Here is a 65,900-nt window from a genome sequence, read left to right as displayed (position 1 = left end):
ATTTAGAAATACAACTTTAAAATTGTGATGGATTCAGTCGAGGATTATGCCAGGCAATGGGCTGAACGCGAGAAGGAAGACGTAGACACTCTTTCTGAATTAAGGCGGTGAGATCGTTGATATTAACATATTTTTTTATCTGCAAAAGAAGAGACGGGCTTTAAAGTTATTGTGAAACTGCCTATTCTAGAGGTGGCGTGAATCAGATGTGGATACTTAAAAATTCGAAAAATCTTTTAGAGTACATTTTGTACATACAATCTACCTCTAATTCATCTTGCAATACTATTAAAACATTTAAATGCAGACAACAGAAACAATATATCTTTAAGCTTTTGAGAGTTCAACTTGTGTTTTATTTCAATGTAAAAATACCTTGAAATCTTCGGACATATTGGAAATTATAACATTGATACAAAAAATATATTGTTTTATCCTTATTTTTTGTGTTGTTGGCTTGCTGTCTAATTTTACAGTTATACATACATCAATACTCTTCTTCTTTACTAAAAGTAAAAATGGGATATTTTTTATTTTTATAATCTGAAAACATTATATTTCTATCGAATAACTTATTACCAAGTTCACAAACACCAATGTGTTTGATACTAATTTTAAGACATGTATTTATGTTCCAGACCATATAAGTATTTGGACCGTACGTTTACGGTCCGGAACATATAAGTATACTCTTACAGTCCAACCATATGCATACAGTCAGACCATTTGAGTATAATTGTACTGTCTAGTACCTGAGCTCAACCAAACATGTGTTTTTATTTCAACTGCAATTAAACTTTTTGTATTAATCTATTAAAAATTTCAGTTATGTTGATCTGTAATGTACATTTGTTTCTAATAATCTTGACCACCTTCTTAAAATTGGGCAGACTGTATGCGTACAGTCTAAATACTCATATGTTCTGGAATATAAACATGATTAACAAGCATTCGACAGGATGTCATGCTAAAATCCCATTAATATAAGTACTAAATTTTTAGTATATACATGTAAATCCACAAGCTACTAACTGAAATTCATGGCGAACACTCACCAAAAAATTAAAGAGGATACAATTTAGAGGACGGACTGGCCAGATGAATGCACAAACACTTTTAAAACAGAGCATAAAACTTACCAAAAACAAGATGTTTCACATTTATCCTTTAGAAGCAGGAAAATTGAAAAGTTTTTTTTTCATTCTCTGCTGTCCATGATATAAACTTTAAATTCATTCATGCAAAATATGAAAATCTGCAAAAGATGACCTTGAACCTCAGCTTATCCACATTTTGACTTTTGAGCTGCATATTTGTTCTTTTCATCTTGCTGACAATCTAAACATAAAAAAATGATAAAAACATAATTCTAGATTAACTTTGTGTTTTTATTTTTGTTGATAAAAACAATTTTTCCCAACTTAAAACGAAAACATCATCACAAAAAAGGAGGTCACACTAACCTCCGAAATATTTAAACAAACCAAAATTATTACTTGATTAAGATCTTGTCATAAGTTAATAGCATTGATACTCTTATTTTTGAAGACCATATATGTCTTTTGCATACTTAAATTCCTTTGTACAACAGTATGTATATTAAGATTGATTCCGAGGACTTAAATGTTAAATTAGCATGATTAATTTAGTTTCTCAGCTCCATGTGTACAATATGAGAGTATCTTGCAATACTGTATATTCTGATAATCAGAACTTATTTTGAGGTTTTTATTAATGCAAATGAGAGCTGTATATCATTCTCATTTTTAATTTATATTTATGAGCTGAAGACCAGTGCCAAAATTTCCTCACTGCATTGAAGACCCATAGGTGACATCGGCTGTTGTCTGCTCTTTGGTTGTGTTTTTGTCTCTTTGACAAATTTTCAGTTTCTACTTCCCATTTTATAACATATATGTATGCAGATTTTTCTAAAATTACAATAATAAATCACGCAATTTTTTCCATTATTGAAAATAAGCCAAACAAAATGCACACAAAATTTAACATTGTTATGAAAGGCTTTTTTAAAAATTCAAAACAGTTGCCTACACCGTTAATTTCCTTGTTTGATTTATTTCATATATACATGTAGCTAGCTAGATAGTATGCCGGGATGGATCCAGCCATTTTATAAAGGGGGGTTCCCATCCTAAGATTAAGGAGGGTGGTTCCAACTATATGCTCCCATTCAAATGCATCGATTGTCCAAAAAAAAGGGGGGGGGGGGGTTCCAAGTTGAACTTCCAACCCCTGGAATCCTCCCCCTGGATCCGCCACTTGTATGGCTTTTGCTCATAGTTACATTCATATCGTTACCTATACCTTACTTGTGCATCATTTGGTCTCTGATGGGAATAGGCCTACTGAAGAAGGTTTAACTTGCAATTTGCCGGATTATGAGTCTATTTATTCAAAAATCTAGAAGAAAGACATGCATAATAAAAAACAAAATTATGTTCAAACAATTAGTAATTGTAACAGGATGCTGTTACGAAATCTCCCAAACAAAGCTCCCATAACTCACTATTCCTATGGTCCCATATTCATCTGATTTTGTTTAATGGTCTCATACAACAAGAGTATATATGGTTTAGGGGGGGGGGGGGGTCAAGGATCACGAATTTAACCACTGGGGATCTCAACCATTTAAAAGTTTTTAAAACATGTGAGGGTGGGGATGAACCCCCATGGACTCTTCCTATATTTCATTTGATGTGTTTTATTTTTCCATACAATAATATATATGGTTAAGGGGTGGGGATCTTGACCGGTTGCAAGTTTTTAAACAAGAGGGGTTGGGGTGACCCCCTAGGGACTTCCCTTTTATTTCATATCATTTATTTTATTGTCCCCTACAAGAATATATATGGTTTAGGGGTGGGGATCTGGATCGTTCACAGATAATATCATATTCTCAAATTGAACGGGGTGGGTGACCCCCAGGGACTTCCCTTTAATTTTAATTGATTTGTTGTATCGTCCCATTCAAGAATATATATATGGTTTAGGGGTGGGGATCTGGACCGTTTACAATATAATAGCATATTCTTAAATTGAAGGGGGTTGGGATTACCCCCGAGGGACTCACCCTCCCTTCTTTCTTCCCCCAAGAATACCCCGTAATAGACCACATTGCACAGATAATTTACATTATTTCCCTTGATTTACACTTTAGAATACAGGTATACATTGTTTTACGATAATACAACTGAAGACCACAGTGGTGGATCCAGAAATTGTCATACGTGGGGGCCCACTGACTTCCTAAGAGGGGCCTGCTCCTGTCATGTTTCAGCGATTCCCTATATAATCATACCAAACTTAATGATAGATATCTTAATCATTGGAAAGAAAATATATTTGATGATAATAAATCAGTACAGGGTAATAAGCTGAGAACATATAGACAGCTTAAAGAAAATTATGAACTCAAACCTATTTATTGTTAAATGTAGACAGATAAGTAATAGGGCATTTTTTTAAAATTCGCATAAGTAATAGTGTTTTTAGAATTGAACAAGGGCAACTTAGGGCGTCACACAAAAACTCATGTAGAAGAAAGAATTTGTCCTTTGTGTTTCTTAGAAGTAGAAGACGAATTTCTTTCCACTTTAAAATGTACAAAACTAAATATAATTAGAGACCAACTGTTTTCCAAAATTAGTGAAATAGTTCCCTCTTTTTTAAATATGACTAATGAAGCAAAATTTAATTTTTTGTATACATGTGGCGAGACTGATATAATTAGAATTATTGTTAAATTTTTAAGCGACATGTACATTTCTAGAAATGCTTTATTAAGTACTAAATAACTTTGTGGTACCACCTCCTCATATATAAATACAATGTTTATGAATTTGGTATGATATTATATGTTGGTATGTTTGTTTTTAACCAATGTGTATTGTCTTGGTATCAATCCTATCATGTCTGTAATTTTGGATTTCAAACCAATAAAATTACTTACTTACTTTAACATTTTTTTTCCAGAAAAAGGGGGCCCTGAACTCCTGATCAGCCCCCTCCCCCTCCTCATTTCAATCACCCTCATATAAATTTAGTTTTATCAAGGATTTGTATAGTATACAAATACAAATACTATTACTATACAAATCCTTGGTTTTATCACTTGCAATAGGAATGGTGTAAATTCCCCAATAATTCTAGTCGGTCAAATATATGAATAAATTGATTTAACCTTTATACCATTAATATCAACATATTTCATTTTTGATAAAAGAAGGGCAAAAGTTTTCTATGGGTAGAAATTGATAGTTACTAATTTGGGAAGCTTTCAAATTCATAGCATGCTCGTGGCTGTGCTCAAAGTGCTGGATTTGTATCACCCTCGTTGTTTTCGGACTAACGATGTAGGCCTGTGGTGGATAATAGTGTGCGTGCATTAATTTTCTATACCTTCTTAATGAATATTTTCAAATACTGACGGCAAGTGTTGTAATGTATCAATGTCTTATTTGAGACCAACTTCTTTTTTTAGCTATATTTTTAATAACTTACACTTTTTTCCATTATTCTCCTTCTTTCACTATTCTTCATTCGTTTTTAGTCCACCTGGCCCGAAGGGCCAAGTGAGCCTTTCTCATCACTTTGCATCCGTCGTCCGTCGTCCGTCGTCGTCCGTCGTCCGTCGTCCGTCGTCGTCCGTCGTCCGTCGTCGTCCGTCGTCGTTAACTTTTACAAAAATCTTCTCCTCTGAAACTACTGGGCCAAAATAAACCAAACTTGTCCACAATCATTATTGGGGTATCTAGTTTAAAAAATGTGTCCGGTGACCCGGCTAACCAACCAAGATGGCCGCCATGGCTAAAAATAGAACATAGGGGTAAAATGCAGTTTTTGGCTTATAACTCAAAAACCAAAGCATTTAGAGCAAATCTGACATGGGGTAAAACTGTTATTAGGTCAAGATCTATCTGTCCTGAAATTTTCAGATGAATTTGGCAACCCGTTGTTGGGTTGCTGCCCCTAAATTAGTAATTTTAAGGAAATTTTGCTGTTTTTTGTTATTATCTTGAATATCATTATAGATAGAGATAAACTGTAACAGCAATAATGTTCAGCAAAGTAAGATCTACAAATAAGCCAACTTGACCGAATGGTCAGTTGACCTCTTTAGGCGTTATTGCCATTCATAGTGAATTTTTAACCATTTTTCGTAAATCTTAGTAATCTTTTACAAAAATCTTCTCCTCTGAAATTTTGGGCCAAATTAATCCAAACTTGGCCACAATCATCTTTGGGGAATCTAGTTTAAAAAATGTGTCCGGTGACCCAACCAGCGAATTTAGATGGCCGCCAAGGTTAAAAATAAAAAACATAAGGTAAAGTGCAGTTTTTGGCTTATAAACAGTCTCCGGGACAAGTTTGCAATTCCGCTGAGTGCAAAAGTAGTCACCTTAATTTTTGGAGTTAAGTCAAAACAAAGTTGATAACTTGGTTGGTATTGGTTCCCTGATATTTGTCCTAAAATTTTTTGGATCTAGCACCACTGTTGAAAAAGTTATGCCCCTTTTTTCAACAATTTCCTCAGAGGAAAAGTACTTTTCCTCAAGGGAAATCAAATTTCCCTGAAGGAAAAAGATTTTTCCTCAAGGGAAATTGTTTTTTCCTCAAGGGAAAAAGATTTCCCTTAGGGAATTTGCTGCATAATTATTTCCTTTGAGGAAATTCTATTTCCTTAGAGGAAATTCTTTTTCCTTAGAGGAAATTCTTTTTCCTTTGAGGAAATTTGCAGCTTCAAATTTTCCTTGGAGGAAATACTTTTTCCTGTGAGGAAATTTGTAGCTTCAAATTTTCCTTGGAGGAAATACTTTTTCCTGTGAGGAAATTTATGACAAACACTTTTCCTTGGAGGAAAATTCAAGACAACAAATTTCCTCTAGGGAAATCATTGTTCTTCAAATTTCCTCTAAGGAAATTTCTGAAGACCAAATTTCCCTTAAGGAAATGTTTTCCCTTATTTTTACTTGTTGAACATTTCTTCACTACACCATGTATACAAACAGTATGAATATAATTATTACAAGACTGTATAATTGATGCAAATGATATTTAAAACTTTAATAAATGTTTGACTCAACATTTTAATGACATTGAAAATAATACAGTCTGACTGTTTAGATCTAGGTATTGTTTATACTTTTTTTATAAATTTAACTTTGATTTATAATTTTTTTTGGAGCAAATGCTTCTATTGTCTTTGTAATTGTTTCAATGCGATACATTAATAAGCAACCAATTTGAATGTCATACCATTTGTGGTGTTCTAAAGAATTTGTTTATATATTTGCAGATTAAATAATAAAATAAACACTTTTCGTGTTATTTTAAATTAGAATTTCTTCTGTTTCAGCTTGTGTACAGTTATTCAATCCACTACGTAAGAATTCAGTGAATACATTATTCCATTCACTAAACAATTCCCAACAATTCTAAGAGAAATTATTTTTGCAGTTGTTCTTCAATGATCTTCTTCTGTATATTTGATATCAGGGAGCGATGTAAATGAGTGGATAAAACTGGTGTTCCTTTTTTCAACAACAAAATAGTATTTGTTCAGCATTCTCCTTTCTTTTGATTAAGATATGTTGTTGCTTTTATGCAATAGTGTTTTTGTGTATCTATGATAGAACTCCATTTTGTTTATGGATATTATCATGTGATAATGTTGAAATTTCCTATTTCTTTTTTGCAGGAAAGCACACATTCCATTTCAAATTAATCCAATTATGCACTATGTAAATAAATTTCAACTATAAGTTACCACTTCAGTAATGACCTATTGATCATGAAAACCAAGATGTCTGATCACCTATAAATACACAAAATAAACAAATAAAATGTTATAAATGGAGAGAGAAACAGCAATAAATGTTTTTCATGTGTATCTTTCCTTATTAAAATACATTAAGTAAACTTGAACTCGAGAAAAATAAATAACTGCGATGTAGACTAGAAAGTATAAAATGCCAAATAAAGTATTCACGAAAAATTAGTTGATTTACAGAAGTCAAGTCCGTGTTTGCAGGAAATTTACATCATTGGTTGTCTGGTGGAGAGTTGTCTTATTGGCAATCATACCACATCTTATTTTATATAACTTTGCCATATTCCTATTGTGCCTGTCCAAAGTTCAGAGCCTGAAGCTTTTGTCAGTTTAGTCTGACACTAAAATTTAGTGGTTGTTGTTGTTGTTGTTTCATACCGGTCATATTTATTTTTTGTAATTTATTTTGTTATAAACTAGGCAATTACCATGATTAGTTTTACAGTTTGGATTGTTTCAATGTTTCATCTTTAGGTCTTTTATAGCTGCCTACTTTGACTATAGTATAGGGTATGGATTTTCTCATTATTGAAGGTCGTAACAGGCCTACAATTGCTTTCTCAAAGCCATGATAGTTTTCATATTTAATATACCACATCTTTTAATTTTTATAGTAATCATGATACTAGTAATCATCTTTCAAGTTCAATAACTTTTTTAAAATTAAAAGGTGCCTTACCATTTAGGTTTAGTTGGCTTCTGCAAATTTTACATTGCCTATCATTTCTGCTGTATATAATTTCTCTGTATCTTCTATAGTTCTTGTCCTATACATAAAAGAGTAAAAGTTGAATGACATCTTGCATCAATATTTTTTTCTGTTTAATGTACCTTATGTATATTAATGTGTGTTTAATAAAAATCTAAACCATGAGTGCTTGATAAGCTTCTTGCCCTTATAGCTGGTCTTTAAGCTTTAAATGAATTTTAATGATCGACTAAAAAACTATGAGCACTGTGCAAATAAGACCCCTGCCCTCCAAAAAAAACAAAACATGCACAAACAGTGGTATTTATTGACATAAAACATGTATATAATTTGGCTCCATTTATAGATTTATATCTCAAGTGACTATAAGTTTAAGGCTGTGATTTTTTTAACAAATCCATAAATTTCTAAAACCTTTCAAAGTTTTTGAAAATGGACAATTTTAAAATAACTTTGCAACAACTAAAGTTCCTTAACTCTGCATCTTATAAAAAAATATACATGATAAATAGGGAATGATACTCCAGCTTGCATATTATTCAAAGTTTTAAAGGAACATAACTGAAGAACGGTAAAAGTTTTACTACCAAAATTTGAAATTGATCTGATTAAAATTGTGATAAAAAGTATTTTTTTAAAGTTTAATAAAATTTGGTTGAGGGAAACTTAAGTTAGAAGGCCGAAACATTTTTTTCCATTTTTAAAGAACATAACTATAGAATTTAGTAAAAGAGACACTACCAAAATTCAAACTTAATCTGTATTTTGTGATGATAAGCATTGTGTATTGATTTCATAACATTTGGTTGAGACAAACTAAATTTTAGAGAACAGGAAACCAAAAATTCAGCATATTTTCCCCATTTCTAAAGGGGCATAACTCTGATACTCTAGTACAGTAACACTGACATCACCAAAATTCAAACTTGATATGAGAATTGTGATAACAAGCTTTTGTAAAAGTTTAATTGAATTTGGTTGAGGCAAACTAAAGTACTGTAAGAGAACAAAAAACAACTTTGGGACAGACGGACAAACGATCTGACAAGTGTTAAACATTATGCCCCCTCCACTTTGGGTCATAATAATAAAAAGGGAGTTTGTCAAGATATAAAAACAATTCACCAAAGTTTTTGTGAAAGCATTCTTGAGACTATCCTAATCCCAAGTCATGATAGTACAATGACATAAATCAGATTTTTTTTTAAATTAAAAGGAAAATTATCATGTTTATGTTATACAAAAATAATTCACCAAGTTTCATGAAAATTGCTCAAAGCATTATTAATAGTATACGTAATGGAAAAATCCCCCCTTTTATGAATAAAATCCCTAACTTTAAATTAAAAATTTAAAATCCCTAAAAATTAAAAGGAGCTTAATTATCATGATTATATCAATAGATAATTCATCAAAGTATTATGAAAGTTTTATGATTAATGTATTCTAATTCCAAGACTATCTAAGACATGGTTTGTTTGAATTAAAAAAGTTGGAATAAAGTACCTGCTAGAATTCAGGAGAATTAGACCAAATCAGGCTATCTTCTAGATTATCAGACAATTGACTGTACATAGAAAAGGAATTTTCTTTTTTCTTTTTTCTTATTTAGCTATTTGTTATCTCTGTCCTTAATATATACTGAACTAAGCCATTTTTTCACATATTTTTTTTGTTTTTTCTCTCTTGTGACTTGTAAAGCCTATATATTGAAATTTTCTGAAAATATTGCATGCATTTATTAATATGACCAATTTCAAGAAATGCACAAAGATGTGAGATGATTTATATAATTGTAATTTCAGGAATTTACAGTAAAGGCTTTTACCCTCACTGCATTTTGCACTTTTCCTAATTCAGGAGCCAGAAGTTATGGCCTTTGTGACCTTTGTATGATTTTTATTTTAGTTTCTTTTTTTTATATTGAAGAGTTTAGTATGACGTCCATTATCACTCAACTAGTATACATTTTTGTTTAATGGCAAGCTAAAGCATGCCTCACAGGCATGGATCCGGGGGGGGGGGGCATGTTGGAACCCCCTTTCTTTATTGGACGATCAATGCATTTGAATGGGGACATGTAGTTGGACACCCCCCCCCAAAAAAAAAAATTGTCATGGGTTAGGAACCCCTCCTTTATATGACTAGCTCCACCCCAGTCTCAGGTTGCGGGATTTTCTCGTTGCAATGAAGACCCATCGGTGACCTATGGCTGTTATCTGCTCTTTGGTCATGTTGTTATCTCTTTGATACATTCCCCATTTCCATTTCCATTTTCTTTTCGGTTCTATTTTAAATATTAGAAACGAGTTTGGCGCCTTTACAAAAATATAATTGTCTGTGCTGATAGGGGAGTATGTGTGCATACCAATATTTAAATTTTCTAGGCCTTCTTTTTGAATATTTTGTGCATTTCTTGGTAAAATACTGTCAGACCTCGAGTGCTGTTGTTTTACAAAAACGGTCAAGTAATGTAGGGGAAAGAAACTAACTAAAAAGACCAAAATAAGCCACAACTAATGGGGGTCTCATTGGGGGTTCTGTTCACGGATCCCGCTTAGTTACTACTTATTTTTTTAGATTCTCGCATGATGCCATCCCGCGTACACTATGTAAGTGAACAATTCTGCTATTTTTGTAATTTCCCATGTCCCGCTAAACTTCATTTCGCGTTTTCACGGCACAATAATTTGAGGGAGGATAGGACCTTTATCGGGACTGCGGGATCGGGTGTTTTTAAGCTCTGGATTTCGGGATTGACCCTTTCGGGATACGATAATTCTTTTTTCGAATTTCGGGACCTCTGGATTTCGTGTTTTTTAAGCCCGGGATTTCGGGATTTCGTGTTTTTAAGCTCGGGATTTCGGGATCAGTACTCCTCCTACCCTCCCTTATAATTTGACTTTCATGTGTCACGTTTACAAAAAATACGCCTCGACAATCCCGAGTCCCGCTCAGACCCCCCTTATAGGTACATAATGAATAGTTTACTATGTAGTCAGTAGTCGGGTCAAATACACATGTATACACTTTTAGACGACCTCAGATTCATTTCACAGCGAAAATACTCATTAATATTGAACATTTTAGATCACTTTACATTTAGATTTTATAACTTTTAAAATAAAGACCATATAGATTTAAGATCATTTAGATTATAATTTGTCAATGCGCAACTGTAACCAGGTACTGCATTTTTTTTGCATGCGTTATGTTAAAAGTGCCGGGAATAGAAAAGCAAGTTAAACTTCTCATCTGGACTTTTTAATAAGTCTGTATACCGGACCTCTTCTCTATTTTGGGATTGAAAAAAAATCTAACGTTAAAAATGCGGTTTTGAGCCTATTTCTTCTTTTTAATTTGGTAACACGTTGAGCCATTAGTGACACTAATATGGTATATTACCAATAATAAGGCCATATATTTCGGTGTGTAGAAATACCGCAAAAGACTTCTTAGTGCACTAAGAAGAAAGTTTTTGCATTAAGGACACTAAAACGATGTTTTAAGATCACAGCGAACATGAATATAAGAGGATATGATTAAATACCTCAAATCTATAAAGTTAGGTATCAATAGATTTTGTAATTTTGAAGTTAAATGACTTTTTAATCAACGCCTGCCACTCGCCACGTGACCAACGGTTTATTGCAGATTCCCGAATCATCATGTTCAATCAACCTAATCCAATAAACAATTGTCTTTTGATCGTTACTTATTGATTAATCAATGGTTGTTAACCTAACGGTTTAGCGTGGTATAAATTCAAGTTTATGAAAGAAAAATAAAAAATAAATTTTGTGTTTTAAAACTTTGCCTTTGTTATATATATTTAGTTTTTAAGGAAATTGCTATGCAAGCTTTTTTTTTATTTAAAGAACCCTATTTTGAGATAAAAATTGAGAAACAAATGTTTTTGATATTTCATTTCCTTACTAACAACACAAGAGTTTACATACTATCATTATTCCTTGAAAGACATTTGAGAGTATGTGGTGTCCATGGGGTTCTTCAAAATCCGATTACAGAAGTAACATATAGAAAAACTCCAAGAGGTAAAATTATATTACGTTTTAAAAAGAGAATTATAGAATAAATCATAACTGTCTTCTATGAATGATAACTTTAAACTGGTGTCAATGCTTTTTTTTAACAATTCATCTTTATTTCAACAATTGAAGATGAATACCATTTTATTTTATAATGTAATAACAACTATGGGCAGGCGCGGATCCAGAGCTTGAAGTGGGGGTTTGGGGGAGGGGTTATGTGAGAAATGTTTAAAACACTAGAGAAGTTTTCATGTTATACCAAACCATATGTTTTTCAATAAATGGCACACTTTTTGTTCATCCGGCATATGGTTACTCTAAATAAAATTTTAAGCATTAATTTTATAAGGTTAATTATTTGATTACTATAGGTTAGACAATACTTGGTCATGTTTTATGAAGATTTAAGCCCAAGGCGAAGCCGAGGGCTTAAATCTTCATAAAACATGACCAAGTATTGTCTGACCAATTTAGAACATATTCACACTTTCGAGTGACCTTACAAAATGATCCTTTCCCATTGTAATATTCAAACCTAAATAAGAGTTCACTTTTTATAATGAACTAAATGTAAAACATAGGTAATCATCATTTCAATGGATGGAATTAATAGTTATCCCATAAGGACGCGGTGTGTCAGTGTAAGATCACCCCGATGGCCGGAGGCCAGAGGGTGATCTAACACTGACACACCAAGTCCGACTGGGATAACTATTTTACATCCCAGCTGTTTTAGATTAGCCGAAAAACCATTTACAATTCATAAAATCTAGTTTAGAACGCCACACAACCATAACAATATACTTTATATATTACTATATGATGTATACCCTTTTTGACCCCCAAACACGATAAGTAGATATCAAACAATGTCAACTCGCCCCACTTGCCAATCGGCCCACGCTATATCGCCACTTTATAAAAATATCGTCCCAATCTTGTTTACCGACTTGCCCCACTTTCAAAAAAGTGTAAAATCAAATTGAACAAACAGTCTGAAAACTCACAAATTAACGTAAAAGGTTAAACCCCACTGAATAAAGGTTTGACAACTCGCCCCACTAATAAAAATATCTTGCTTCCTTTAAGTATGTCAAATTACTATTATTTCGTATCAAGTCGTCCTGGTGTAGTGGTATGTGTCGTGGCTTGATATGCTAAAGGTCTTGAGTTCGAATCCCAGCATATTTCCTGGATTTTTTCTACGTGAATTTTGATAGATAGTCTTTTCCGTAAAATTAATTATAAGTTTTATAGTGGATTTGACATTCCCGCCAAAATGTTACAGAACAAAGGAAAGCATGCATAACAAAGAAACTCAAACTAGGGTGATCTGGCAGGGGTGATCCGGCTCAGATCACCCCTGTTAGAACAAAGGAGCTGGGATGTAATGAAAAAAGCTCGACAGACATTGTTTGTGAGGACCGAATGGATAAATTGTCTTTCTTCTGCTTAAGGTAAAATTTAATACTTATGTATCTTGAGATTTTTTTTATTTTAGAAAGCAACACAATGTTATATAAATCCCCTTTTTGAAATTTGACTTTTTTTTATAAATATAAAACTCTCTGAATAAATATTTAAATTCAGACCATTCAACATTAAATGCTTACTTTATATTGATAAATTTACAAGTATTTGTGTTTCTCCGAAAAAAAATTCTTTGCTTTATATCTCAGCAGTCTGGCATTGTTTTCTTGAAAGAGAAATAAAATCCCTCAAATGTCAGGTATATAAATTAAATACCTTACCCAAATTGTTTTTGTTTATTTTTTATATATGTTTATCGTTAGAAAATGCATGAAAATTTGCAAAATTCAAAATGTTTTGTTTAAATCTTTGCTCTTTCATCTTTAATCAGTAGGCTCTTTTCCCATGGAAAATGCCTCAGGGGATTGGACACTTCGTTAGTGCAGTTATTAAGAGTTCACTTTCATAATTAACTGACAATGAAAAGTCATTCATGTATAGCATTTCATAGTGCATGGAAAACCATGTACTATGAAAATTAGAGGGGAAAAAAAGGACTTTTCATTGGACGAGAAGGGGTGAGTATGTTCTAAAGATCGTATCTACCCGTTTTGCAATTGTTGTATCACTCTAAGGGAGGCTAATAAAGATATATATATATATGTGTAATAAAATATAGAGATAGCAGCCTTGGATTGTCTTAATTAAATCCTTTGGTCCTCTAATTATCAAGTTACCCTCTGGCCAATGTTATTATGACTTGTGTATATTTAAAGAAGTGTAGCGACAACGTGTCACCATATTCAGTGCTAGATATTCAAATTATAGTAAAGATAACATTAAAACAAGAAATGGTTAATACAAAAAATATTTTAAGATTTTCAACCGGGGGTGGAGGGGGGGGGGGGGCTCGCTTTAACCCCCTAAATCCGCTAATGATGTGGGAAAACTAAATTATTTAGTTAACTTAATCATATGACTCTTAAGCCCGTTCTGCCATTATTAGAAACGCTAAAGAACGAAAATGTATGATTTTAAGATTTGGAAATCAATGAAATTGGTGTCACAAATGGTATGTCTGCTTGTATTTAAAATATTTTATAAATAGATATAATGCTCATATACATAATTATTAACGGTTGTTTTACTTCACTTATTTATAGCATTTAACAAATAACTTCGTATTCTTATTTTCGGCATCAAATAAAAATAATGGAATAAATATATTTTAAAAGACAAGGAAAGTGAATTAAAAAATATATACAACAAAAATGAGCGAAAGGAGATGTGGTACGGCTGTCAATGAAACACCTATCCACAAAAGTTAAAAATGAAGAAGATGTCAGAAATAAATTGGTCATAATTTATTTACAGTCTAAAACATCGAAGGGACTAAACATCAACCTATACATATTTATACTTGTAATGCATTTGTATATAAACATCGAATCAGAAATATGTTCCTTTCCTAAACATGTTTAAAAACATTGCTGTGATAGTTATCAAAAGTACCAGGATTATAATTTAGTACGCCAGACGCGCGTTTCGTCTACACAAGACTCATCAGTAACGCTCAAATCGAAATTTTGATAAATGGCATAGTTCTTAACATTAGAAAAATGAATGAAGTATTGGCAACTGGACGTTAAGCAACCAAATATCAATCCTCACCTTTCCGTGAAGTGTTCACAATTATTTGTCTTTTTAAAATTAAAAGGATGAAAAATCCCAAACTGAAAAGAGTTGAAAATACGCTATTAATTTAGAAGTAAAAAATATAGCAGACAGAATAAATACGGCAAAAACAAACAAATGAAAAAAAAATAGAGAACAATTTGAAATACCATATACATGTTTAATCAGTATACTAGTAGATTATTCACGGGCCAAGGTTGAGCGAACATGAATTGCTATCGATTATACTAAAGGTGACAATCAACTTTTTGAGGCACGTGTCGAGAAAACATTAGAAAAAATATAATTAAAATTATGAAAGGAGTAGGTCCTTAGTGCACATTTTTGTTCTTAGTGCACTAAGGAGGTCCTTTGCGGTGTTTCTACGGACCCCATATATTTGAAGCTGTTCAAAATTCTGTACATTATAGGTACGTGTATCAGATCGGACAATAATTTTCATATATATAAAAAGAATTACTGTATAAGTTATCTAGTATGAAATATGTCCACTGGACCGACCGTGTAAGTGCTATATATATTATATCATGTATATAGCCAGTCAAAAAGATGTGGTATGATTGCCAATGAGACAACTCATGATCCACAAAAGACCAAAATGACACAAACATTAACAACTATAGGTCACACAAGGTCGTTAAAAACTTCCATTTGTTGTTGTCCACTGAAAATAAGCTCATAAAAACACGAATCCCCGTTTACTCAATTCCACCTTTATTTGTTAATATTTCTTTATCTTTTTCTTTTGATTTTATCATATCTTTTTTGTGAAATATTTCGTGTGGTCGAACATGAAATTGCCTCCGATGCTACAAAGAAAATTTGTCATCTGTTGCAATATATGCTAAGTACTACACGTGGACAGGATGTTCCCCAGAAAATAAGTTATACACACCCCGATATAACCCCGAGGGTACACGCTACTGTCATATGGAAAATTACTGGGTCACCTGTAAGATGGTAATCAGCCATGCAACTAATTAGGTTACTGACCATGTCACTTCAATTTAAAAAGTTTATCGTTAGATATCAAAATGATAAATTCATTTTAATTAAAAATTTAAGAACTAAAGGATTTATCATTAAAATGAAGTGAAATAATTCAACCAAATCGTATATAGATTATATACATATTTTTTTTATCTATGCCGGAAAGAATTGAAAAACTGTATTTATAATTTTTGATTTGTTTTATAGAAATCTGTGTAGGTCTCATGAAATGGAACTCACGCAACGCATGCCTAATTTAGATTTATAAATTTATTGAAAAATATAACAAAAATTTAGTTTTGATATTAAATTAAAGTTACCTTTCCGCGCTGTAATTTATTTGATATGACATGAATCAAGCAATTTTTGTTGAGGGATTTATGGGTTTGTCCATACAACGTATAAAAAAAGAAGTGTATGTTATTAGTATTTCACATGCCTTGTTTTCGCCTTGAAGCTCATTATTCAGAGTGTTTCAGACAAGATGATGAAAATAACGTGCAAGATACTTTTTTCGATCATCGTGAAGAGACAATTTTAATTCCCATTCCTCGTTGCACTCTACCCCTGTGGAATTGTATATTTATAATTCCTCGTGCTTTTAATTAGCCCCCCCCCCTTTCGTGGTTACCGTTATGCCAACAAATACCCGGGGCTTGATTTACATGTAAAATCATGGGCGGATCCAGCCATGATAAAGGGGGTTCCAACTACATGTCTCCATTAAATAAAGGGTGTCGTTGCCGCTGGTTTTCTGTTACCCCACCCTTTTCATATAATTTAGATTTCAAAAGTGTATACCTTATTCATATATTGTGTAGGTTAAAATGTTATCTTTTCCCATATTGTTTGCGTTTTGATTGGTGTGTAATGCAACAGTGCAATACCTAAGTGTCAAAAGAGAGTTTTTCCCGACCTATTCACATATTTTTAAGGTTCCTATATACAAGGTGATAGGACGTTCGGTTCCGTTGGAATAGGTTACCTTTTCACGCTATGCCTTAAAACTTTTCCTGATGCACAGGTAACCTATTCCAACAGAACGTCCTATCACCTTGTATAAAGGAACTTGAGAGGATTCCCGAGATTATCATTTATGCAATGATTGCTCACAAAATGCTAGGGGAGGCCAACCCCGGATTCCATCCCCTTCGACCCGCCACAGAATACAGATATAATTGATAATTGTTATTTAAAAGTCATATACTATAGCCACTATAGTACTAGAACCGAACACCTGTTTTCGGATATATAGAGAATAATACATGGCAAAATCCGTATCATATGTCGTATCATCCCGAGACATCAATATCAGCCCAAGGGCCTTTAGGCCCGAGGGATGATATTGGTCGAGGGTGATACGGCATGTGATACGGATTTTGCCATGTATTATACACTTTATCATATATTTCAACAGAAGAGTATTATATTATATGAACTGTTTTCTGATCCATAGCACTGGGCCCAGTTCTACTTTTGTCTTGTTTCAAAGGCCTTAAAAGAACTGCTCAATTACTTATCCGAAGCACCTGGGTTACCTTACAATTTGCGTGCTGTTGTTTTAAAAATATTTTGTTTATTATTGTATTAATTTGTGTGTTTTGTATTTTTCATAGTTGCATTTAGTGTGCCAAAAAATATGAAAACTTGACGTTCGTGACGTCACATACAATATGAAAACTCGACGTTCGTGACGTCACATAGCAAACAATGACGTCATTCAAAAAAATTACCTATTTTGAGGGAAATTTTTCTTAGGCAAAAAAAACCCAAAACTGACTTTTAATATGTAAAAAAAAAAAGAAAAAAAAAAAAGTAGGGGTGTGATAAAGGGTAGAGGTGTGATAAAGGGTATGCGATAAAGGGTAGGGGTGTGATAAAGGGTATGCGATAAAGGGTGCGCATCAAAGTTGCGCGATATTGATTAAACAGAAGGCTATTTATCACATATGCAAAACTACTGTATTTACTACTAAATATATGATAAATATATATACATACACCACATCTTCCTATGTCTATATAGCTGATTTACCGTAAATAACTGCGAGAAAATGAATAATACACAAGTTGATAATTGTCTCTTCTCTGCTAATTTTAGTGTGCATGCAATATTCACTCTGATTTACTTGTGAGACCACCGACACTAATAATAATTACCTACAAAATAATAGGTGCTCCTTTACTGGGAAGAACATTTCGGATCCGATCAATTTATTGGTTCCATTCCCCCATTCTACACTTCTCCTTAGAAAAAATGCCTTGCAATATGCGTCATAATTATCTGGACTACTAACTTACTTCCATATAACTTCGAAAACAGACTATAATCTATTTCACTGGATGAGATTGGGCTCACGGATTTTTTAATGGATTGGTAATTTTTATTTATAGCACAAGTTTACAAACCAAGATTAATCACATTTTTCACCCGGCCTACAAATCAAATGGTTGCCTCCTTACTGACTTACACCTACACAAGCTAAAAAAACATATTCATGGGGGGGGGGGGGGGGGGGGGTTCAGATGGGGGATGCTTTCCTCAGTCATGTTTCTGTGATTCCCTATATAATCAACAAAATTTTTCACACAAAAAGGGGGGCAGGGATTTCTCCTTAATAAGAAATCTCTATTTTCAGCATAAGCTCTAGTCCAAATAATTATGACGTCTTGAAAGGCTATTATAATTTTTTTCTTTGACGCCTTACAGTCGAAGTAAGGCGTCAAAGAAAAAAATTATAATAGCCTTTCAAGACGTCATAATTATTTGGACTACATAAGCTCATATAAATTTGCCTTTTGAAGAACTGAAATAAATATGAGACGGCTAATGATTTTTCAGATGCTTTACATTAAAATACATCCATGTGACATTCACAATTATATATAGATCCAAATTTAAAAAGCTATTTTTTTCAATATTTAAATAATGTAGGATCAAATCTTGATACATGTATGTAGTTGAAATTGTTAGCTTTAAACATGTTAAACATTAAAAAATGAACACCCAAAGTTTAAACTACGTTTAAACATAAGAATGACCATGTAGTCTTTATTAATGTATGCTATTGCTATGAAACTAGGTCATTGTAGGTAAACTGTCATCTATTCCCTTAAATCTTTGTTCCCAGTCACCCCAAGTTTGATTTAAATTAGTCAAGTATATCTACTCTATTAGGTCTCTAGTTTGGATAGTTAATAACTTGCAAATTACAAATGAATTAAAATCATACTCCTCCCAAATTTAATTTCTTTAAATATTATGGATGAAATACATGTAGCAAGTAAAGGATGAAATTAAATTGGATGAAATGTGGCATTTTTTTTTTGATAAAGTAGTATGTCGTCTGATGTTGTCAAACTTAATTATAGACCCTTAAGGGGCGGATCCAGTCATTTTAAAAAGGGGTGGGGGTGGAATTCTAACCCAGGACAAAAGGGGAAAAGGGGGGGGGTCCAATTACATGTCCCTATTCAAATGCATTGATTATCCAAAAAAAGGGGGGTTCCAATCCCCTGAACCCCCCTCTGGATCTGTGCCTGCCCTTTAAAAATAAAATTAATTATTATCCTTATTTTGAGTTAAAGCTTATAGATTTTTCTATAATGCTTCTCAGGGGCGGATCCAGCCATTTTAAAAGGGGGGTCCCAACCATGAGCAAAGAGGGGTTCCAACTATATCTCCCATTCAAATGCATTGCTCGGTCAAAGAAAAGGATTCCAACCCTCAAATCTATGGTCAGGTTGTTGTCTCTTTAACACATTCCCTTTTTCCATTCTCAATTTTATCATGTAGTCGTCGTTGTCCCAGGATATTTAGTTTTCGCTTAATAACTTTAGTACAAGTAATAGTCTAGAAATCTATAAAATTCAAACACAAGGTTTGTGACCAGAGTTTTTGTTCAGAGTTTAGGAATTACATGAATTAGGGGCCAATAGGGGCCAATATTAAACTTTGTTTGATTTTATAGAAAATTGAATTATTGGAGTTCTTTGATATGCCAAATCTAACTGTGTATTTAGATTCCTAGTTTTTTGGTCCTGTTTAAATTGGTCTACCTTAAGGTCCAAAGGGTCCAAAATTAAACTTATTTTGATTTTAACAATATTTAAATTCTTGGTGTTCAGATTAATATGCTGAATCTGAATATTTACTTAGATTTTTTTATTATGGGCCCAAATTCAAGTTGATCCAAATCGGGGTCCAAAATTTTACTTTGTTTGATTTCAACAAAAATTGATTATATGGGGCTCTTTGATATGCTGAATCTAACCATTCATTAAGATTTTTGATATTTTGACCCATTATCAAATTGGTCCACATTGAGTTCTAAAAGGTCCAAAATTTAACTTTATTTGATTTCACCAAAAAATGAATTATTGGGGTTCTTTGATCATGTTGATATGCTGCATCTAACCATGTATTGAGATTTTGAATATTGGACCATTTTAGAGGTTAATTGTCAATTTAAAATTTTTAAGTACTTGGACCGCATTCATTCTGTGTCAGAAACCTATGCTGCATCAACTATTGAATCACAATCCAAATTTAAAATTCAGAGTTGTATCGAGCTTGAATGTTGTGTCCATACTTGCCCCAACTGTTCTGGGTTCAACCTGTACGTTTGTATCAAGCTGAGCCATGCATAGCATTTTTATCTGATTTATATATGTATGAAATTTTGACAAGTGAGACACATACAGATTATACTGTTAACAATATTTCAGAGTTTAACGTAGTCAAGCGAAACAAATTTTAGAAGAATAGTTGAATCATGTCTTTGTTGTCAAATGAAAAATTAGTACGAACACAAAGAAAACGTATGGGAATGTTTGTTTTTTAAACTATTGACCAGGGTGAAAGTCTGAAAGTCATGACTGGCAAAAAGTTTGTGAAATGAAATAGCACAAATATTCCATTCTTTTTAAATATAACTGAATATAAAGAAAAACACAAACTGATGTTTTATAATAGTTTTTACCCTTTTTATGTTTTATAGGACAAGAAATATAGAAAAATGATGAAAAATATAAACAGTTACAATAGAAATGAGCGCAAAACAAGATAAACAGAATACATCAAGGCCTAAATGGTAAGACCACTTCTATATACTGTAAATTCAGATTTTTCAGGGAAGGGACAACTTATTGTGATTACAAAAAAAATCTGCATAAAGATCTATATAGTTACATGATATATATATATATATATATGTTTCTGTTATCAAAATATGATTTCTTATTTTTGCGATACTCACCCAGTCACATTATTCGCATTACTAAAAAGTTTCGATAATTTCTGAATTACTGTAATAAAAGAAATTGCCTTTGAATGATGACTCATATAAAAATAAGAAAATGTGGTATGGTAAATGAGTGACCTATCCACCAGAGTTCAATGAAGCGGATGCAAGAAATTAAAGGCCAATCATGGGCCTGCCTTTAATAATGAGAAAACACTTCCTTTATAGGTCATCCATTAAAGATCTCAACATATAAAGATTTAAACAATCCAACTTAGTTCAACATGTTCAAAGTCAATAACAATTAATAAAAAAAAATCATGCCTAATATAAAATATTGTTTGTTTCTCCAATCCTGACCGACCCTGCAAAAATGGCCCTACTCATAAAATTTTATTGTCAAAACTAAGCCAAATATTATTTTATTCATTTCTGATTTTCGGGCTTGCCGGATCATCCGATAATATTCAGGCTTTTGGGAAAAATAAAATTATTGACCTACCTACCTACCCACACCTGGCTTGTCAGAATAGGGATTAGGGAAACAAACAATATATTAATTTAGGCCTCATGTCTGTGAGCACTCAACCTGACCATAATATAGGACAGTGGTTCAAATATTAACACAACATATGAACATTCTATAACAACTATTGCAAGTGGCTCAACTTTAAATATCACTGCAAGGCACTAAACAACGAATATTAAATCTTGGACACAAAGCAGTGAAATAAGAGAACTCATAAGCATGACAAGTAAGAATATCAAATGAAAGTTTCTCAAAATGTTCATTAAAACATGATAAAATAAGCTTATTTATATTGCTGTTTTTTTCTCCATTTATAACATTTTTTTTTTTTATTTTGTGTATTTATAGGTCAGATATCTTGGTTTTTATGATCATCAACAGGTCCTGCAGGTCTATACTGAAGAGGAAACTTAATTGTTAATACTTTTCTACATAATGTGCTAATTGGATTATTAATGTGAAATGAACTCAACTGTGTGTTTTTCTGGAAAAAGAAATAGAAAACATCCTACAAAATTGCTATAAACAAAATGGAGTACTATCAAAGAACACAATTGTGTAAAATGTAACAACCTACATTCATATCAACTGATGGATTATGGAGAAATTAAGAAAAAAATAGTATCTTTGTCATGTTTGTTGTCGAAATAAACACCTGCTTTATCAATTCATGTACATGGCTCCATCATATCAAATATACAAAGAAGATGTTTGAAGAACATACGTTGCCAAAATTTATTCAACCAATTGAAGGAAGATGTCTTGTGGATTGAATTATTTATGCACTGAACTGTTATGTAGGGGGTCGAATACACAGCAGCTGAAACAGAAGACAAGTTAATTTGACATGAAAAGTGTTTATTTTATTTAATATGCAAATATGAGCACAATATTAATAACATCACAAATGGTATGATATTCATAGCATTTTGCTTATTATTGTATTGTCTTAAACATGCTAAACAGTCAGCCTTTTGTTTTTGTATGTTTAATACTCACCATGAAAATTTGTATTACAGTATTAAAGTTTTAATTATCTTTTGTATCAATAATTCAGTCTAGGAGAAAATATATTAATACTGTTTGTACTGTTATGAAATTTCCATAGAGGAAAAACATTTCCTTAAGGGAAATTTGATGTTCAGAAATTTCCCTAGAGGAAATTTGAAGATCAATGATTTCCTTAGAGGAAATTTGTTGTCTTGAATTTTCCTCCAAGGAAAAGTGTTTGTCAAAAATTTCCGCACAGGAAAAAGTATTTCCTCCAAGGAAAATTTGAAGCTACAAATTTCCTCACAGGAAAAAGTATTTCCTCCAAGGAAATTTTGAAGCTGCAAATTTCCTCAAAGGAAAAAGAATTTCCTCTAAGGAAATAGAATTTCCTCAAAGGAAATAGAATTTCCTCAAAGGAAATAATTATGCAGCAAATTCCCTAAGGGAAATCTTTTTCCCTTGAGGAAAAAACAATTTCCCTTAAGGAAAAATCTTTTTCCTTCAGGGAAATTTGATTTCCCTTGAGGAAAAGTACTTTTCCTCTGAGGAAATTGTTGAAAAAAGGGGCATAACTTTTTCAACAGTGGTGCTAGATCCAAAAAATTTTAGGACAAATATCAGGGAACCAATACCAACCAAGTTATCAACTTTGTTTTGACTTAACTCCAAAAATTAAGGTGACAACTTTTGCACTCAGCGGAATTGCAAACTTGTCCCGGAGACTGTTTATAACTCAAAAACCAAAGCATTAAGAGGAAATCTGACATGGTGTAAAATTCTTTGTCAGGTCAAGATATATTTGCACTAAAATTTTCAGATAAATCGAACAACCCGTTGGTGGGTTGCTGCCCCTGAATTGGTAATTTTATGCAAAATTTGCTGTTTTTGGTTATTATCTTGAATATTATTATAGATAGAGATAAACTGTAAACAGCAACAATGTTCAGCAAAGTAAGATTTACAAATAAGTCAACATGACGGAAATGGTCAATTGACCCCCTAAGGAGTTATTGTCTTTTCTAGTCTATTTTTATAAAATTTGTAAATTTTAACTAACATTTTCCACTGAAACTACTGGGCCAAGTTCATTATAGATAGAGATAATTGTAAGCAGTAAGAATGTTCAGTAAAGTTAGATGTACAAACACATCACCATCACCAAAACACTATTTTGTCATGAATCCATCTGCTTCCTTTGTTTAATATTCACATAGAGCCTCTAGTTTTCTTTGTCCGTTATTCTCTATTCTGTTAATTCACATCTATACCCTCTTATGTGGACTTTCGGTGGTTTATTTTTTAGTTCTGCGATAAGTCAATCTTTCATGCAGGTCCATGAAATAATGGTTTTATGCATATCAGCCAAGGTTAAAATTGTGCGTGGAATTTTACTAAAAAATTCAACACTTCACGTTATGTGAATATGATGAAAAATCAATGAACATGAATTTGACAGTTAGTGCCCCTTTAACAGGTAAAATTCAATTAACAAATTCTGACCTACTGGCATTCAACACCAAATTACTTACTTGCTGTATATTGATAAATGTGATTGTATATTGTCGTGAATACGCCATGTAAGGTGTTGGTTATGTGTGATACGGGGTCACCGGTGGCGGCTTCAAAAAAAAAAAAAAAAAATTCAAGTAAAAAAGTGTAGAATTTTGTTGTTGAAAATTCAAGTTGTAAGTTCCCGAAAAATGTACTTAATTCCGTTCAACTGCTAACATGTTAGTTCGAAACGAAAATAGGATAAAAAGCATCCGGAAAATTTGTGATCAGTAATTATCATTCGAATGTATGAAGAGCAATGGGTATAAAAAGAACTGAAGAAGAAAAGTAAAAAGTAAAAGAAAGTCGTTGAGTTAATTATTTTACAATTGTTTAAATATATGAGAGAATGTATTAGGCAAATTGTCTTTATTTACAGATAAATGTATTTTAGTTCAGGAAATGATTTATTCTTCGGGCGGCTTCAAATATTTTTTTATCAATAACTTATACACGAGACATTTTTGACTTTTGACAGCATGAACCCCAGTTAATTAGCAAACACAAATTAAGAAACAAAATCGTTTACAATTAAATTTTATAGAAGGGAATAAAGGGGGGATACGCTCACATACTTCTAAAAAGATTTGCATATGTAAGCTGTCTAAAGATAATGTTAAATTATTTCATGAGTTTTGAAAAAAGAACAAATATATACAGTTTAATTACCGACGTCTACTGCTACAAAAAAAAAGTGATTCTAAAGATTTGGTACTTCAGTTTCGACTCAAAATTTCTTTTTGAATTGTTAGACATCTTAGATGGCAAACTATTTAGGAGAAGATTGTATCTGTTCTGTATGTAATTATGGTGATATTGGCGACGAAATTCATTATATCATAGAAAGGGCTTGTACAAATCCTTGATTATAGAATGTTCGGCAATATAAATAGAAAGAGGAAATTTCAACATAATGACTATAAATAAAAAGGAGTCATATCATCACGATCATAGATGCTCAAGAACTTGATCATGTAAATGCAACAATGTAATTATCAATTGAAAGAAGGAATGAATGAAAAAAATATTAGTATGCTGTTGTCCAAATAAACTTGCTTTGTCTTCTCATTTGAATCGCTCCATCCAATAAAGATGTACAGAGGAAGATCTTTGAACAACAGATTGAAAAAATGTGTTGTCTAAGAATTGCTGGAATATTCTAGTGGATGAATTGATTTATTGACTTGACTCTTATATAGTGGACTAAAGAAAACTAAAACTTTAACAGAAAAAGTGTTTATATTATAAATTTGCAAATATAAGCATAATATTATGTACACCACAAAGGTATATAATTCAAATTGTTTGCATATTCATGTATTGCAATGAAACTATAGACGGGTTTATCTACAACTGACCTAGAAAACATGGGCGCATCCATTAACCTCTCACGTGACCGGTCAGCCATTACAACCGTGAAAAATAAATCACGTGCATTGATCAAAACATTATCGATTTTCTGTTTACATTTGTGTTTCTTTCATTTATTTTACTATGGATAGCGCCGAAAGTTATAAAAAAGGTGGAGGCAATTCTTGTGCAGTTATAATAGTTGTACAAATAATCGTAGAAAACTCCAGATGTGGAAAAAATCAATGTGTGAATTACACAACGAGTTGCACAATGACTGTCCTTGTTTGATCCCATACAAATTTCATATGATGCCTTCTGACAAATTAACAAAACTCGAGTGGATAAAAGCAATTAACAGAAAAACTTTGCCAAAACATGTTTATGTATGTTCCGAACATTTTCTTGATGGTGCGCCGTCAAAAAGAAATCCGTTTCCAAAATTAAAACTTGGTTATGACAGTAAAGTTACACCCGGCAGACGCAAGTTAGCACGTCGTGAAACGGCTGTGAAAAAGCTAAAATTAAGTTATGAGAATGATTCTGATGACGATAATGTGTCGGACTCTACTGGTTTTGAAGCCCTAGACATTTCTATAAATAATGACAATGAAACGTATCCCGAGGCTACATGTAGTTTTAATGTAGCTTATCCTGAAACTGTAACTAAATCTACCCAGTATGATGAGACGGACTTTCTTATTCATGCCGACCATCCCTATGCTGAAAAATGGTCAGACATGCAGACAACATCAACTCAGACAAAACTTTTATTGACAGAGAAGAAAGGTGTTCAGAGTAAAATAGAAGGGGGGACCATGTCAGCAAATACGAACATTGTGACTGACAGTGACGCCTTATTATATACTGGTGTAACCAAGGAAGTTTTTTTTTACTTTAGTGGAATTACTACGTGCAGACAATCAATTCAATTTTCAACTAGATATTGCAGATCAGCTTTTGCTTGTACTGATGAGGTTAAAACTTCATTTGATATTTGATGATTTAGGACGTCGCTTTGGTATTTCAAAAAGTTTGGCATGTAAATTATTTAATTCTTGGATGCCAGTTCTGGCTGAACAACTTAAAGGCTTGCATTGGCTTCCAAGAGAAACAATTCGAGCTTGTATTCCCGAATCTTTTCGGGAAAATTATCCTCGCACAACTGTGATAATTGATTGTGCTGAGACATTTATACAGAGACCAACAAATCTTAAGAGTAGGTCAGAGACTTATAGTAACTACAAGTCACATAATACTGCAAAATATCTAGTTGGCATTGCACCTCATGGACATATAATGTTTATATCTCGGGCTTTTGGAGGTAGGGCAAGTGATAAATTCATAGTAGAAAAAAAGTGGCTTTTGTCAGTATCTTTTGCCAGGAGACGAGGTGATGGCAGATAGGGGTTTCACAATTGATGATTTACTTTTCCCACTCAGAGTCAAACTGAATATTCCAGCCTTTACAAAATGTAAACCACAACTTAGTAATGAGGATTTAACAACAACCAGGCGTATAGCAAGAGTAAGAATTCATGTGGAGCGTGCGATTCGTAGACTTAAAGTTTTCAAAATTCTAAGTAGTACTGTTCCAGTGTCCTCCTTGAAAAACTTTGATGACATTCTTCTTGTATGTTCAGCCCTTGTGAACTTAAGATCAGACTTAATAAAAGAACCTGATGAATTTGCTGAAATTTAAGTTCTTTATTCAGATAGTTTATTTTGACTTGGTCTCATGTGTACAATTCTGTTATTAACCTAACACCTTATACATTGTAGTTCAATTGATATTTGCCACTGGACATTAAAAACAATCAATCATCATTATGTGTCAATACCAGTCGGATACATGTATACATTTATATATACAAATGTAGGCATAATATTTACTAAACTAAATAGTGCATGAATGAGTTTCTCTTTCAATAGATATACCTACATGTATGTTAGTTGTATAATGCAGGACAATTCATCAGTTTATACAACATGTAGCTTTAAGTAAAATTATTTTTCAAATATGCTTTTCTGGGGGGGGGGGGGGCTCATTATTGAAGACTGTTTATCTAGGTTGTTGTTATTATTTACAATTTTTTCACGGTTGTAATGGCGGCGCTGTTTACGACGACACCTAGGAGTCGCGTCTCTAACTAAGGGGGATAATCGAAAAAACCTGTCTATAACAAAAAAAAAACCTTACCTCATGAAAAGAGTAAAATATTTAGTCAGAATATGAAATATTTTTTTCAGTTCTATCATGTCTATTTTTCATTATAAAATAAACCGGACAAAGATTTCAACACAATATTTTCTCATTTATTTAGACATGTCGTCATTTTGTTTCAGTGAAAGAACTTTACTCTTTGACCTTAAATTTTATTATACATTCCAAAATCAGAATTATTATCTTTATTGTCATATTAACAAATAAAAAACATGTTTTTGACAAAATGAAAAAACAAATATACATATGTATCATGTATATATAAAATATAAAAAACTCGTATACATTTAAAACTCTTTACTACCTAACAGCATTCATTGTAACATGCACATTACTGTATATTTATATCTATATATTTATAATTTGAATCCCATAGGATTTTATTTTGTCCCATGGGATAATTATAATCCCATGAGATTTTTTTTGTCCCATTGGACAAGAAATATCCCATGGGACTACAATTATCCCATGGGACTTAACCAAAATCCCATGGGATAATGGTCAATCCATGGGATTGTGCCCTGTCCCATGTGATATTGAATATCCCATGTTTTTTTATAAATCAAATAGCAAAATAAATATAATAGTAACAGTAGAAAACTAATGAAATTATTGAATCCCATGTAATTTTGCACATTTTGGTTATATACATGACTCTGTAGCTCTTGTTTGAGGCAGCGGCGGATTTGCAAATGAGTGTTTTGCAAATTAAAAGTGTCTAGTGTTTAATGATGAGGCTAAAAAAAAAACGTAGAAATGCGAGGCTTGCCGATCTTTTCCCCCGTTTTGGGCCGACTCCTTATATTCGAATTGAAATGCTTTCCAGAATGGATGAGTGGGAAAGTTTCGCTGTATATATACACTATTTCAGTTTACTTGCTTTAGTTATGTCATATTAAAAATAAAGCTTTTAAATTTATACTTTTTAGATAAATATAAAAAATAAAATGACTTAACTAGAATGAAATTCAAAACAGTGTGGCTGTGGCCATTGATTGACACATTAAATTCATCCATTGACTGGGACAATTTACGTGAACGTTTGTCTGTAACGACCACTGTTCACGACGTACCTACGATAGACATTTAAACTGTGGGGTCACCAAAGGTTTCTTAACGCCTTTAATTATAAAATAATTCGAAAAATTAATCAGGAATAACCTTTATGTTTTGATTTATATAATTGATATAAATCAAAACATCGTGTTATTTCTGATTAATTTTTCGAATTACTTTATTAAGGTGTTGAGAACCTTTGGTGACCCCATAGTTTAAGTGTCTTGAAAAAGTACATAGTGTGCAGTGTAGTTACATACAAACGTTCACCTAAATTGTCCCAGTCAATGGATGAATTTAATGTGTCAATCAATGGCCACAGCCACACTGCTTTGAATTTCATTCTAAGTTGGATTTATCTATCATAAGTTAGAAAATGAACTTAATTTAAACAATTCAAAACAGTATAATAGATGAAAAGTGTGTTATTTAATGCAACTTTGAAAGTTCTAAAAATACACATAAAATTTACATCCATAAAATTAATAAGAAATGATATTGGCCTAAATAAATGATTTAAATCTCTTATAAGTTAGTTAATTATCTAAATTAAAATAATTTAATGCAATATAGTGCATGATATTGTATTTATTAAGTCTTCTTTATCATTGCTAACTAACTAATATGAGGCTCCTATACGCTTCCGTATAATTCAGTAGTCAATGATAATTTTTATATATACATTTATTCATCAGAATACAGCGGATACATAATTCCATTATAAGAAGCATACTATATTTGTAGATGTGGTGTCGCTATTTTCGCCAAATGGTCGAATTCAGTGGCTATTCCGAGTGTTATCGGACACTGAGTTCGACCGCTGCCACAGATGCTGTAGCGGAACAACACATCCGCCGTGATCGTACTTTTAAATGACAATATTCATTGAATTAGCTATATATAGCCTGTAAATGAAATAAGAAAAAAACAATTGCCCAAATCAGATAAATGAAAGCCGTCAGATGTGAACATTTCGGAATTGTTTATGACATTTTCGGGAATTTTATGTAACACCCTCCGAATTGTATACACAGGCAAGCGGCAAAGTTATTTATTCTTGTGGCTGCTATATTCATTGCTTGTTGGTTTTTACCATATCTCCAAGTAAAACGCAGGAGAATCTGGGACCACACAATTTTTGTTTGTGGGATCATTTCTTGTAATTTCAAAATATCAGACTTCAAGGTTTCTCTAAAATCAAAATGTGATATAGCCCCTATACTGTTACCATCACAATGTATAACTAAAATTTGAGGAGGGGATTCAATTTGAAGAAGAAATTTTATTCTGGGTACAAGTCCTTTGCTACAGCCATCAAATGATCTTTTAGTTTCTACAAACGAATGTTTTACAATCGAAGACCCAACAACCCAAACTGAATTGTGCTTTGTTGACTTGAAGATTCATCTAATAGAAAAGTATGAATTGTAAATTTGATAATTGGATATTTAACAAGCTGGTGTACATAAATTTTGTATTATTTCAATTTGAAAGTTTTTGAGAGAAAATCAATATCAGCTGTTATCATACTTTGCAACTAATTAACGAATGTTCCCCTTAAATGCATTTGACTTCCAGCGACCTAGTCTCCTTATCTCTTCTTCAGAGGTTCCCATTCCAAAGTAGCTTTAAGCAGCACCGATGTGGAAAGAATGTGTTCGAAAATAAAACAAATCGGTTATCCCTAAATGTATTAAAACCTTGAAAATTGGTACCTTGTCACTGGACATCCTCAAAAGTGACAGAATAAGGGTCCTTTAACCTTTGGTCTTTGCATGTAAATTTTTTTCAACCAATAAATTGAACAATCTTTTAGTTAAGTTTCTGTTATTTCTATACATGTACCATGACCATATTAATCCGTTTTTGAGAAGTGGATAACAAGTTAAGCAATTTCAATTAGATCTTTCTTTGACAGTATAACGTTCTCAACTGATATTGCTTGGTGCGTCTGCCACTATTTATTGCGTACTATTTCACCTCTCATAAAAAACCAATGATAAGCCAACGAAAACGCAGATGAAAACAAGTTTGCTTCAAATTTTGAAGAACAAACATTTGGTTATTTATGAATGATACGTATTAATAGTTCCTTTAAATTTGTAATTGGCAATCTTGTATCTGTAGATTTGTTTATACGTTTCAAGCATTTTTTGAACAAGGAAAATTTTTGAAAACCCAGAATATTCCATTGACTTACAACGAAAATCTATTGCAGACAGATAACAGTTAACTGTCCTATAAGCCCTTTTGTTGAGTGACATGTAAGCAACAAATGTAGTTACATGCGATAAAAGTGGTGGCCAAATGATATCATAGTTATACAATTTACGGAACGCTTCGAAAGCCACTAAACCTGTACGATATGTCTCTTTCGTGTTCACTGATACTGAAGAATCAACTAGTTTGTTAATTTCAACATCGATATCAGCCTCATAGAAAATTTCGTGGTATTGGTGTTGTTAATGGATCTGCCGATGGATCTATGCTTCTGAATCTTTTCCACTGTTTACAAGAAATTGCATCTGCTATGCAGTTGAGTCGTCCTTCTATAAAGTATGCTTTAAATTGCTTATTATACACCATTGTTTGCATCCGAGCGGTTGAACCAACTGCATAACTCGTTTCGATTTTGATGACTTTTTATTCAAAATAGCAACCAAAGAATAGTTACTTGTGTGAAACATAATTTGTTTGTCCCTCAATTCGAACGTAAATAGATATATGGCCAATAGTATATTGGTAAAAGTTCTAAAAAAATCATATCTTTCTTTATTTCTGTTTCGTGCCATTTAACGGGCCAATCAAAGTATGCCCATTGTCAAGAAAAAGATACTCCACATCCAATATAAAAAAGAAGATGTGGTATCCAAGTTTGGAATTTGCTGTACTATAATTGTACAAATTTAACTGTTCATTTGTCAGCCAGATATTTTTACCAAATTTCAACTCCCATTAAATAAATCTAGAAATGTTAACCACATGTATATCCAATTTCATGCTAACAGAAACTCGAATAAAATGTTCTGGTTTAACTACTCAACACATTGCGTCACAAAAGTGCCTATTGAAAGCTCTCACTGCAGGTATTGCTTTTGCGCAGAAATTCAATAAACCAACTAATGATTGTAACGCTCTTAGTGTAACCTTTTTACTTTTTAAAATCAAGCGAATTTCTTATAACCTTTTTATAGTGTCAATTTCTGAACCCAGAAAAGTTATTTTACTTGATGAGCCAGTAGTTTTATCTTCCGCTAGAGGTATGCCCATTTCGGTACAAACATCATGAAAAGTATTCAAAGTATTAAACAATTGTTTGAATCTACTTTCCCGACAAAGAAAAAATCATCCAGATAATGCTCCACGGATTCCTGTCCCGATCTCAACCTTACCAATTGCAACCATTCAAAAAAGTGGCAAATTTTTCAAACAAATTACAAGCAGCCGCTAACCCCATTGGCAACGCTTTTTGGAAAAAGTAATTATCATCAAATTTAAAACCTAATAAATCAAAAACATCGGGATGTAATCGTACATTTATCAATCTAAATGCCGAGGACACGTCCATTCGTCCTCTCAGCGATTTTGGTCCTATTTAACTTATAATATGAAGAACTTTGTCAAAGAGTGTATTGTACCGATCAATTGTGAGGGTCAGTAAAATAATTTACACTTTTACCAAATGGATATGACAAGTAAGGAATGAGACGCCATTCAGACGGTTTTTCAGGAACAAGACATATTGGAGATAAACGTAGATTTGTGAATGGCCTACATGAAAATGGACCCGCAATTCGGTCCGACTCTAACTTTTTTTAATTTCAAGTTCTTTTCAGTTTTGATTTGCTGGAATTAAATTATGAACATTTGTTGGCAACCTTGGTCCTTCATAACCCACTTTAAAACCATATAAAAAGCCATCAGTTAAATCTGTTAACCTGATTAGGATAATTTGTAACCAGTTTCAATAAAACTTTAACGTAACTGGAGTTTTTGACAGCTTATGTATTTCGGATAAAGGGTATCTGTTTTACCTGCATCTGTTCATCTGTTCTACGTCCGGTTTGTCTGAAATTGGTTCTATTGAAGGGACGACAATTACCCCTTCGTGAACCAGTTCCATTTTGAGGAGCCCCACAATTGATTGCAGGATGGGAACCCTTGCATCTCAAACATTTGTGAATGTATCGACATTGTGGTAACATACATGCACCTTTGTTATTGAACTCGTAACACTTCCTGTTAGTGTTAACCATATGAAACCCAGAACTAGGTGCAGTTGACTGCCCTGTGTGAATATACAACAGCCTTCGTCAACTGTAGCCCATGACATAGCTGGATTTCTAGCTTTCTTAAGACGAAACTGTTGATCATGGTCATTCCAACCTAGCCCAGTTGAACGACTTGCACCCAACTTAACCGAAAACATATATTTTAGAATATTTTGTGTATCTTCTATTATGATGAGTCTTATGTAGACGAAACGCGCGTCTGGTACCTTTGATAACTATCTTCTAAATGCACACCAACATAAATACTTGTGTAAATTAGAAAAGCATCTATCCGTGTTAATATCAGTAATCTTTTTACTTGGTTAAGCTTGGATAACCAGCTGTCCTTTTGTACCTAAAGTTAAAGAATTGTATTGCTCTATGCTTGAAATTGTAAGCAAAATACCTAAATCTACATATTCACCATGAATTGTTTTGTCCTGAGTTTGTTGTGAAAGATTCAAACCTAGATTATCAGTTACCCTATAAACTGGCAAAGTTTTAGGTGTTATACCTGTATTCGATCGTTGACTTTCATGGATTGAATCAAGAAATGTTTTTTTTTAGAACTGGTGATACATATAGAACGCCACAACTGCCTTATGATAAGAATAACCATATCATGAAGCAAATGTTCTATACTATAACGACATTTAACTATAATACTCTGTCAACTTGTTATATAACTAAAATCAATTTATATACTATAAAGACACTTTGATACAATATGGAGCTACTTTTCATACTATTCTGTCATATCACTTTTCATACCGATTTGTCATTTTCTAAACAATTATTTAATATTGCTAAATGTATGTCATAACGATACATTTTAGTAATATAGCAAATTGACAGAGAATTATAGTTAAATGTCGTTATAGTATAGAACATTTACTTCATGATAAATCTCTACCTTTAATGATATGGTTATTTTTATCATAAGGCAGCTGTTGCGTTCCATAGGTACACATCCAAGCAAAACCTTATATTTCATAATGATTATGTCATTTAAATATTATAGTCCAGACCTACAGCTCCTAAAGAAAGTTTGATTTATACATATCAACATGTCGATACTAATACAAGGTAAGACGTAATAACACGTTTACTACATTTTACCTTAATTTCTTCACGAAGCTGGCAGATCTTACATTTCGTTTGCCTTCATATGTATTTTATGGGAAAGCATTATTTTTGTTGTTTTTATCAAGTTAAACGTTTCATTTTAACATGTCTAAGTATTCACTTTGGTTAAGGTAGAATGATTGAAAATTCCAGAATTCGATATCAAGATCAGCTGACGTTTCATTTAAATTTAGAAAAGAAACAATTGATACCAAAGAGTTCATATTTTCATATTCATATTTTATTATAAGTCGAAACAATACTATACTAATCAAACGTGCGTTTCACCTTTGATAACTATGTACACCACTGGGTCGATGCCACTGCTGGTGGACGTTTCGTACCCGAGGTTACCACCAGCCCACTTCGGTGTTGACATGAATATCAAATTATGTGGTCATTTTTTAAAATTTCCTGTTTAGGGATTTTCTTTTCCCAGGCAAAGATTATCTAAGCCGTATTTGGCACAATTTTTTTTTTGAATTTTGAAGCCTAAATGCTCTTCAACTTTGGACTTGTTTGGCTTTATAAATATTTTGATATGAGCGTTACTGATGAGTCTTATGAAGGAAAAACGCGCGTCTGGCGTACTAAATTATAATCCTGGTACCTTTGATAACTATTTCAGCTAGCTATAAAACCAGGCTTTATCTGAAGGACGCCTCCGGGTGCGGGAATTTCTCGCTACAGTTAAGACATGTTGATGACCTTCTGCTGTTGTTTTTTTTTCTATGGTCGGGTTGTTGTCTCTTTGACACATTCCCCATTTCCATTCTCAATTTTATTTTTTACAGAGTTTGTCTTTAGGGCCGTGTGGAGGCAGTAGAGTGCCTGCCCGTGCTTCAGGTTTATGCTCTTATAATATAGCTAGATTATGGAGTGTGTGTCCGAGCGAGAACTGCTCTAGTTCATTACTTTAGGAATATTTATCAGAAAGTAGTATTTCAATATTCAGCCCCATTCTACTATTTAGTCAGCCATCAGTCCTACCCTGATAAATTGATAGCGGTTGACATTTTTAGCCGAACAGATTTATCAATTTTACATAACTTGAATTATCGTATGCTGGTTCATATTCTGGACGCCAGTCTTTGCTCCTTAATTATATTATTCACTAACAAAAAACAATTATGAAGCTTAGAAATGGAAAAATATAAAATACTAAACTTGTTCAAAGGGTATAGATCTACACGTCTCATTCTTCAAAAGCGGTTATCTAAAAATACTACCATCGCTTACATTTTTAACAATAAAAATCGTGGTTACCCTTCTATCGATAAGTATCATGCCAAAAAATGACTTACATGTCCCCGTCTTTCCACCAACAATACGGTAAGGTCCACGTTTAATGGTTGCACATTTTCTTTGAATTTTGAAACTGATATAACTTGAAAAACAAACAGTATTATTTATTTGAACAATGATTTGTTTTATTCACATGAAACAAACCGGGATTGGGTATTCAGTACGTATGAGAAACTGGACGATATTTATCTAAACGCACTCAAGAACATCTGTATCGTTTTAAAAGACCAAATAAATTCAAAAGTATCATTTACCAACACCTTAAGAAGCACAACCATCCTTTTAAATATTTAGCAGTTCAACCTTTAGAAGTAGTAAATAAGCAGCCTGGTGAATCTCATTCAAAGTTTGTACGATCACGGAAAATAATTGAATTAAATTGGATTAAAAAATTACAGACAGTCTACCCTCTCGGTTTTAATGATAATATCATGGGAATTGGTAATATATCTAGAACCGATTCCGTTAACATTTTGGATATAGTTTCTAAAACTGTTCGTAAAAACAAATCGCAATCAAAGAAAATTTCGGACCAATCATACCAATATTTCGGATCTAATTTCTATTTAAAAAAAACAACGGCAGACATTATCTGTTAACAAAACTCTGTTTATTATTGGTTAATAAGTTAAATAAAATTTTGGAGGATTGCAACAGAATTTCATATAGCAGTCCTAAGTATGAAATTGTTTAAATTATTATTGCATATTGTTATTCTAAACTAATTCCCAAAATTGATCGCCCTGAAGATCATAAAAAACATTTTATTAAAATAAATTATGTCAATAAAGGTTTTGATTTTGTAAATATGGCCTGTATATTTAACGACCATTCTGTTAAAGAACAAATTCCTGGATATTGTGACAATACTGAGCTACCTCTTATTTGTTTTATTTACAAGAAATCTACCCGGAAATTTGTGTTTAATTATAGTCAATTGTGTAAAGATGTTAATATCAGTGAACATACACCTACTTCATGTAATTTTAGTACCTCCGAATATATTTATGGACCCATTTCCCATGTTATAACAGGAGATCTTAACATCGTTCAAGACCGAGAGTTAAAATCATTCCTCAGTAAAGGACCTAAATATCGTCCCCCGTCAATTATTAATTGGAATGAGTGTCGTAATATCATCCACGACTCACTCCATACTTACTGTACGAAATGGATAAAACGGGAAAAAGCTGACAAAAAATCCTTGGACTCTTTTTTTAATTCAGTAATGAAGATAGTTGATATACATATTCAACATTTTAAAGAACATTTTACTATTAACAATAACCACAATAAACCTATTTCTCGTATCAAACATAATCTAAAAGAACTAGCCAAGAAATTTGACTTTGTCCCGGTCGATAAAGCTGCTAATAATATTATTATTGTTTGACGTAAATTTTACATTGAGGTTCTGAAAAAAGAAAGCACCAATTCACCAACATTCCAACTGACTCCGTTTTCAGAAAACGACATCTGTAACAAACATAAACTTTTAGCTACCGCTTTACAAGCAGAGCCAAATACAACGAAAGTCCCAACTATGTATTGGCTTCCGAAGCTACACAAAACACCTTACAAATATAGATTTATTTCGTCTTCAAGCCATTGTTCCACTACTAAATTTTCTATTCTTCTTACCAGCACACTTGGTACAATTAAAAACCTGATAGTCCGGCCGATTGGTGTAGATATAGAGCAGAATTGCTCACTTGATGAGGAAAACATGAAACTTTGCATAGTAGTTCTTGGTTATATACCCTTTGATTTCAGCTATGGACCCACTCTGAAAAATCCAATATGGCTGCCATTTTCAAGATGGCGGAAAAACGGTATCAATATCAAGATTGTCCCTAAGGTATTCTATATACTTTCGGAAATTAAAGTAATGATTCTTTAAAAATAGACTTCATGTTCTTGAATTTGTTATCAATTAATTTTAAAATATAAATAAAATAATTTGGTTATTTCTATAACAAATACATTTGCAAATATGGCTGCATATATATACAAAAACAAATAGTGAAATTCAAAGTGTTGATCAATATGTTACATGTTATTGTAATTGATCTTTAAAAGCTTTCAGTTTTAATGATTGGAATGAAATAGGTTGAAACAAGTCGATTGCACGTTAATATAGGTCGGTTAAATGTGGTGGAATAGTAGGTAACTCATCTGAACTTTAAGGCAGTGCAGAGGTCACCTCGTCTCGGGTCTATTCAATGTCACGTCTTACGTCACTTATCGCGTTTTCATCTGCCATACCCACTACATCGTCCAATTATTCTATGTAATCAATAGGTGTACCTTTCTTCGGGCGGATTAGACGACTGCCATCATTTAAAATGGTTAAGGGGCAACTATTTCCTTTTCCAACTACGTGCGAAACCAATTCGCAACTATTCAACGAGCATGGTCCTAAAATTCACTCCTGGTCAGCATTTTTATTAGTTTTAATGGTAACAGTTATTTCTGAGTTTGGCGGAACTGTGATGGTTTGTTTTATGCAAACTTGCTGAGTTGACATCTCGTGTCCACTGTTAACAAATGCCGCATTTATCACTTTATTATTGATGGTAATTGTGGGAGTACTCAGGTTTATCATTGCGCTAAGTGTGTCCAAAATATCTAGCCTAAGTATAAAATCGTCTGTTAATGGCTCTTTGCACACATCTCATTGTATGTTTACTTTAAAAATGTCGAGAGTCGTTCTTTATAATCTTCCCAATAACAAGCTGTTAACCCAAACCACGTAGCGTTACGGTCTCCAAATCTCCATTTCTGCCGGAATTAATTTCTCAGTTATCATTGCAGCAGTGTCCACAATCATGCTCACATTCTGGTCATGTATAGTACCTCGTACTGCTAAGCTCTTTCAAATGGTTCGTCTAATGAAAATATCGGACGAGGCCGTGTGCCTCTGTTCGATTTTGTGATGAGGTGATGTTTCATGGCCAATAGACTTTGGAATCGTGCGTTGGCCTGCTGGCCCGACCCTTTGCTGTGTAAAGATTCCATTGTTGGGTTGCACTTTGATTTGCTCCGTATCCTGGTGAAGGTGACCGTTGTCTGAAATAACCGGGATTTCTGGAGTTTGTCGATGGAGATGCTAACCGTTGTCTTTAGGAACTATATGATCTCTAGCTTAGTGAGGTGTTGTGTTGCTGGTCGATAGGTATTAAGCTTGGGTGTATTTCTATCTGGCGATCTACCATGATTGTATTGCTCAGGAAATCTTCCACGTGCATATTAATCAGGTGATCTTCCATTGAACTGGTGATCTTCCATGATTATCAGATCAGAAGAACCGATGTTATATTGATCGGCCAATCCACGGTTATACTGATTAGTTGAAAGCATAACATCAGCTAGTTTTGTGACAATTTGTGTGAGGTTAGCCATCTCATTATCCAAATGACTGCTCATATTTCCTTTATCATTGTTTATCGGTCGGTGATACTGCGCCATCAGCAGAGTAGACTTTTTGATTCATATATCGCCTTGTTGAATGTTTCTGGGTTCCTTTCTATTATGATTACTGCTGTACCCATATGTTGACTATTTTATTTATTATGTCTGTTTAGTTCACGCATCATTGTCAATATAACGGAATTTGATTAGACTGTCGTACAAAGTGAGAGGTTTAGCGCTATGAAACCAGGACTAATCCACCATTTTCTACATTTGAAAATGCCTGTACCAAGTCAGGTATATGACAGTTGTTGTCCATTATTTTTTTATGTGTTTTGTCATTTCATTTTGCCAAGATTAGGGACTTTTCGATTTGATTTTCCTCCGAGTTCAGTATTTTTGTGATCTTACTTTTTACATGCCATTAAGAATCTTTGTCTTTACATCCTCGGTGGAATGCTTCGGTTCCAATCTGGTTTGATCGTCTTTCTTGCTGAAGCGCTGCTCCAATGTTTTTTTTATGGCCTTGGAATCATCATCTGTGTTTACCTTGCGAGCATACTCAAAGCCAACATCGGCCTGGCAATCTGGGGCCTACACACATTTTCCTGTTTCCCATTGTCATCATCCGGCAGTTCGTTCAAATTGTTAAATGAACGCCTCCCAATTCAAGGATCCTCTTCAATTGAGTTTTTGCATTTTTGGGAGCTGTGAGCTTCGGCTCCGGTCCCTTGCACCAATATTTTCTTGCTATCGGGTATATTCTCTCTACAATGAGGAGTCTGAAGAAGAGCTGTTGCCACACTCTTTTGGTTTCCTGTGCCCTTTCCTGGATCGGTAAGTGAAGTCAGCTTGTTGTTATGGGAATCCTGTTAGAACTCAAGGAGCTGACGAGGTTGTCATAATTGGGGTGATAAATGTGGGATTTGCCATTGACTCGACAGGGATGACACCGTAAGTAGGCACTACATTTAGCATTGGAGAAACTTGATAGGATCCACTTGCAGTCAATTGTTTCTGTAATTGTGTGATGGTCTGAACCAAATATGATTGGCTCATAGTAGATGGTAAATGTGCGTAGGAAGACACATAAGCCTTTTGCTGGTATCCTTGATTAGTACTAGAGGTTTACAGTATGTTCTTTAATGGAGATTGTCGTTGAATAGTTTGAACTGTCTCATGCAGGGCCAAGGGCCCTGACATAGGAATTTTGACTTAAAGTGAAGACACCTTCAACAGAGTTGGCGCGGTTGATGGTTCATGCAAACTACAATTGGGGAAAGACTCAAGGCATGGATTTTGTTGTGTACTTTTGGCAAACTTGTGTTGTACTTGCTAAGGTTTAGATGATGTGTCCATTGCAGGAATTTTAACTTCTTTATTTCGATTGTCCAATAATTTATTTACAACAGATGCCAGTTGTTGGAAGGTACCCTGCTGTTCAAATACACTTTTAAATTGAGCTGTGTCTCCTTCCTCATCAGTTGTTATCAGCTTGTCAATTCGTCTCACCACAACATTGAATATCTTATTGGTCTGACCATCAATAACACCAAGCAATTACCACTAGCCTTGTGGTCTATCCTATTTTCAGACTGCTGAAGTTGCTGAGATATTGCTCCCATCTGTTCGTTATTAATATTCTTTGCCTCTTTCTGTTCAGCTTGAATCGTAATGAGACCAACACATATTTTATCAATTCACGCTTTGCTCTGTTTTATTTTGCGGTAAATCTCAGCTGTTCTTTGAGCATTAGATTTTCTATCTGCTAAAAATTCTTGGTACCAGTGTTTAATAGTCATTTCTGAGCTGTCCTCTGTTAAAGCGTCTTCAGCTGTGGGTTTCTCCATTTCTCCAAGTGATTCAGTTTCTACCATTTCAAAGTTCTTTTTCTTGTTGTCCTCCATTCCTTCCATTTCACTGATATGTGTTTAAATGATTCTCAATTCACAGTATAATATCTCAAATTGTAAAATATTGCGACCCAAGAAATAAGATAGGCACTGAATAATATCTTAAGGCAGATAAATCCCAAATCACAGCTTTTACGTGTGACCCAAGACAAATAGTGCAGCTTTTAATGAAAGCTACTACTGCTGATTTTTGAGAAAGCTACTACTTTGTGTATGAAATGACAAGCCAAGCAAAATCCAAAAGGACAGATGCTAAATGACACTATACATCGATAAAATGCTTATATTCAGGTCAATTCTCAATAATGAATATTTGAATATTTTTCAAGGCGGCCATTTTGAAAATTGCCGCCATTTTTAATTTCAAAGATAGATCAAAACAAAATCTTGCTAAGTACACCAAATCATTAAAATATGTTGATTTTTGGGCTTTCAGCATCAAATCCACTGTGGTTTGTACAATACTGGAAACTATTTTAGAACGTACGGCAGCCATCTTGATATAAGCCGCCATATTGAATTTTGACGGTGGGTCCATAGCTAATATTGTTCAGTACACAAAAACGTACCATCATGCAAAAATTGGTGCTTTCCTCATTATTTGAGCAATTTTGTCACCGGTCGGCCGGACTATGATAATAAATTGTTCAAATAAGGCCTTCGAAAATAGTGGAATTAATTACTTTTGGAGTGTCAAGAACTCGTTGGAAGTACTTTGCATGCTTATATTGGTGATTTTGAATCTGTTCAAACTTTGGATTTTTCTACCTCGTATACCACATTGCATTAAGAAAACTTGCATTAAGAAAAAATTCACACACCTAATTAAATGGGCATTTAAAAAATCAGAATGTGAATATATATGTTCAAATTCTTTTAGGTCATTTTTTAGTAGCAATAAACAAAAAAACTATGTCAATTGGACATGCTTTGATACTATATATGCCCTTAAATTTTTACTAGATAACATTTTTGTTCGCTTTGGGGATTCCGTATATCGTCAGATTATCGGAATTCCAATGGGGACTAACTGTGCACCACTTATTGCGGACCTGTTTTTGTATTGCTATGAGTTACAATTGATGGCAAAAATAAGCAAAGACCCTTGATATTTTGGCTCTCAATAATGACGACTTCAGTATGTATATTAAAGAAATTTATTCTGTTGAACTTACTTTAAATAAAGTTAATACTAACAATGACCACTGCCCTTTCGTAGATCTTGATATCTATATCACTAACGGAAAGCTGAATACTAAAATTTATGATAAAAGAGATGATTTTTCATTTCCTATCGTTAATTATCCATTTTTAGATGGTGACGTTCCCTTGTGTTTATATATCTCAACTTGTACGATTCGCTCGTGTATGTAACAATGTTTTTGATTTTAACGAGAGAAATTTATGTATTACTGAAAAATTATTACACCAGGGTTTTCGATATCACAAACTAGTCAAAACATGTATTAAATTTTATCATCGGTATAAGGACATCATTCGTAAATATAGCTCAACATGCAGACTTCTTATACGCTCAGGTATTTCACATCAATTTTTTATTGAAATATTCTTTATAAAGCACAAAGGTGTCAGTATTCACCTCAAAAACTAACAAAAACTTTGAATAGACTTATTAAGAAGGGATATAGTTACGACACTGTTGTCAGGTCATTAAAGATTGTATATTTTGGCGTTAATATTGATTCAGATATAGGGTCTTTGCATCGGAACTAAACACATTTATTCAAAAACCAGTTGTTGGCATTACACGGGTTATGTTCTTCTCATATATGTTATGATGGTATGATACTAAACTTCTAACGGGAAGGATTGTGCCTGATGTTCATATGATATAAATCATAATCTTTCAGTCAGTTTAATTGAAGTCTGGAGCTGGCATGTCAGTTAACTGCTAGTAGTCTGTTGTTATTTATGTATTATTGTCATTTTGTTTATTTTCTTTGGTTACATCTTCTGACATCAGACTCGGACTTCTCTTGAACTGAATTTTAATGTGCGTATTGTTATGCGTTTACTTTTCTACATTGGCTAGAGGTATAGGGGGAGGGTTGATATCTCACAAACATGTTTAACCCCGCCGAATTTTTGCGTCTGTCCCAAGTCAGGAGCCTCTGGCCTTTGTTAGTCTTGTAATATTTTAATTTTAGTTTCTTGTATACAATTTGGAAATTAGTATGGCGTTCATTATCACTGAACTAGTATATATTTGTTTAGGGGCCAGTTGAAGGACGCCTCCGGGTGCGGGAATTTCTCGCTACATTGAAGACCTGTTGGTGACCTTCTGTTGTTGTTTTTTTCTATGGTCGGGTTGTTGTCTCTTTGGCACATTCCCCATTTCCATTCTCAATTTTACAAATGAATAATAGTTAGAACAATGGCTATGAGTATTCCTGAGTTCTTAAAATATTATCTCTGTAGTAAAAAAAAAAGACCTCACCATAAACCAATTTTTATGTTTCAAATGCATAATCCTGTGATCATATTATATTCCTTTTAAAAGTAAAAGGGAAACTTCGCAAAAAAAATCAAAAATTGATATTATGTCCATTCTGTATCAAAATGCTCAAATTCATAGATATTAAAGTTTTATTCTGCTAGAAAAGATATCACCATCGATTTCAAAAGAGTATCAATTATCTGCGTTCGGCCATTTTGTCACCTTCTCCGTTTTAAAACCACGATATGTGTACAGACTAAAACTACAGTAACCTGATGTAGTCGTAATTGCGTGTCTACATCTTGTCAATCGTACGGTTGCTTTATCCGACTAACTAATTTGATACGAATGTTATTTTTTTTAAATAACCATGGTCTGTTATTTTTAATCTGTTAATGTTAGAATTAGTTAAAAAGTCAAAGTTCAAATTAGAACGAAATTCATAACAGTGTGGTCGACAGCAAAACGTTTATTAGTAATTGTACTGAAAAGTTTACCTTTAACTTGTTTGTCGTGGGCGATGATTTTATGCTCACTCAGTCTATCGGAGGCATTCGAGTGGGGATTTAAATAATCATTTGTTACAAATTTTGATACATAAAATGAAACTTTCTTTTCACAAATCATTTAAGGAATTTATTTTAAATAATTGTTATACCAATACTTACAACAGTTTCACTTTTAAGAATAGTAATGTCCAGAGCTGATATCAATAAATAATAATAAAAAAAAAAGTTTATTCATGGTAAAAAAAAACCAAAAAAACTTTTAAGTTAATAGGGACCCGCGTTATTTCAGAAAATATCTAATTGATTAAGAGAACAAAAACTTCTACGTTGTGATAATTTAAGAGTGGCCTTGTATTTATTCAATGCTAACCATGTGGGCTTTTTTTATATACCATAAATCGATTCGTTCATTCAGATTTTTGTCAGTTTGCCTTGGCTCTTCAAGTCCAACACACAACTTCTCACGAAATTGGTATTTTTCTTACAAAAATTACATCCATGTGATGTATTCTTTTCATGGAGAATGAATGTTGCACCTTATTTTATTTGTTATCGTGTTTTTTTTTGTGTGTATCATTGACGTATAAGACAACCTGAATCTTCTTTATTCAAATTTAAAACATACGAGATGGCAATTATGACACAAAATAACTAAATTAAACATACAGCAGAAGAAAGATAATGAACATCGCTTTTATAGTCTTCTAAATATCGAAGACGCGTGGTCTTTTTAAAAATGATGTAAATTTATAAAGGAAACAACAAACAAAATAGTTCGAATTTTTATATTGGAAAAAGTAACGGTGTGTAAATCATAACAATTATTTTATTTCAATGAAAATCAAACTGTTGAATTGTTTTCGCTGCGAGCAAATTTTTAATTTTGGTCGCATTTTGAAAATCAATAAATCTTGTATTCTTGTTGGAAGCTGCACTGTGTAGTTTATACCCGGTTTTTTTTCAATGCATGGGTAGGCATTATATTCGTGATTATTTTTGCCCGAGCGATATCGAAAAACTATTATAAAAAGTGTCCTAGTTCAGTGAAAAGAGGGACGAAAGATACCAAAGGGACAGTCAAACTCATAAATATAAAACAAACTGACAACGCCATGGCTAAAAATAAAAAAGACAAACAGAAAAACAATAGTACACACGACACAACATAGAAAACTAAAGAATAAACAACACGAACCCCACCAAAAACTAGGGGTGATCTCAGGTGCTCCGGAAGGGTAAGCAGATCCTGCTCCACATGTGGCACCCGTCGTGTTGCTTAAGTGATTATAAATCCGATAAATAGTCTAATTCGGTAGGTCATATTCATGAAAGGGAAGGGGATTGTAGTTACGACGTAAGGAACATATCCGATATCAATGTACGTCATACTTATTTCCTAAACAAATAAATAAACATTAATTAATTAACATACAACACTACCAAAGGCCAGAGACTCCTTACTTGTATGATTTTGTAAAAAAATGCATCTTTTTAAAACAGTCGAAAACAAAATTGTCTGTCGAATGGAAAAGTCGAAGCCCAAAAAAGATGAACAGTGCATTATAGAAACATAAAAGCTGGTTGCAAAAGTTGACGACAAGATCTATTTTATAACTTGAGTATGGCCTAATACTATTAACCTGAAATAAATATATTTATAGCAATTCCCTTGATACGAAAGATCTACATGTTGCCTTGGGCTTTTTTTTTTTTTTTTTTTTTTGCTCTTTGGTTGGGTTTTTGTCTCAATGACAATTCAATTTTCATTCTTATCATAGATATAACTGCATGTTAAAATAAGAATATGAAGTGTGATAGACAATCAGACACATTCTTTCCAGGGACCAACAGGCGTTATCAAGCTATAGGTCCCCGTATGGCCTTCGACCATTAGCAAAATACACACTTTATAGAATGAAAGCTCCAAGAGGTCTTGGGATGAAAAAAAACAAACATAAAAGATGAGCGAGAAAAAAAATAGGGATACCGCATGGAAATTGGAAAATGGTCCGCAACATTAATTTAGTCAACTCACTTAGTTGAAATTAAAGACCTGGCGAATTTTAGCCTTTTGCAATGGATGTGATGTATGTTTAAAAAAAAATCATGATTTGTTTGGACATTTTTATAAATCAAGTCTTGTTTTTAAAATATTTGCAAGTAAGTTTTAAGTCATGAACAAATAATCACTCACAGAAAGACGTCAAATCCATCAACAAAAGAAAAAAATTAATAGACGACCGACAACGCACAGAATATCATGTATGTGTTCCGGACCATATGAGTATTTGGACCATACGCATATATCATGACCATAAGGGTATACTAATATGGTCCAACCATACACGTATGGTCCAAATACTCATAAGGTCTGGAACATATTTTATTTGCGATCACAAATGCACGACGACGTCCATTTCTATGTAAATTGGGTCGATTTTTTTATATAGATAAGATGAATGCGTTTCTGTTGCCAAGTGTTTTTCACAAGTATAGTAGCAGTATAGCAGAACGGTTTACGTTTCCTATATACACCAAATGATAGATTTGCCAATACAATAACGTAAATGCATGCAAATTTCACAAGGTTTAATCCAAATAGCTTTCTTACTATCCAATAACTTTCAAGTACGAAAAAGACAAGGCAGAAGTATATTTTGTCTTTATGTTTCGTATTTGCACAACTTTTGAAAGTGGATTATGCATTCGTTCTAAAATAAAATTAGACCAGATAAAAGTTAAAAGATTACATAACTCGACAATCGCAATTGTTAAATCCGAAAAAGATAATCAATCAATAAATGCATTCAGTAAGTCATTCTTTTTTCTGAAAGAACATGGCTTTGCGATATCTTATTATGAAAATTGATTGTCGAAACATAACAAAAACACAAGTAAAGGACGTTTAATTAATCAATATAAATTAGTGTTGTCAACGGTTAACCGGTTAACCGGTTAATCGGTCGAACGACCGAATACCGAATACCGAAAACGCTAACCGGTTAACCGGACTTTTTTTCAATTTTGATAGATTTTAAATAAATTTGTATTGAAATTATTAAAAGGTTAGGTTTTACTTTAAAAATGTCGTCGTGGTAATTAATTTGACTGTAAATTGATTGCTATTGTTAATCCCATCAACATAAAATTAATTAGAATTTGTCTCTCAGCTCGGGGCAGGATCTTAAAGAAACATAATTAGTATACTTGTTTTTTTAGCAGTAACTCTAAATCAGTAATGCGATTTAATTTTACGATTTACTTCATTATTTTGTTTCTGATCTAATATTGTGTAAACCTACATCTAAATGTGCAACCTCCGTCGTGAAAGGCTTAGTCTTACTTTAAACGAAATGCTAAATCAAAAATTGTGAAATGCAAAGCAATGTGAATGTGCTCATTGTATACGTGATAGTAAGAGTAACGTGCAAACAAAGTAAAGAAACAGGCCGTACGTGACCTATCAATAGTTGTTGATTTCTGTGTAATTTTGATCTCTTGTGGAGAATTGTCTCATTGGTAATCATACCACATCTTCTTTTTTATAATTATTCACTCAAAATGAAACACTTCACATCATTTTCGGAGACAATAAGTGAAAAGGAAAGAATAATCATTTTCTAACATATTCAATTCCACGACATCAAGTAGTTTTTTTTATTTCATTTTTCACACATCTTATATCCATGCGTAGGGTACTATTGATAAGGCTTGCAAGCACCAACTCAAACTATCGGTTTACCGGTTAATCGTTCGAACGATTATCCGAGTAACCGGTTAGGCAAAAGTGTACGATTTGACAACACTAATATAAATCAAAACACAAATTCCTGATTAGTATTTCGAATTATTTTATATAGGCGTTGAGAACCTTTGGTGACCCCACGGTTTAAATGTTTATATTAAGGACGTCGTGAGCAATGGGCGTTATAGACGATCGTTCACCTAATCTGTCCCAGTCAATGGGATATTAAAGTGCGCCAATCAATGTCCATAGCCACACTGTTATGAATTCGATACTATAAATAAGTGTTCCTTGAAAATTGTTTTTCAAAATCTTATTTGTTCATAATTCTTTTATGTAATAAACTTTATTCAAATAAAGTTGAATCTTCCCTCATCTGATCACCAGCATGGCTAAAGGTATTACTCCCAAAGGTATTGTGAGGGTGTGAGGTGACACGTCCAGGTATTCACGCGATTTCTTGTCGGGCTGGCAAGTTCATGCATCGTTTCACTTCTGAGGGTATTGATCAGTGAACACCGTCGATAACTTGTAACTTTCCATTTTGAACTGTCTTACGTGTCCGAAAGTGATATACTAGTCATTTCTAAACTCTAGTGAAGGACAGATTAGAACATACCAGAAATGTTGATCTAAAAAAATGTACGCACTTGTCGACCATTCGTATATACGCCTGGATAGAAAGTTACGGAACTATAGCGCAATTTTTGAAATATAAGAAATAAACATACATTCTGTGTAAATTGGGGTAAAAGGTTTTGTATAAAGACAAGTCCACGTATTCCAACAGTATGATATTTTACTGAAAAGAAAATGTTTATTATATTCTTAACATGTGTATACTTTTAATTTGTTTTATGTTTTATATTTTATGTATGTATATATAAATGATATTAACACCTTATGTTTGTGGCATAACATCGTGGCCACAAGTTAATTGTTTACTGTTTAGTATAAAATGTATATCAAGATCCATTTTATTTGGCAATCGCCAATGGCAGTCAGCAGGGTTAAAGAACATCAGTTGTTCGACCTTTTAGTCAAATGCGTTTTGTTTAAAATTAATATACTTCTTCAATTTTTTGGTCTTTTGGAAAATGTTGTTTGTGCTGTATTTAGACCCTTCTACAACGAAATTTGTTTTACATGCACACGTACAAAAATTGCGGTTTATATCCAACGCAATCATAGGTTTGAACGTAGTTCTTAATTTAGACTCGTTTATATTTTTTCGTTTGGGCTTGTATCATATTTTCCCTCCGGTTTATATGATCCGTCCATCCTATATTGACTTCTAAAATTCAAGAGTCTATCTTAAAATGAGGATACATTTTATATGGCCTTCCAAATACCGTTTCGATCCCTAACATCACTGAAGAGACATTTATTGTCGAAATCCGGATCTGGTGTACAAAAAAATATTAACACCTTATGTTTGTGGCATAACATCGTGACCACAAGTTAATTGTTTTCTGTTTAGTATTAAATTTATATTAAGATCCATTTTGTTACATCTTGTGATCAATTTTATTTGGCAATCTCCAGTGGCAGTCAGCAGGGTTAAAGAACATCAGTTGCTAGTCAAATGCGTTTTGTTTAAATATACTTCTTCACTTTTTTGGTCTTTTGGAAAATGCTGTTTGTGCTGTTTTTAGACCCTTCTACAACGAAATTTATTTTACATGCACACGTATAAAAAATGCGGTTTTTATCCAACCCAAACATAGGTTTGAACGTAGTTTTCAATTTAGACTCGTATATATGTAAATGTATATACCATTTTTTATAGTCTCTCATAACTCTTTTTAGATTGGCTCTTGTTTTGTATTGGAAATTGTAATATTATGTGAATGTTTTATAAAAGGTGAGACTATGCAAATAAAATATTGTCTTGTCTTGCGTTGTGAGATTTAAAATATTTGGACGAGAACATTTATTCCTAAATACTAGGTAAATAAAGACCGCTTTGGATGGACTAAATTATATAATTGCAATTGTTAAGGATCTGTTTGAAATATTAAAGGTTGCCGATTCTAATTTAGATAAGTACAATTTTTAATTCATACACTCGTGTTTAGAAGGCTATCTTTATTTATAAATTTATTCAATTAAAATAATTCAGTGTTTGATCGTTACAAAAGTAATCAGAAGTCATAATTCATTTAGAAGTGAGCTTATACAAAATATAAAAATAAACAACAGCTATCCAGTTATTGTGCGACCTTATTACTCCCGTAAATTAATTTTAGTTCTTTTTTTTTTTACATTTCTGTACTTATACAGTAGTGTAAACTGGCTTGGATTTGAATTTTCTCAAATGGCAGCCATTACAATAGAAACAATGGCAAAACGTTCTAAATAATGCTCTAATAATCTTTCAGAAACCTTTAACATGTTTAAGTATATTTTATATTGACGTAGATGGACGACTTCACACGAAAATCTATGATAAACGGGACGATTTCAACTTCCCAATTATCAATTTCCCATTTCTCAGCAGTAAAATACCCTCTGCCCCTTCGTATGGTGTTTACATATCACAATTGATACGTTATTCTCGTGCTTGTTCACACTATACGGACTTCATATACAAGAGTGTGCTCCTTACGCAGAAACTGCTACAACAAAGTTATGAGGAGGACAGATTAAAATTGGCACTCCGTAAATTTTATGGACACCATCACGATTTGGTGGATCCATACGATGTGTCGTTGATCAAACTAGCTAAGGACATTTTTACCACATGGTAGATTGTGTTTTGTCATAATGTCGTCTAATCTTTTAATTACCAAACGTGACTTATTCCCGATTGTGACTGTTTTGCCGAGTGTGAACTCGCATTACTATAAGACGGGGTACGGTACTTTAGCATTAAATGTTTAATGTTATATTTGTAATTCTCATCGGATTTTGTCAAATGTGTTGACGTCTTTTCTATCATATTTATGTGTATTAATCACCGCCTTCATTTATTAGATTTGATTTCGTTCAACGTAATCAGTACGATATTTTACGTTTGAAGTTAGATTCAAAACAAACCGGACATAGTTTTATAATATAGTTAATTGCTACCTTAGTTTGATATTAATAAGTATTAAAATGTGCTTTGTTAAATGCAATATCAGTATTTAGTTCAAATATATAATCTTAAATCAATCCTAATTCTATCTTATTCATTCTTATGTGACGTCATTTTTTATTTTTTGATGATCTGTTTTACAAATTCAAATGACGTCATTTTTTCGTCATTTTTCAGTTTCAAATAGGACGTCACTTGGCGTAGAGGTTTAAACTTATTCGGATGTGTCTACTTTTGTGTTTCAAATGTCTGGTAATGTCAATGTATTTCAGTATTTTAGTTAATACTTCAGTTTTATCATGTACATCTTTTGAATATTCATTTCATAAAATTTACTGTTTGCAAAAGTATAAATTATTCTAAATTATAGGGATTTTTAGGTAACTAACAGAAAACCCTTGCCGTTTTTGGCACAACCTTTTTAATCTTTTGGTCCTCGATGCTGTTCCACTTTGTACTCGTTTCGGCTTTCAAACTTTTGTATCTGGGCGTCACACGTAGGTCTTGTGTGGAAAAAATACTCTTCTGGCGTATTAAGATTTTGAACTTGTTGCCTTTTGTTGTCTGTTGTTCGTGTGATTCTTTGTCAATTGTGTTCTCCAATTTATCTATATTGTAGTCCTGTGTTGTCATTTAGATGTTATATTTCACATGGCCATAAAAGTGCGAGGTTTGGCATGCCACAAAACCAGGTTCAACCCACCATTTTTTCCTTTAAAAATGCCCTGTACCAAGTCAGGAATATGGCCATTGTTATATTATAGTTCGTTTCAGTGTGTATTACATTATAACGATGTGTCGTTTGTTTTCTCTTATTTTTGAGTAAAAATTCACATTGCGATAAGACGTGTCACGGTACTTATCTATCCCAAATTCAATTTGGTTTTGATGTTATATATATATATATATGTTATATTTGTTATTCTCGTGGGATTTTGTCTATGTGTGGTACATTTTAGTATTTTGTCGTTGTTCTTCTCTTATATTTAAAGCGTTTCCCTCGGTTTTAGTTTGTTACCCCGATTTTGTTTTTTGTCCATGGATTTATGAGTTTTGAACAGTGGTATACTACTGTTGCCTTTATTTAAGTAGCATTTCCTCTCTTAAAACTGAAATTTTAACCCAGTGAAATTTTGTCGGTATTTTTTCGCTGCTGTACCATTATGGCATCTGTATCTAAAATTTTGGAATTCACTGTTACAACGGAAACAGCAAAAATGACAAAATTTCATAATGCTTCAAAACCAATGAAACTTTTAAAAAGTAATAAATGATATAATAGATGAGACTTTTGACTTTATATTTCCAAAATGGCCGCCGTTGCCATGGAACTAGGACAAATTTTTTGATAATATGTTATATGGCAAAAGCCGATGAGACTTTTGTAACTTGAATTTTAAAAATGGCAATTGTTGGTATGGAAACAGCATATTTTTGTTAATTGGTGAACACTTCATACGCTTTCCAAAACTCTAAAAAAAGATATGTTGCTATGCATATTTCTGCATTCACTGTTTGAAGTCGTCGAAAACATTTAACTCTGATATATCGGGAAAATTTATAATTTGACTTATATCATGTATATATTGCCAATAATGCAGTTTTTTTCCTAAAATAGTGAAACTTGGTAGAACATCAATTATTTCCAAAGAATTTTTCATATTTGCTTGTGTTTATCTGTTAAAATAAAACAAGTTAGGTGTGTCTATCCAAAGGTACAAAATATAAAAAAAAAGAAATTGTGGAGAAATGTCAATAATTTCTACTCCTTTTATCTCTTAAAGTAGCGCATAAAGGTATATATATATATATAAGATATTTTATAAGTACGTCTGAGTCAGTGACAATTCTACAAGAGATTTATCAATCGGATAACCAGCAACGACGGTGACACATGGCTGTGTACATAATGTATATACAACTCGTCTAAACATCAACCAAACAATGTTAGATCTGTAAATTTTCTAATATTTTATATATATTTGAATTGATTAAGAGGAAAATAGCATGTCTGCAAGTTTTCGTAAAACTTTCATCTTGGGATCGAAACTGTATCGTATGCCCTTATTAATCTGAATTGATAAACAAAAAGTACTGATGATTTTGTAGTATAACGTCTACTCATGCTTTTCACTTTTCCTATCGTCAACATATGTAGTAAATAAATTCATCTTAGATAAAAGGATTGAAATTTTATATTTGCCTCATTTCATATAGTAAGAGTGAACACATATATGTGTACCCTGTAGCCAATAAGATGATTACAGACTTCAACAAGGCAATACAAAACGCCGTACAATCTTTAAAGCTTACAACTAGAGAAAAATTGCCAAGCTGGAATTATTTGCCTATTGTCGCGCAGGAAAAACAAAAGAAAATAAACCGCAATCATCACTCGTATCCGGTTTCAGGAACTCCTATAAGCTATTCATGATATTTACTACTAATTGCTTTTGTGAGAGGCCTGTGCGTATTTAAAATCGTCTTTAAAAAAAAGGTCAACAAAAAGGTAAAGCCTGTTTACTTGACTGTTACAGAATGCAAAACACATTACCGAACCTCAACTGAAAATATAATATTGAAATGGACGGAAACAGCAGGTGTGTGTAGTCCCATGAAAAACAAATGTGTTATTTCGTCCAATTGATGATTGGCTTATTTCGAAATAAATATAGATACTCACAAGATTGAAAAGTTCATAAATATGTTGTGGCAAGATTTAAAACTAAAGAGAGAATGTTGATGATGTTTTTCTAAAATACATTGATGAATGAATGTCGATATATCAAATATAAATGTAACCTTGTATGAATAACACACGTTAAACCTGACTTTTCTTTTTTAGTGGAAAGGACAAAATATATAGTGAATGACGGAGAAACTGTAACATTTGAGTGCAAGATTACAGGTGGTACTAGATGGTTGACGCCTTTTGTGAAATGGAGAAGAACATCCAAGACAAATAAAACTGATACAAACGAAATCAAAGAAACAAGAAAGGAATGGAATGATGCAAATTACGTATTGACAACGTTTCTTACAATCAAAGGAGCCAGTACATTTGACTCAGGCGTTTACAACTGTCTCGTGCTGCGTCACATAAGTGCTGATATAGAGTTTGATGTGTTAAGATGTAAGTGCTTACTATCAACAAAAGGATTACACTATTTTTTTAATGGATAATAATATACTCCGCTTCATTAACATTAAACTATTATGAAGTAAAAACTATTGATTGGAACTTCTATAGAAAACTTATTTCAAACGAAATAGCACATCCTCAATTAATGGTGATGTTGAAAACCAAACACAGAAATTAAAATACCGTTGATATTTAAATTATTCATCCTTTAAATTAGCTTTTTTCTAAAAAAAAAAAAGCTTATCTATTTAACACTGTAATCTAATCTTTGAATACTGTTCTTATTGGTTTGAATATTGATTTTGTTATGCAAAAATATAAACCAACCTAAATATTACATATACTGTAAACTTCTAACAACTTACCGAGACAGTTAAGCTTAAATTGCTTGGTTCTATGTCGGATACACTTTGTCGGTGTAGACGATTCTTTCTTTCTCAGGATTCGGTTTGCAATTGCCAGATCCGGAACGAGGCTCCCTGTCTTCCGGATCTGGCTCACCTGCCAGTGGAGCACCATCAACTTGACCCGAAAGTTCTACACTCCCCCAAATTTTATTAAAGAGGAGTAAATCAGGAAGTCAAGGGGGTTATAACCCGGTGGTGAGTAGATTTGTGTTGGGGAGAGGGTGTGGGGTACAACGAAGACAAGGAGATTTTGATTGGAAAAAAAAACCAAGTGGAACCCTCCAGGGACACCAATTCTTGACATATTCCTGACAATCTTTTTTTTTCTCAGTATGGCTTGAATTATTCTGAACATTTTAATCTGTGTCTTAAATTTACTTGACAATTTCTGAGTTTTACAAATCGTGACCAATATTCATGATATAACTTTTAATCTTCATTTCTCTTTATTTAATATATACGGTTGTTTCAACTTACACTTTTTACAACAAAAATAAAAGTTGGGCGTGTACAATCATTGAACATTAAGGTCCATTAATATTTTTACAAATACAAATATGGCTATGAAATCTAAAGTATTAACAATACAAATGTGGGAATGTTCATATAATTGAAAACGATTCAAATGTGGGCTTTACAATAATTACAAATATTGATTCCTAAATCTAATAAATAATTACTATATGATAAAAACCAATCATACTGTGGACATATTTCATTCTACATTCATAATATTCAATGTTCATATTGTCAATAATTGTTGTACCAAAAAGTGGTTTTTATGATGGTATCCTAATTTTTCCAAGGATTTGTACAAATCCTTAATTTAACAGATGTAATTTGTGTAATTTCATCTGTTGGAATATATATAAAATATATCACGAAGACAGGATGTTCCCCATAAAATGAAGGTATTCCACACCCAGAGTACACGCAACTGTCATACTGAAAATTACTGCTTTACCTGTAATCAGGCCTACAACTTATTGCCACCACAATTTAAAAAGTTTGTTGATAGATGAAAATAAAATCTTCATTTTTTTTTTTTTAAATGAGTTTAAATAGATTTTCTTCATCAAAATTATGAAGTTAATTATTTTAACATAAGAACAAATTGAATAATTTCCCATCGATTAAAAGAACATTTTTATCTACTCTGATAATAATTTTAAAAAACTGTATTTATAACTGGTTCCATCAAAAAGAAATCATTGGTCTAATGAAATAGAATTCAAACAGACATGCGTAATATAGATCTTAACATTTTTATCTTTTCAGGAGGAAATTGTCACAAATATTTATTAAATTCAACACCCAATTTTGAATAAAAAATGTTTCTGGTTGATCTAAAAAAATGAATAAGGTTTTTGAATCAAGATGGGAAAAAAATCTTTGACCTAAATGAAAACTTCCCTTTTTAAGCCACACAAACACAAAAGATGAATTGTGGGGTCAAAAATAGACACATGGTAACATTTTAAAACTGCCTCAAGTCACCTATTTCAGTAAACAAATTTGACTGGCAGTTTTGCGAACGGCAAAAATATAAATGCTGTTTGTCTGTTACTTTGACATATATTCCAAGTGAAAACAAGTAATTAAAAGTTTAATAAAAATAAATCAAAATTAAACTATATCATGTACAATGTACATGGCAGTTATTCAGGGTATTTCAACTTAGTTGCACCCAAAGGGTATGTTACTATACAAAATGAATTCTTGATTCTTAAAAGTTTAGTTTAGCCATAATAAAAAGGAGTATATAACAGCAAAAGAAAGTCATGATCAGTGCAGAGTGAGTCTGTACTCATTTCATACTGTTGAGATGGTGTCAAGACTGTCTTCTGTAGCTCAGTCAATATCGAATATAAAACTTGCATATGTATTATGGGTCGTTTCGAAGCTGAGATATTTTTACATATGTGGTTAAATTTTCGGGGTACGAAATGAGATTCCTTTTTCCGTTAATTAGCATACCCCGAAAATCCCTGCGTGATGTGGCTCCTCGTGGTAAAAAATCCGGCATTAGGTTCTTTGAAAATTCAATACTTTGAACACATTTAATAGATCCATAGTTTATACACATTTATAATATGTTTCTCAACTTTCCTAATCAACACAAATGGTTAAGCTCAGCCACTGGGGAACAATAGAAATATGTCCGATATCACTACACAGAGATTTGTTGTTTACACACAACTTTTGAGTTTCTTATTTTAAGGCGCATTAGAAATATCGACCAATATGAAAAATTCATAGTTCTGATTTTTCCAAATATTCTTGTGTGATCTTCATCTGTATGACTTCTGTAATAAATCTGTGTATTGTTGTCCATTTTACGACAAAAAAAATAAAGCTGTTTCAGCACTATAAGGCAATGACCCTTTTATAGCTATATTTATTTATTCTGAATACAATGTCCACGTATAATTAATTTCTTCCAGTATGCATTCACTAGTCATAATATGGACACACCATCTGAGGATAACCTCTAATTACAATACACAGACCCTGTGTAAGCATTTCATAAATTATCTGCTGGCTTAAAGAGGGACGAAAGATACCAGAGGGACAGTCAAACTTATAAATCGAAAATAAACTGACTACGCCTGGCTAAAAATGAAAGAAGACAAACAGATAAACAATAAAAGTGCATTTTGACTTTGAAATTATGCAAAAATGTATATTTCATTAAAAACCCACCAAAATACTGAATTATTTGTACCAATGGAAATCTGGTACTTTCAACTATAGAAATAACCCAAAACCACTGTGAATGTCATTCTTATCAAATAAGTAAGGTGCAATCTAAGTGCAAATTTTCAAAACTTGTCCTTTCACATACTTCTATTTAAAAAAAGTGGTTTTTTTAAATGTATTTCAGTGACAACCCTTTATTAGTGAGAAATGCACATGAGGTATTTAGGTAAACATTGTGTCATCACACACATTATTATGCATTTAATAACGACCGACCAAAATAATGCTATTTACAGTTTGCAGTGTTACACGAGGGACCGTGGGTCGATGCCACTGCTGGTGGAGATTTATTTCCCCGAGGATATCACCAGCCCAGTATTCAGCACTTGTTTGTGCTGACATGAATTATCATTGATATGGTTATATTTATAAATTACCTGTTTACAAAATTTTAGATTTTTGAAATACTAAGGCTTTTCTACCTCAGGCATATATAACCTTAGCGGCAAAACTTTTAGTAATTTTGGCCCTCAATGTTCTTCAACTTCGTACTTTATTTGGCCTTTTTAACATTTTTGGATTCGATGACTCGATGCCAATTATGCTCTTGGAAACAGATAAATTTATCCACATTGCACCATTACGATCCTTATATGCCAGTTGTATTTTAAAAGACAATGTATCAACTAGCAAAGAGCATCAGTTAATGGTCGTGTCTGCATTGATTCAACTTAAAACTATTGTCTGATCGGTTGTCAGGTGGAATTTTTGAAAATTCATAAACATTTAAAAAAAATTCTAATTAAATATTTCATGGAAGGGCAGACTAGGTTTTTTTAGTGGTTAAAGATTATAAACCCTAGTTATCACACACAAAAAATTATAATTTATCGAAGATATGTATTTTCATCATCCAACTTGAAAGGCTGTCGTCAAGTACTTTTAGTTAAAAAAAAATAGCTATTCGAATACACCTGCTCTGTTTTTGTGATTCAGTAGATAGGCATTTCACTTGACCCATATATTTCATCTTTTAGTACTGTGATTTTTTTATGTTATAAAGTCAACCTGTAGCTTTGATATATAAAAAAGGTAGAATCTGAAGCGAGACGATGTATGACATATTCTTGCTTTGTACGATATCAAGACAAAATATTCAACTCAAACACTCCCTAACATAAAAAGGTGCACTCGATTTTCTCTTTCCAATACAATTGTTACCCTTTTTTTTTAAATTTTTTCTTGAGTCACACAATGGAAGGGCAGACACGAAAATAACCGAACTATGTTTCATCAACTTTCTACTCAGACACTGATGACGTTTTACAAAGTCGGAGTAGGAGCTGCAAGCTCTTAAATATCGAATAAGTTGGGAAATATATATCCCATATGCAGGTGAAGTTGGTATATTGCTACTAAGGTGGGGGAAATTTATAATTTCAAAATTAAAATCGTCTCGTTTGTCATAGATTCTGGTACTGAGATGACTGTGTAAGTCAAATTCGAGATATAAGTCTAAAAATAAGGCGGAGGAAGCCGTGTCTGTAGTTTCTTTAATCTCTAGTTCTGGGGGATATATTAACCGGGTTTCAGACTGTATTGTTCCAGGATTTAACTCGAAATAACGTGTCGAAAAGATCAGTTTCTGAAACAGTAGTAAAACATCACAACATATAGACAATGATAGAAAGACACACTATAATATGTCAATTGGAATGACTTAACTCGATCAAAAAAAAAGGAAGTGAAACAAATAAATACACAATGAACGAATAAATTTGATCTGTGATACAATGTACAGAATACATAAAAATAAGGGATGCAATATTAAAGTAAAAGTATAAAACCGATCTGAAATGTCACGTAATTTTAGAAAGAAATCAAATTTGAAAAAAAATTACGTCATAACATGTCTCTGGTCAAATGATACTCAGGTAAATGAAAAACATCTTCTTCTGTCTAAATAATCTTCCGTTTAGGAATACCAAGAAATTTCTTGGATGTAAATAAAACTAATTTTACCTTTTACCTCGTTAATGGGGGTGAATATAAACAATAAAACTCTACAATTGGTGCTCGATAAAACTTCGTGTTCTTCTTGCACAGGTTCCGAAACATTATTTAAGGAGAAAAGAAATACTTTCGATGTTCATAGTACGAAGCAGTGACAATTTATAGTAATTACAAACAATCAAATCTGGTATATGACCAGATACATATTAACATAAATACAACAAAATAGGAAATACAAATAGTATCAACTGGTCAAATTAACAAGAAAGTACGATTTGAGAGTACTAGCAGTTACTGCATGACAGCTAATTAAAAGCCAGAACAATTATTAATAAAAGATCATGCATCAGAGACTAAAATCAACTAAAACACATCCCAGGGATTTAATATTTTAACGGCAATGACAGTCAAAGAAGACATGACGTGTGCAATGCTAAAACTATATGTATCGACAGGGGGTGTGATAGTTAGGAGCTTAGTGAACGTGTGTGTGTCTCTTTACATCCCGTTTGAAAAGCATACAAATTTAGTTATGTTTAAATTTGCTGATGGCAAAATCCAGATTAGTGCCAGTGTAAACTATATTCAAAGATTTAATTACAACATTGGTGAGACAACTCTGATATAATTACTAATAAGTGTGTTTTAAGGTTGGATCACCCAGACAACATTGGTACGTTGGCCAAACGTATCTCTACATGCATTGGCCCAACGTTGTTTTTAAACATTGACCCAATTTTCAAGTGCAAAGTGTCCTATGTTGGTCCAACGTGATGGCTGAACGTTGGCACAACGTTGTAAGATTGTATACTGTACATTGGCCAAACTTTGGTCCAAAGATGGAATACTACGGTCGATGTTGAACAAACCTTGGGCCAACATAGTAATACAAACTGTTAACAAACATTGGCTCTCCATTTGTTTAATCTGTAAACTTGTCTATCCATATGAAGAATAATAAAATCCCTTCTAATCAACGACTGCAATAATTCCTGGTGTTTACATTGGTTAACAATGGCGAAAGTATTACTTTTTTTTAAATGTTGCAATTATTGCGTTTTATAGATCCACTATATCATGTTGTGTCTTACGTACTATCCGTAAATTTTGTATTTTGCCACTTTCTCTCAATCTTCCTGAACATGCATGAAATATTTGCCAATAGACGTTTCAGTAACTGACAACCAATCAATCTCTCTCCAGGGATTGTACTTCTGAATTTTACCCATATTTGAATAAATTCAAATAACATATCCATGTTTAACTTACCTATTTTTCATAAATAACGAAAAAACAAAGGTATTATGAAGTCTCCCGAACAAAGTTTGAAGGTTTTATTTTTGTTCAGTTCTAATTATTTTTATTCTTCTTCTTCTTCCCCTTCTTCCTCTTCCGCCACTTTAAAAATGAGCTTGTCCGCAGCGTTTCTCCAAAACCGCTTGTCAGATTTCTTAGGGTTTCATAAAATGTTAGACTAATATGTCTAGGGGAGCCATCAATCTTTCGTTTGTGCATCGGGGCTAATTAAGGGGTATTGGGGGGGGGGGCACAAAGAAGGGAGGATTTTACTATAGGATTTTAGTTTTTTTTAAATTTCCAAATGAATATAACTTGAAAACTGTAAGTGATAAACACACGCAGTCTTGAGAAATTATCACAGGACAATAACCTATAGGGTGAATCGTTGAGGGGTCACCCCTATCCTCTTCAATTTGAGGATATGGTATTATCTTGTAAACGGTCCCCCCTAAACCGTTTTTATTCTTGTATGGGACAATAAAATAAAATAAATAAAGGAGAAGTCCCTTGGGGTCATCCCCAATCCGTTCAATTTGAGAATGAGCTATTATCTTGTAAACGGTCGAGATCCCAACCCCTAAACCATATATATTTCTTGTATGGGACAATAACACAAATCAAATAAAATTAAAGGGAAGTCAATGGGGGTCACCCCAACCCTGTTCAGTTTGAGAATGTGCTATTATATTGTAAACGGTCGAGATCCCAATCCCTTAACCATATATATTCTTGTATGGGACAATGAAACAAATCGAATGAAGTTAAAGGTTAGGGAAGACCCTGGGGTCACCCGATCCTTTCTTGTTTGAAAACTTGTAAACGGTTAAGATCCCAATCCCTAAACCATATATTTTCTAGTACGGGACAATAAAACAAATCATTTGAAATAAAAGGGAAGTCTCTGGGGGTCACCTACCCACTCTTGTTTGAAAACTTGTAAATGGTCAAGATCCCAACCCCTAAACCAGATACTAGTATATATTTTTGTATGGGACAATATAACACATCAAATGAAATAAAAGGAAAGTCCCTGGGGTCACATCCACTCCGTTCAATTCGAGAATGTGCTATTATTTTGTAAACGGTTGAGATCCCCTCCCCTACACCATATGTTTTCTTGTATGGGACAATAAAACAAATCAAATGAAATAAAAGGGAAGTCCCTTGGGGTTACCCTACCCCCTCTTTTGTGAAAACTTGTAATCGATCAAGATCCCCATCCCTAAACCATATGTATTCTTGTATGGCACAATTAAAGAAATCAAAAGAATTATGGGACCATAGGAATGGCATATTATGGGAGGTTTGTTTGGGAGACTTCGTCACAACATCCGGTTATAATTTCTTCTTGTTAAATGTAATTTATTATTAGATTGACAACCAGCAAAACAAAACAAAAGCTTTTTGGTTTCTAAACGTTGCTAAATCAGATCAAGAATGAAAATTACAAAGTCTAGGGTCCGTGTATATCTGCGTCCATTCGTTTTTCGTTTTGAAATATCAAAAACAAAAAACAAAAAACGAAAGTGTTTTCATTTGTCGTTTTTGATTTCTTAAAAACCAAAATGAAAAACGAAAGTGTTTTCATTTTTCGTTTTTGATTTCTTAAAAACCAAAATGAAAAACAAAAGTGTTTTCGTTTTTCGTTTTTGATTTCTTAAAAACCAAAATGAAAAACAAAAGTGTTTTCGTTTTTCGTTTTTGATTTCTTAAAAACCAAAATGAAAAACAAAAGTGTTTTCGTTTTTCGTTTTTGATTTCACAAACAAAAAACGGAAAACATAAGTATTTTCATTTTTCAATTTTGATTTCTCAAGAACTAAAATCGAAAAATGAAAGTGTTTTCATTTTTCATTTTTGATTTCACAAAAACAAAAAACGAAAGTGTATTTATGTTATCTTTCCAACACAGTTTAATTGTCATTCAAAAAAATCTTTCACACCCTTTCTTAGGGACGACATCAAAAGTTCAATGTAGGATAAAAAAAACTTAATTCACATAGTTTTTCCACTGACCGTCCCCCCCCCCCCCCCATTTCCGTCTTAACTTAATTTGGGAAAAATTGATTTACCAAAAGTGATATATGTAAAAATCGATTTTAGATATACAAAAATTGCAGAATTTTAACCCTCCCACCCCCAAACTATTTGATTTAAGTTTTTTTTATCCTACATCGATCTTTTGATGTCGTCCCTTAATCTAAAGCGCAAGTTTTAATTTATCTATTTATCTATTTTATTATGTTCTGGTCTCGGAGCAAAATATATAGATACAGTGTAAGACTTTTAGTATTTACATGTATGAACAATATCAAAATACATATGTAGGATGATGAAAAAAAAAATGTAATCCACAAAGTCAAGTGCGTGGCTATTGTTAGTTTAAACATATTTATTAATAGTGGATTGGAAATTTTCTCACAGGAACGGTGATCGAACCAGGAACTTATGTTTTTGTATAGTCCGATGCACTAACCTATGTTACTTTTGTATAATGAGGATCAATGGTCTAGTTCTTCCTTGAAGACCCTCCAGTTCCTTTCAAGATGAATAACAGGCACAAAAGCCCTGTTCATTAATAATTTGTATTTTTTCTATATATTGTGTGCGATTTTGTCCCGTGTACATTTACTCCACATCTCTTTATTTTCTATTTCGGACCTGGACACGGCGCAATGCTAGTTTAGACCTCCAATGTTAAAGGTCATATGTTTTTTTTTAAATTATTTGATGCCGTGGGATTGGGATTTTTTAGCTTTAATGTAAACTATGTCAGGTTTTTAACTTGTATTTACAGCAAAGATAGCCAGTTTTGTGTTCTGTAATATACTGTAACAGTTTAATTTTACTTGTCCGGTCGCATCGGAACTTCTCAAAACATCTTCCGAACAATATCTGGACGTCGGCTAAACCACACGTGAACGTTCTTCGTAGATCTATTCCAACTTGAAGTCTTTTTGAGTTTACGACAAGCAGAACATGATATTTTATACCATTAAATATTGAAGCCATAGTCATGAAGATCGATTACTTGATTGGTGTTCCGTTAACGTAGCCGCAGAACAAAAACGCGAGAGCTACTTTTGAATATTTCTACAATTCTAAGTAGTTTTCCACTTACAAACACAATAATATTTTCAACATTTATTAAAATATTTTTTTTTACAATTTTGTACTTTTATGTTGTTTTAAAATATCAATTTGACTTGAATTTGGGATCCCGCTAACATGTTTAACCCCGCCACATTCAAAATGAATGTGCCTGTCCCAAGTCAGGAGCCTGTAATTCAGTGGTTGTCGTTTGTTTATGTGTTACAGTTTTGTTTTTCGTTCAATTTTTGTGCATAGAATAGGCCGTTAGTTTTCTTGTTTGAATTGTTTTACATTGTCATTTCGGAGCCTTTTATATCTGACTATGCGATATGGGCTTTGCTCATTTTTGAAGGCCGTACGATGACCTATAGTTGATAATTTCTGTGTTATTTTGTTCTCTTTTGGAGAGTTGTCCCATTGACAATCATACCACATCTTCTTTTTTATATTTATATGAGTATATTAAATAAACATGTATATACCAAGCTAAGTCAGTTTATATCTTGTTTTTCGTCTGACTATACAAAAGGCGAGGAGAGCTACTTTGATAGATCAGGTTGACTGATAAGCTGTCTATATAAAGTAATGGGACAATGCATGAAGACATCACCAAATCACCGTATGCAATACTCAAAAAGATATTTAGAGCTTACCATATAGTCATCAACTACCCACCAACAGGCCGTGAGCTTTGGTTGGCTCTTAACTCAAATCCAAGAGCACAGCAAAATGTCAAAAAATTCTATTCAAACTGGGTGACCTGGGAGAAAAACATTGAAATTTTCCAAAGAAATACACACACCCCTCAACTTTTAATGAGGAGATTTGGTATTAATGCAAATGAGTCAACTATCCCACAAAGTTCAAATGTAGTGGATGTAAGCAATTATATATAGGCAACCATATAATCTTCAACAATGAGAAAAAAGATACGGTATTGTCGGCTACAATAGTACATGAATTGAAATATATGAAACAGTTCAATTGAGAAAAATAACGGCATATTTTAAAACAACATGAATTACGAAAAACACATTTGAAAGACATCAACAAACGAAAACAACTGAACTACATGCTCCTGAGTTGGAGCAGGCACATGCAATATATTGTGGCGTTTAACATGCTTGTAAACAGCCGGGACAGTTTTGTTACAGCACAGCATAAGAACAAACTATACAAATCAGTGGAAAAGGGCTTAACGTATGAGATCGAAACAAAACAGAAGAAAAAAAAGGTCTAACAAAAACACATACTGAATGTGGCAGGGTATTTTTACCTCGTTTTCAAACAATCAAAGTACTGAAGTACTGAACATCGAATGACTGCAAACTCTTTTGGATTGTCACAAGCACTTGTCTCAGAAAAAAATCACATCTCTATACTTGAAAGTGAAGTTAATGTACAGAATGATATATTTTTTTTTTTGAAACTCAGTACATGTACACATATTCTATGTCATATGATCTTTTTAATTTTAATGCCAAATATAGAGTTCTGACCCTCAATTCCACGGTCCACTAGACATGGAAAATGATAGTGCGAGTGGGGCATTTATGTGGTATGGACACATTCTTATTCAAATCCTTTATTAAAGAAGTCAGTAAATTTATTTACAGATAATACTACATTTGTAAATTAGACGAACTTATCTAATTAAAAGGTATATCTCTTATTTCGTTATACTTATGTGTATGAGAAAATTAATACGATATATATTAATTTTAATAAGATTGTTGAACGAACGCGTTCAATCTTAGGATTCTATTCTTGTCAATTTTTCCGAGAAGAGCGAGTCGAAAACAATTAAATAGACGTCTTTCAAGCCAAAGTTAATATGTTTGCTATATACACATATGATTTTATTAAACTTGGTAATCAATTATTAATCAAAAATACAGTCCTAGATAATAAACAGAAATCATGAAATATTTGGTCTAGTAATAAAAAAATCCCACAAAAAAAACAGTAGTTGTCGTTTGTTGATGTCGTTCTCGCTTCTTGTTTTTTAGCTCACCTGACCCGAAGTGTCAAGTGAGCTTTTCTCATATCTTGGCGTCCGTCGTCCGTCGTCATCCGTCGTCGTAACTTTTACAAAAATCTTCTCCTCTGAAACTACTGACCCAAATTCAACCAAACTTAGCCACCATCATCATTGGAGTATCTAGTATAACAAATGTGTCCGGTGACCTGGCCAACGAACCAAGATGGTTGCCATGGATAAAAATAGAACATAGGAGTAAAATTAAGATTTTGGCTTATATCCCAGAAACCAAAGCATGAAGAGCGAATCTGACAGGGGTAAAACTGTTTATTATGTCATTATCTATCTGCCCTGAAATTTTCAGATGAATCAGACAACCTGTTGTTATGTTGCTGCCCCTGAATTGGCAATTTTAAGAAAATTTTGCAGCTTTTGGTTATTTTCTTGAATATTATTATTGATAGAGATAAACTGTAAACAACAATAATGTACAGCAAAGTAAGACCTACAAATAAGTCAACATGACCAAAATGGTCAATTGACCCCTAAAGGAGTTATTGCCCTTTATAGTAAATTTTTAACAATTTTCATAAATTTGTACATTTTTACAAAATATTTTCCACTGAAATTACTATATAGGCTAGGTTCATTATAGATAGAGATAATTGTAAGCATCAAAACTGTTTAGTAAAGTAAGATCTACGAACACATCACCATCACCAAAACACATAGACCAA

At 32.9% G+C, this 65,900-nt stretch overlaps 1 protein-coding gene and 2 long non-coding RNA genes across 3 annotated transcripts; 2 read left to right on the top strand and 1 right to left on the bottom strand.

The window, feature by feature from the left end:
* Positions 1-6,509: 6,509 nt before the first annotated feature.
* Positions 6,510-10,426, bottom strand: LOC139488874 (uncharacterized). The gene is made up of 3 exons (XR_011656104.1): positions 9,928-10,426; positions 7,530-7,617; positions 6,510-6,835 (listed from the first exon to the last, which is right to left on the bottom strand). It is a non-coding gene; the product is annotated as an uncharacterized lncRNA (long non-coding RNA).
* Positions 10,427-17,878: 7,452 nt separating this feature from the next.
* Positions 17,879-22,576, top strand: LOC139488873 (uncharacterized). The gene is made up of 3 exons (XR_011656103.1): positions 17,879-18,143; positions 20,767-20,859; positions 21,887-22,576. It is a non-coding gene; the product is annotated as an uncharacterized lncRNA (long non-coding RNA).
* A 3,167-nt stretch (positions 22,577-25,743) lies between these two features.
* On the top strand, positions 25,744-26,839 carry LOC139490127 (uncharacterized). The gene is made up of 2 exons (XM_071276978.1): positions 25,744-26,230; positions 26,442-26,839. Exons 1-2 carry the CDS (start codon positions 25,744-25,746, stop codon positions 26,837-26,839), a joined length of 885 nt encoding a protein of 294 aa, XP_071133079.1.
* The last annotated feature ends 39,061 nt before the right edge of the window (positions 26,840-65,900 follow it).

Source organism: Mytilus edulis, chromosome 9, assembly GCF_963676685.1.
Source record: "Mytilus edulis chromosome 9, xbMytEdul2.2, whole genome shotgun sequence".
Classification (NCBI taxonomy): Eukaryota; Metazoa; Mollusca; class Bivalvia; order Mytilida; family Mytilidae; genus Mytilus; species Mytilus edulis.
The sequence above is the reverse complement of the archived record's forward strand: the minus strand, read 5'-3'. Positions and strand labels throughout refer to the sequence as shown.

Coding starts and splice junctions, on each gene's coding strand:
- LOC139490127 (XM_071276978.1), top strand. CDS start 25,744: ATGCCTTCTGACAAATTAACAAAACTCGAGTGGATAAAAGCAATTAAC. Junction 26,231..26,441: donor AGAGAAGAAAGGTGTTCAGA/GTAAAATAGAAG, acceptor TTGATGATTTAG/GACGTCGCTTTGGTATTTCA.